This window comes from Monosiga brevicollis, genomic scaffold (genome assembly GCF_000002865.3).
Source record: "Monosiga brevicollis MX1 MONBRscaffold_30 genomic scaffold, whole genome shotgun sequence".
NCBI lineage: Eukaryota > Choanoflagellata > Craspedida > Salpingoecidae > Monosiga > Monosiga brevicollis.
Genome location: NW_001865067.1, coordinates 41,743 through 111,304, shown reverse-complemented (window position 1 = coordinate 111,304; position 69,562 = coordinate 41,743). Strand labels below are relative to the sequence as shown.

At 55.4% G+C, this 69,562-nt stretch overlaps 7 protein-coding genes across 7 annotated transcripts in view; 3 read left to right on the top strand and 4 right to left on the bottom strand.

The window, feature by feature from the left end:
- Positions 1-10,862: 10,862 nt before the first annotated feature.
- On the top strand, positions 10,863-20,648 carry MONBRDRAFT_28930 (uncharacterized protein; the record flags this gene model as incomplete). The annotated part of the gene is made up of 1 exon (XM_001749406.1): positions 10,863-20,648. The coding sequence occupies one exon, from the start codon at positions 10,863-10,865 to the stop codon at positions 20,646-20,648; it is 9,786 nt and encodes a 3,261-aa protein (XP_001749458.1).
- An 822-nt stretch (positions 20,649-21,470) lies between these two features.
- On the bottom strand, positions 21,471-24,310 carry MONBRDRAFT_11552 (uncharacterized protein; the record flags this gene model as incomplete). The annotated part of the gene is made up of 9 exons (XM_001749352.1): positions 21,471-21,778; positions 21,904-22,108; positions 22,220-22,482; positions 22,596-22,702; positions 23,095-23,213; positions 23,322-23,443; positions 23,578-23,679; positions 23,751-23,877; positions 24,224-24,310. The coding sequence occupies 9 exons, from the start codon at positions 24,308-24,310 to the stop codon at positions 21,471-21,473; spliced, it is 1,440 nt and encodes a 479-aa protein (XP_001749404.1).
- Positions 24,311-25,583: 1,273 nt separating this feature from the next.
- MONBRDRAFT_11551 (uncharacterized protein) lies at positions 25,584-27,526 on the bottom strand (the record flags this gene model as incomplete). The annotated part of the gene is made up of 3 exons (XM_001749351.1): positions 25,584-26,191; positions 26,363-26,750; positions 26,819-27,526. The coding sequence occupies 3 exons, from the start codon at positions 27,524-27,526 to the stop codon at positions 25,584-25,586; spliced, it is 1,704 nt and encodes a 567-aa protein (XP_001749403.1).
- A 737-nt stretch (positions 27,527-28,263) lies between these two features.
- Positions 28,264-31,493, top strand: MONBRDRAFT_38695 (uncharacterized protein). The gene is made up of 12 exons (XM_001749405.1): positions 28,264-28,429; positions 28,595-28,651; positions 28,769-28,857; positions 28,951-29,031; positions 29,124-29,181; positions 29,346-29,472; positions 29,658-30,253; positions 30,377-30,513; positions 30,649-30,760; positions 30,850-30,911; positions 31,015-31,080; positions 31,208-31,493. Exons 3-12 carry the CDS (start codon positions 28,784-28,786, stop codon positions 31,215-31,217), a joined length of 1,323 nt encoding a protein of 440 aa, XP_001749457.1. The 5' UTR covers positions 28,264-28,429; positions 28,595-28,651; positions 28,769-28,783; the 3' UTR covers positions 31,218-31,493.
- A 471-nt stretch (positions 31,494-31,964) lies between these two features.
- MONBRDRAFT_11549 (uncharacterized protein) lies at positions 31,965-32,428 on the bottom strand (the record flags this gene model as incomplete). The annotated part of the gene is made up of 2 exons (XM_001749350.1): positions 31,965-32,136; positions 32,256-32,428. Coding segments are annotated over 2 exons (345 nt in total), but the record flags the coding sequence as incomplete, so codon positions are not given.
- An 845-nt stretch (positions 32,429-33,273) lies between these two features.
- On the top strand, positions 33,274-38,910 carry MONBRDRAFT_28926 (uncharacterized protein; the record flags this gene model as incomplete). Its single annotated transcript, XM_001749404.1, has 14 exons — positions 33,274-33,975; positions 34,203-34,265; positions 34,359-34,838; positions 34,955-35,178; positions 35,266-35,356; positions 35,438-35,542; positions 35,675-35,829; positions 35,916-36,057; positions 36,162-36,323; positions 36,475-36,597; positions 36,857-37,487; positions 37,640-37,767; positions 37,851-38,034; positions 38,120-38,910. The coding sequence occupies 14 exons, from the start codon at positions 33,274-33,276 to the stop codon at positions 38,908-38,910; spliced, it is 3,981 nt and encodes a 1,326-aa protein (XP_001749456.1).
- Positions 38,911-65,776: 26,866 nt separating this feature from the next.
- MONBRDRAFT_28923 (uncharacterized protein) overlaps positions 65,777-69,562 on the bottom strand; it is a gene marked incomplete at both ends in the record, with an annotated part of 3,900 nt that continues 114 nt past the window's right edge. The window contains one exon of the mRNA XM_001749349.1: positions 65,777-69,562. This exon is cut by the window's right edge and continues 114 nt beyond it. Within this exon, the coding sequence (XP_001749401.1) occupies positions 65,777-69,562 (3,786 nt within the window).

Below are 69,562 nucleotides of genomic sequence, written 5' to 3'. Positions count from 1 at the left end.
GGTGCAACTCTCAAGAGCGCATTGGTAGCCTGTATTTGTTCGTGCAGCTTGTCGAGTTCATCATGTGCCGCTGTGACCTCGTCGGCGTGGCCCTGGGCCAGCTCATCAGCCAACTTCATGCACGAGGTCAACACCGAAAGCGTCGTGGCCTGCCAGTCGATCATGTCTTGCAGCTGCTGCACCAGGGCTTGTGCCTCTTGGTGAACAAACGTCAGATACCAGGCTTGATGCTCGTAGTCGGGAGGTGCTTGCCACAGAGCTACCTGTTTCAGGCCGTTGAGCGTGGACAAGCTGAGCTCGTTGTGTGCTTGAGCAAGCTGATCCCAGGCCTCGGGCAAGGCCGCGACCGGTGGTGCTGCGTCAACCTCCTGGCACTGCGCACACTGTCGCAACGTGGCCACGCGATGGATGGTGTCGGTGGTTCCCACTCTTGCCACCACGTCTAGAGCATCGATAAATGCCAGAATCCGGCCTTTGAGCTTGGTGTTGGAACTGGTGAGCAGTTCTTGCAGCTCGGGACCCACGCTGTTCAGGGCGTTGACCTTGTCCAAAGCCGCTGCCAGATCCGTGGGCAGTGTATCCGGTGAGGATGCTGGTGCCGTAGGCGGCACGGGGCATGCCGCCAGCGCACTCTGTAGCTCTTGAAGCACCGGCTGCAGCTCAAACTGAGTTGTGAGCGCATGCAGCTCTTGAAGCACCGATTCTAGATTGTCAGAGTTGGGATTCAGCTGGCCCAGGCAACTGTTCAGCGCTTTGGGCGCCTGCACTGCTTGATCAAGCGCATCGAGCGCCTGGGTGGTGGTCGTCTTGAAGGTCGCCCAGTCCACTGAAGAAAAACACAACGGCGCCCCATCAATCGTCTGCTTCATGCTGGCAAGTGCGTCACGCTTGGGAAAGTGCGAGATGGCCCCCGTGATAAAGGCATCAAGATGGGGGAGAAGATGGGTGGTGGTGCGCTCGGGTAGTAGCGGCTTGAGCCAAGTGTCCACTGCCACCACAACAGAGGCTGTGGTCTAATGGGGGTTGGCGGGAAATGAGCAAATCGTGGTCAAGTCGGATGAGCGATGAGGCTTCGAGTGAAAAACGCGTTTGAGGAAGAGGGAGGAGAGGGACGCACCTCGAGGGTAGGTGCGGGACTGGGCAGGGGCGGCAGCCAGGCGGAAGGTGCGAGGCGAGCCTCGTGGGCAGCAAACACGGGCTCCAGCTTGTCGCCATGTCCTTTTCGACATCCAGCTTCAAAGGCCGTTTCGTTTTTCTGAAAATACGACCGTATCCGGGAGATCGGAGCATGTGAGGTGAGCAACCAAATCCGTTTGTTTTTTCAAGCACAGACGAGGTTGTGTGCAGGAGCCGCTCGAAGGAAGAGCAGTTGACAGGTGAAGCAAGCAGGTGGCAGGATGTCTAATCAGAAAAGGAGACGTTTGAGCGCGCGAGAGACAGGGTGGTGGAGTCCCGGATTCAAGCAGCGATACCATGACGGATGAGGGAGAAAATGACAAGTGAGGCGGGTGGGCGTAATGTGCAGGAAACATGGACCGGGACAAGGCGAGCGGCAGGGCAAAACAAAAATAATAGCGTAGAACGAAACAAGAAACAGGAGCGAGAGGTGGGGCGGGCGCGCAGGGTGGGCTGCTGTGTAGAACGGCCCAAAAGACGAGCAGCAGGAACAGGGCGAGGAAGGGGAAGATATGAACCTTGTTCCTGGCTTGAGCATCAACACCGTGCTTCAACAGCATCTCCACCACCTCCACATGGCCCTCAAGGCAGGCATCGTGCAGTGGTGTACTGCCCCACTATTGTTTGTTGCACCACCATAAAGTATATATCGTATGCAGATGCAGCAGCATCATCATGTGTTAGCTCTCCAAAAATGGGAATAACGTTAGTTGGTGTATCACGAGGGGTGGATGGTGGATAAGGGGGAGATACATGACTGTACTGACCTTGTCTTTTGCTTCAGCATTGACTTCCCTCTTCAATAGCATCGCCGCCATCTCCGCATGGCCGTAACCGCACGCAATGTTCAGTGGTGTATCGTCATTCTGTGGGATGATGCATCAGCATGACGTACAAGGACATCATCATTATCACAATCATCATGTGGTACAGGTGCACCATCATAGGGGGGCAAAGGGGGGACAAAGAGGGAGGTACTGTACTGACGTTGGACTTGGCTTCAGCATCAGCACCGTGCTTCAACAGCATCTCCACCATCTTGACATCACCGTATTTGCAGGCCCTGTGCAGTGGTGTCAAGTCATACTGTGGAAAGATGCATCAGCATAACGCACAGGTACAGCATCATCAGCATCATCATCATCATCATGTGGTACAAATACATCATAATGGGGGGTAAAGGGGGGAAGAGGGAGGTACTGGACTAACGTTGGTCTTGGCTTTAGCATCAGCACCGTGCTTCAACAGCATCTCCACCGCCTTGTCATCACCGAAACGGCAGGCATTGTGCAGTGGTGTATCGCCATCCTGTGGGACGATGCATCATCATAACGTACAGCATCATCGTCATGTGTCACAGGTGCACCAGAATGGGAGCATCAGAGGGTGGGTGCAAGGGGAGATCAAGGCAAAAATCAAGAAACGGTCACTAAAGACTGCTTGGGGTGCGCAAGGGAGTCAGAGGCGCGATGGCAAGGGGTGGGGTGTGGGGTGGCGCCCGGATTGGAGTCACGACATCAACGGAGAACAAGGCAAGTCGCAGGTAGCACCGACACAAAGCGGACGCAAAACGGGGCAAGAAGAGGGAGAGCGGGAAAGAAAAAGGTGGGCAGGGTGCAGAGGAGCGAGGGACGGGGGCAAAGGCGACGAGCAGCGGGAGCGGGGGCAACAGGCAGAGAGGCGGTAAAGGGGGGGGAGAAGGAGGTACTGGACTAACGTTGGCCTTGGCTTTAGCATCAACACCGTGCTCCAACAGCATCTCCACCACCTTGACATGACCATTAGAGCAGGCATCGTGCAGTGGTGTACCGCCATCCTGTGGGACGATGCATCAGCATAACGTACAGCATCATCGTCATGTGTCACAGGTGCACCAGAATGGGAGCATCAGAGGGTGGGTGCAAGGGGAGATCAAGGCAAAAATCAAGAAACGGTCACTAAAGACTGCTTGGGGTGCGCAAGGGAGTCAGAGGCGCGATGGCAAGGGGTGGGGTGTGGGGTGGCGCCCGGATTGGAGTCACGACATCAACGGAGAACAAGGCAAGTCGCAGGTAGCACCGACACAAAGCGGACGCAAAACGGGGCAAGAAGAGGGAGAGCGGGAAAGAAAAAGGTGGGCAGGGTGCAGAGGAGCGAGGGACGGGGGCAAAGGCGACGAGCAGCGGGGAGCGGGAACAACAGCCAGAGGGGGGAGGGGGGTGTCGGGAGAGGGAGGTACTGTACTGACGTTGTCCTTGGCTTTAGCATCAGCACCGTGCTTCAACAGCATCTCCACCACCTTGTCATGACCGTTATAGCAGGCATTGTGCAGTGGTGTACCGCCATCCTGTGGGATGATGCATCAGCATGACGTATATGTACAGCATCATCATCATCATCATCATGTGGTGTAGGTGTACCATCATAGGGGGGGGAAGAGGGAGGTACTGCACTGACCTTGTCCTTGGCTTCAGTATCAGCACCGTGCTTCAACAGCATCTCCACCACCTTGTCATGACCGTTATAGCAGGCATTGTGCAGTGGTGTACCGCCCCACTGTGGTATGATGCATCAGCATGACATACAGGTACAGCATCATCATCGTCATCATCATCATCATCATCATGGGGTACAGGTGCACCATCATAGGGCAGTAAAGGGGCTAAGAGGGAGGTACTGTACTGACGTTGTCCTTGGCTTCAGTATCAGCACCGTGCTTCAACAGCATCTCCATCACCTTGACATGACCTTTAATGCAGGCCCTGTGCAGCGGTGTATTGCCAATCTGTGGGACGATGCAATGCAGTATATGTCCCATGTTATACCATCCAGTGACATATTCAAAGTGTAGCCAATATCCCGCAACGTCAGATCAAACAGCATACGTACCCAACCTTGGGCAGCATCTCGTATACGTTGTTGGTCCCAACTGGTCAACAGCTGCAGCGCCTCTTGTGGATCTGATGAATCACACGCATCGTATAGCTGCTTTCCATCATCATCATCACTCATGGTAACAGCTTCTTGCAATATCACACCACCAATATCATAAGCCCCCCTCTAATACAAATAAAATAATATCTGACAACTTGGAGGGATGTGAACTCGACTTTGATGCGCTGGCGGCAGAGCGGCAGCCGGGAGACACCCGCCCGCCCGGGTGTGTCCCACGGCGGGTGCCAAGCCTCTGTGAAGAACTGACCGTAGATTGCGATTGGTCTCAAAACCAAACTGCTCGTGACTCTAAACACGCCGTTAATGAGCCGTGCGGAAGGAAAAGTGAGATCCCACGTCGATGGCAGATGATGCCACTGCTGTGTGGCAGCGCCCCCTTGATCAAAATTGACAAAGTGGACGTTGAAGTAGCACACTTCAAGCGAAGCAGCACAGCTGTCGGTATTGACTGACAGGCAGATGGTGGCCACGCACAGCGGCACACACCTCACTTAACGGAGCAGAGGCAGGGTCGCCCGGAAAAAAAAAAAAAAAGCCAAATTTAAGAATAAGCTGTGCACGACATAAACCTCTAAAACTTATTCGACATCTATAACATGTAATGTTAATAAAACTACATTAATCTATTCCGTGGCGTATTTAACCAGAACCTCATGGTGCTACAGAAGAAGAAATTGAGATAAGAGGGGTACATTACATATTACAAGGCGTCTCATGAGCCCCCCATAGTGTGGAAGCGTCGTCTTGAACCGCTTGCCCATTTGAATTGACTCGCGGCAGTGAGGGCAAAAGGCCAAAGGGCAGCCAAATGACAAGGGGGCGGGGGAAGAACCAGAAGAGAAATGGCCAGAATCGCGTCAAGTCATTGAGAGCATGGGCGAGCAAAGCTCGAACATAATTCCACGTGGACAGCGATTGAATAGAGGCATGACCCAGCAGTGCTCGCGTGATAATGAACATGCGTTCGCCGTTGGGTTTGGGCTGAGCTATAGGATCTGGTCTGTCTGTAATCAATTCACAAAAGCAAACAGAGGAAATTGAAACGCGAGCGAGCTTCCAGACTCAAATGCCACTTTCAGCCGACAGACCGTACTTATATCTTGCTTGCAGGAACAATCACAAAGAGCGCCGTCAAGGATCATCAAACATCATTCTGCTTTTGTTGAGCACAATTGCCAGGACTAATAGCTTCCAGTGTGATTCATTAGCTTCTAGACATCCGTCTATGCTCGTAGTCCAAAGCGTGATCAAGTCAAATGAGCGACGGGCTATGGGAAGGAAGCGCTTTTGGAGAAAACTAGCTGGGAGAGAGGGCGCACCTCGTGGGTTGGCACAGGGCTGAGCTGGGGCAGCAGCCGGGCGAAAGGTGCTGGGCAAGCCTCGTGGGCAGGAATGACGGGCTTCAAACTGCTGTCATCTGTGTTTTGCCATTCAACCTCAAGGGGCGTTTTGCTTCCCTGAGAACACACCCACAATTTAGCGACCGGAACATGTGAGGTGGGCAGAAATGCGAGGTCGAAGGTTGGGGATATTCGCTTGCTTTCTAAAAAAACACAGGCGAGGTTGTGTGTAGGAGCTGCTTGACGAAGAGCGATGTACAGGCGAAGCAAGCAGGTAGCAGAATGCTTAAATCGGAAAGTGTTTGGAAATATGGAGTCTCAAGGCACAAAGCAGGAACAAATAACATCTGAAAGCCGCTTGAGCGCTCGAGAGATGGGTGGAGCCCGGATTCAAGCAATGAAAAAGAACGAGTGAGGTGGGTAGGCAGAATATACAAGAAGCATGGACCACGCACAAGACGCGCAGTATGCAGAAACGAAAAAGGGCAGAGGAAAACGCGTAGCACGAAAGAAAGAAAGGAGCAGGAGGTGGGACGGGCGAGCAGGGTGGGCCGTAGTGTGGAGCAACGCCCAAGGGTCGAGAAGAAGAAATAGGATGAGGAGTGGGAGAGGAAGAGATTGACCTTGTTCTTGGCTTGAGCATCAACGTCGTGCTTCAACAGCATCTCCTGCACCTTGACAAAGCCACCTCTACAGGCGCAACGCAGTGGCGTCTCGCCACCCTTTTCGATGATGCATCAGGCATCACGCAAATGCAGCAGCATCATCATAAAGTACAGGTGCACCATCATAGGGGCCCGAGCGGGGGCAAAAAGAGAGGGAGGTACTGCACTGACCTTGTCCTTGGCGTTAGCATCAACGTCGTGCTTCAACAACATCTCCACCATCTCCACATTGCCATAACTGCAGGCACAATGCAGTGGCGTCTCGCCATCCTATCGGACGATGCATCGGGCATCATGCAAAAATAGCAGCATCATCATCATGTGGTACAGGTGCACCATCATAAGGGGCTAAAAGCGGGCGCAGAGAGAGTTGGAGGTAGTGTACTGACGTTGTCCTTGGCGTTGGCATCAACGCCATGCTTCAAAAGCATCTCCACCATCTCCACATGGCGCGCACTACGGGAAAAATACCGTATCGTTTTGCAGGCACAATGCAGTGGCGTCTTGCCACCCTATGGGATGATCACGCAAACGATGCAGTTTCATCAACATATGATACAGGTGTACTACTGTAATGGGCTTCGAGCGGGCATAGGGAGGTGGGGGTAGTATACTGACGTTGTCCTTGGCTTTAGCATCAACGCCGTGCTTCAACAATATCTCCACCACCTCCACATAGCCATGACTACAGGCGCAATGCAGTGGCGTCTCGTCATCCTATGGGATGATGCATCAGGCATCACGCAAACCATGCAGCATCATCATCATCGTGTGGTACAGGTGCATCATCATAGGGGGCCGAGCGGGGGCAGAAGGAGGTACTGTATTGACCTTGTCCGTGGCGTTAACATAAACGCCGTGCTGCAACAGCATCTCCACCGCCTTGGCATGACCGTTTCGGCAGGCATAGTGTAGTGGTTCAATGCCATACTGCGGGTTATGCATCAGCATCACGTACAAATCCAGTACCAACATGAAGGGGCAAGGGAGAGAGTGGAAAGTACTGACCTTGTCCTTGGCTTCAGCATCAACACCGTGCTTCAACAGTATCTCCACCACCTTGACATGACCACCTCTACAGGCACAATGCAGTGGCGTCTCGTCTTTCTAGGGGATGATGCATCAGGCATCACGCAAACGATGCAGTTTCATCATCATCGTGTGGTACAGGTGCACCATCATAGGGGGCTGAGCGGGGACATAGGGAGAGGGAGGTACTGCACTGACCTTGCTCTTAGCGTTAGCATCAACGTCGTGCTTCAACAGCATCTTCACCATCTCCACATAGCCATAACTACAGGCGCAATGCAGTGGCGTCTCGCCACCCTGTCGATGCAACGACATCACGCAAACGATGCATTTTCATCATCATATGGTACAGGTGTACCATCGTAAGGAGCTTCGAGCGGGGACATAGGGAGAGGGAGGTACTGTACTGACGTTGTCCTTGGCGTTAGCATCAACGTCGTGGTTCAACAACATCTCCACCATCTCCACATAGCCACGACTGCAGGCGTTATGCAGTGGCGTGTCGCCACGCTGTCAGATGATACATCAGACATCACGCAAACGATGCATCTCATCATCATCATATGGTACAGATGCGCCATCATAGGGGGCTGAGCGGGGGCATAGGGAGAGAGAGGTACTGTACTGACGTTGTCCTGGCGTTCGGCATAAACGTCGTGCTTCAACAGCATCTCCACCATCTTGACATGACGATTTGCGCAGGCGCAATGCAGTGGCGTCTCGCCACCCTGTCAGATGATGCATCAGACATCACGCAAACGATGCATTTTCATCATCATATGGTACAGGTGCACCATCATAGGGGCCCGAGCGGGGCATAGGGAGAGGGAGGTACTGCACTGACGTTGTTCTTGGCGTTAGCATTAACGTCGTGGTTCAACAGCATCTCCACCATCTCCACATAGCCACCTCTGCAGGCGTAATGCACTGGCGTCTCGTCATCCTAGGGGATGATGCATCAGGCATCACGCAAACCATGCAGTTTCATTATCATGTGATGTAGTTGCGCACCATCATATGGGGGTTGAGTGGGGGTAGAGGGAGGTAATGTACTGACGTTGTCCGTGGCGTTAACATAAACGCCGTGCTTCAACAGCATCTCCACCACCTTGGCATGACCGTTTCGGCAGGCGCAATGCAGTGGCGTCTTGCCACCCTGTCAGATGATGCATCAGATATCACGCAAACGATTCAGTTTCATCATCATATGGTACAGTTGCACGCTCATGGGGGGCTGAGCAGGGGCATAGGGAGAGGGAGGTACTGTACTGACGTCGTTCCTGTCTCGGGTATAAACGCCGTGCTTCAACAGCATCTCCACCACCTTGGCATGACCGTTTCGGCAGGCATAGTGTAGTGGTGCAATGCCATACTGTGGGTTATGCATCAGCATCACGTACAAATCCAGTACCAACATGAAGGGGCAAGGGAGAGAGTGGAAAGTACTGACCTTGTCCTTGGCTTCAGCATCAACACCGTGCTTCAACAGTATCTCCACCACCTTGGCATGACCGTTGCGGTAGGCCCAGTGCACTGGTGTATCGCCATACTGTTGGAAAATGCATAATATCATTAGCTTTGTTTTATTCAAAGAACTTTATCAAATATCTCGTTCGCCCAAACAGCAGACATACCCCATCTTTAGCAGCAGCAGCATCTCGAATACGTTGTGGGTCCCAACTGTTCAACAGCTGCAGCGCCTCTTGTGGATCGTAAGACCAACACGCCTCATACAGGTCCCTTCCATCGTCGCGCATGGTAGCGGTGCCTTCTGCCGATATCACCGCCAAATGTAAAATACCATGTCTGAATGGTTGCACTCAAGCGACCTGACACTTTTCGATCCGAAAGGGCAGCCTAGGCGACAGCAGGGCGGGCGGGCGCTGGTGGGTGCTGCCCACTGTCTCTCTGTGAATGACTGACCGTGGGCTGCGATTGCTCTGGAGAACCAAATTGCTCCGAGGCTCCAAACGCGTTCTTGATGAGCCGTGCAGAAGGCAAGAGGGATTTCACGTTGATGGCAAATGGTGCCACTGTTGTGTGCAGTACCCCCTTGATCGATGCGACGTCGTGGCAACACAATTCAAACCAAGTAGAACAGCTGTCGGTCTTTACCGACAGACAAGCGATGGCCGAGAAAAAAAATGGCACACACCTCACCAAACGGAGCAGCCACCCCACACGCAAGCAGTCCGACGAGATGAAAAAGTACGAGCGGACTCTAAGCAAACGCCACGAGGCGTCCGGCACAAACCTGAATATCTCATTCAACAACTTCAACGACTTGTATTACTGATAATACATAAACCTCTTCGGCATCATCTTCAACCCTCATCAAATGCTTTTAATCACCAGAAAACACAGATCATACAAGCATAGATATAGCAAGCACAGACACAAAGGCACACAGACATACAAGCAGACAGACGCAGACGGACACAGACACAGTGGCACGGGCACGGGCACCGGCACCGGCACACGTGCACAGACAGAGAGACAGAGACAGAGAGACAGACAGAGAGACAGACAGAGAGGCAGACAGACAGACAGACAGAGAGGCAGACAGACAGACAGACACATAGATACAGACACAGACACATACACAGACACACACACAGACACACACACACAGACACACACACAGACACAGACACAGACAGACAGACAGACACAGACAGACAGACACAGACAGACAGACACAGACACACACACAGACACAGACACACACACACGCGCACACACAGACACACAGACACAGACACAGACACAGACACACATACACACACAGAGTTTAGATTTCATTCTTTTGTTCGCCCAAAACTGAAAAATTCTGTCCTAAAGATTGTTTCGACAAAAAAACTGTATCAAAGACTGTCATGGCTACAGACATTTTGACGTCATGGAACTCGAGTTTGAGCAGAGCCCGTGATGTACGGGGAACGGGCTCAAACCTCAAACCTGCACAATAGATAGAGGGCAGACCGTGGCTGGGAGGGGCAGGGGCAGTTACATTGATGATCGGTTGCCGTCAACATGGCGCAAAGGGACAAGGAATCACGGTGCGGGGACCTTCCAGCCTTTGGTGTGAGAGGCACGGAAAACAACCGGAAGCAATGGCATGTTCGACACCCCGGCTCTCCACACATCTTCAGACTGTTGTGGCGTGAATTGCGGCACGGGATCGGAGCGAGCAAAGGTGAACAAAAGAAGAAGCCTTCAACTCTGCTACTGGCTGATCCCCCATCACGTGCCCTTTCTTGTCGGTTCGCTCAACTCGCTAGCTGGCCAGTTCGGCGGGCATTTTCCTTCCTCGCAGCTCATCTGCATCAGCTGCATCCGGCCAACCCAGATCATGGCGTGGGCCGCGCTGCTTCAGCACCATGCTCCTCCCTGGCTTCCAGCCCGGGCTAGTCCAGCCCTAACAACGGCGCCTGATAACCGTGTTCTTTTACCCGCAAACGCCTCATTCTCAGACCTCTCCCAAGCCCTTCAGCTCGCGGCTTTCACCTCGGCTCAACCAGGTACGCACACATCGCTGCTTTAGTCTTTGCGTCCCGTGTCTGTTCCAACTAATCATCGTCTCTGTCACCCTTGTGCACACACGCTAGGCTCGTCCCAAGTCGTCATCGCGACCGTGGCCGAGACCGAGCCTGAAGCTCAGCATGTCGTGACTGCTCCACAGGTCCATGCAGCCTGCCTTCTATTACAGCAGGAAGGCATGGGTCACCTCGTGCATGGCATACTTCAAGCCACCAGTGAGCCTCTCCCGCTGGGGCTTCGCCTCGCTGCCACGCTACTTGGTGCTCAGCCAAACCTGGCCGAGAACCTGATCCCATGCAGCTGCGACGCCCTCTGGACTCTTTTAGCTCCGGCCCTGGCCACTCAGGTGACGGGCCGACAGTTTGAGCTCGTATACGCGTCATCGACTGCAGCTGCCGACTCAAAGCCACTTGTTCTCGGGCTAGAAGAAGATGCCAGTTTTGACCCAAAGTCAATGCGCGACCAGGCAGGCCAGGTGGCAGCTGGTCTTGCCGCGATTTTACAGTGCCCATGGCCCGTAGCTCTGGTCCCCAGCCTGGCCTGGTCGCGCGTGCAGGCACAGCCACAAGCTTTTCCCGACCCTCTCCAAGCTCTTCGCTTTATGCTTGTGCGAGCAGAGCGCCACCCTCAGGCGTTGGAGCCACAGACGGACGAGTTTTTGGAGCCCGTCACCGGCTTGGCAGCTTGGACGGCTCGCCGCGTGGCCCAAGCTGCCTGGCAGAGCCGCCACATACGCGGGCCAGTCACTGCTGCGGGCTGGCCTTTAGCGACCGTCTCGAACCCTGACTCTCCGCTGCTTTCAGATCTGCTGGCCGAGCTGATGCGCTTTACACATGGGGCACGTCTGAATCCCGATACCCCTCTTGCAGAGCTTGGCCTCTCGAGTCGGGAGGCTGTCGAACTGCATGCCCGTCTGCAGACACGCTTTGCTGTAACGCTCCCCATCTCCGTGGCCTACGACCATCCCACGGCTCAAAGTCTAGCCTTGGCCATCAACCGTCGGCTCTCTTCCCAGCCCACCACGATGCCCACTAATCCAGGCCCTTCCGTGCCCAGACAGCCGCAGTGTGAGGCTCTCGTCATCTCGGGCATGGCGTGTCACTTCCCAGCCGGTTGCGATAACCTTGTCGCTTTCTGGGAGCACCTGGCCCGTGGACAGGATGGCGTTACACCCATTCCAGAGGAGCGCTTTGCGGCCCAGGAGCTGCGTCAACTTCCAGCCCACGATCCCCGGCACATGCCCGTGCAAGCCGCAGGATTGCTTGAAGGCGCTAATCTCTTTGATGCGGCTTTTTTCAACGTGTCCCCGCGCGAGGCAGAGGATATGGACCCTCAGCAGCGCTTATTGCTACACCAGTGCTACTCGGCCCTCGTTGATGCCGGGTACGACCGCACCCAGCTCGCTGGGCGCCGAGTGGGTGTGTACGTGGGGGTTACCCACAGCGATTGGACCGCACAGCCCTCTGACGGTCAGACTTCGGCATTTCGCGCCACAGGGGCGGGCCGTGCCATTCATGCCAATCGCCTCTCCTTCTGGCTGGGTCTCAGTGGTCCGAGCCTGAGCGTGGATACGGCTTGCTCGAGCTCGCTGGTGGCCTTGCATTTGGCCCGCCGCGCCTTGGATTGCCATGAGATTGACCTGGCCATTGTGGCTGCTAGCAACCTCTTGCTGGGCCCCGACTTTTTTATTGCCGCCTGCCGTGCTGGCATGCTGGCGACTGACGGGCGGTGCAAGACCTTTGCCGCGACAGCTGATGGCTATGGTCGAGGCGAGGGCGTGGCAGCATTGATTTTGGAGCCCGCTGACCGTGCCAGCTCTGATGCGGTCTACGCTCAACTTGATGCCACGGCTATCAACCAGGATGGTCGCACGCAATCGCTGACTGCTCCCAGTGGGGCCGCTCAAGAAGCCCTCATCACCGAGGCCATGGCAACCGCGGCCCTGCGCCCTGAGGAGCTGAATTATATCGAAGCCCATGGTACTGGCACTGCTCTTGGTGATCCCGTCGAGGTGCAGGCCATTCAGAGAGCACTTTGCTTGAGTGAACCGAGCAACAACGCCGCTGACGCAGCTACAGGGCCTCGTCACCTCGTGCTGGGCGCCGTCAAGTCGAACATTGGGCATCTGGAGGGAGCTGCCGGCCTGGCGGGTGTCATCAAGGCCGTGCTCAGCCTCAATCATGGCCGCGTGCCTGGCAACCTGCACATGGACCCTAGCCATGCCACGAGCTTGAACCCCCACCTTGGTCTGGCCTCAGCCATCACTCTCTCAGGCCCCGGCGTGTTTGCACCGCTGCCCAGCAAGCCCGTTCGCTGGCACGCCGGAATTAGTTCCTTTGGCTTTGGTGGAACCAATGCCCATGCTATTGTAAGCACGCCCTCCCACGGACCCCACCGAACACAGCATCGGGCGCAGACGTACCACCCAGTACCGGTGCGCACCTTTGAAGGATCTGGACTGCTCACAACCAACCAGGCCTTGCGGACGCAGGCCTCGACGTGGTCGGTTCGCGTGGTGTGGAACAGATCTGAGTGTCAATTTCTTGCCTCGCATGTCCTCGGGTCTCAACTGGCTTGCGTACCAGCCACTGCCATGGCTGGTCTAGTCGATCACCTGGTGCGCGAAGCCTGGCACTGCCCCACCGTCGAGCTCACGGAGGCCCAGCTTCTCAACGTGATGCTCGTGCCTTCGGGCCCAGCAGCCCGGCTGTGGCTGCAACTAACCGTGCACGACAACACGCGCGCAACCCTTGATGCAGTGGACGCTAACGGCGCCGTCTTGGCGCATCACTTTGCGTGCCGTCTGACCAAGCCATCCCGTGATGCATCGACTACCGTACACGAAGGTCCGCGCGTCCTGACCTCCGCGCAGTCTTTCGATGCGTGGGCTGCAATGCACACCGTAGGGCATGGAATACGCTTCAAAGGGCCCGAGCTTTATACAACGCTGGGCAACGCATACAAGGGCGCCTTTGTCGCGGTGCACGCCGGTGTCATGATGATGAGCCGTGCGGAGTCTGACAGCGTGCTTACGCATATTCAACCTTCCTCCGCGGTCGGGGAGCAGCACGCCATCGTCGCTACTCTGGACGCCCTGCTACATGGCCCCCTTCACATGCTTGCCAAAAGCAAAGCCGGTGTTCGTGCAGCGCCACGCTACGTGCAAGGCTGGCAAAGCCTCCAGTTGCACAGCTGGGCAAGCCTTCGACACGGCGTTTTCTGCCGGGCTGTGCGTGCCAGCTCCAGTCAGCCGGTGTTTGATATTACCGCTTGGAACGTGTATGGTGATCTCCTGGTCAGCTGGCGCGGTGTGAAGCTACCGGCTGGTAGTGCTCAGACGGCATCTTTGGCCCACCCTGTCCTTGACGGTTTGTTGACTCAAACCCAGCTCAAGCCTTGGACAATGTCCACCAGCTCTTCTGCAGCCAACCTCGCTTGCGTGTGTCAAGGCACGATCCTGATGCCGGAGCGAATTGCGACGGATCACGCCGCCTCTGTGCATGCAACAAGCAAGGATGATGTAGCCAGTTGGTGTGGCGCTGTATGTCAGGCAGCCACCGGTTCAGGGCGCGGTCGTCAACTGCATGTGTTTGCGTCGAGGGCCGGGAATCAGGCAGCTGTGGCGCAATTTGTGGAGCGCTTGCAAGGTCTTCAGCGCCGTGGTGATCAAGCGCGCGTTCTCTGGCTCACAGTGTCTGAGTCAAACAACACCACAGCGATCCCTGCATGGTCTGATGGCCACGCAGAAGCGGCCTTGGTGCAAACCCTTGCTCTCGAGACGTCAACACTGGCTCCAGTAATCCACGTGCATATTGCTGATGCTGAAAGTGGCAGCGACCGTGCCGCTGCGTGTCGATCTATCCTCCAACTTGCGCTGAGTCAGCCAGGCACGAATTCCTGTGTCCTCAGCAACGGAAGTTTCTGGCGTCGGATGCAGCAGCGCATCTCGCCATCAACTCAGCGACTCTGGGCCATCATGCCCGTGAGCGATACCCCCGCCGTGACTCGGACCGCCTTTGTTGTGACGGGCGGATTGGGTGGTCTTGGCCTGCGCGCAGTGCTGCAGCTGCTGACCACGCAAGACCCTGCGCTTATTGTCCTTGTGGGGCGTCAGGCACGGATACGGCAGGCTGATGCCGCCACGTGGACCGCCATCCAGCGCCACGCAGGCCAGCGGACCCGCTTGCGCATTGCTTGCGCAGATGTGAGCAATGCTGCTCACGTGTTGGCTTTGGGCCGCGTCGTTCGTGCCGAGCTTCAAACTCTGCCCCACAGCCGTCTGACAGCCATCCTCCACACTGCTGGGGTCCTGCAAGATGGAACCTTCATGTCTTTGCAACCACGCGACTGGCGAGCCACAGCTGCGCCCAAGCAGCAGGGTCTGGCCCATCTTCATGGCTTGGCGCTGTACTTGGGAGTTCGAGTACCTATCGTGGCGTATTCGTCAGTCACGGCTTGCTTTGGCGCGGCTGGCCAAGCCAACTATGCCTACGCCAACGCCTACATGGACGAGATGATGGAAGCGCGCTGCAACGTGGGCCTGTTTGGCCTTGCGCTGCAGTGGGGTCCCTGGGCTGAGGGCGGTATGGCCTCGCGCGAGGCGCGTGCACTCGCCCGCTTTGCACAGCAAGGCATTGGTGCTGTATCCGATGAACAGGGGCAAGCTGCTCTAGCCCTAGCGCTACATCTCATGGCGCGCGCGTGTCAGGCAGAGACGGCGAATCGACCTGCCATTCCTAGCACGCTCTGCATCTCGCTTCTAGCATCACAAACTAGCCCCTCAACGACTGAGAGTGTAGGGACGAGTCCATTAGAGTCGGCACCCCAAGCCCAGGCTCGCGCTTGGAGTGAAGAGGATGTGAGCTCGCAGGTGGTGCAGGTGGTCTCCAACGTCGCTGCCCTCGACTTGGCCTTGGACGATCCTTTTATGGAAAGCGGCTTGGATAGCTTGGTATTGATCGAAGTACGCCAGGCACTCAACCAAACTTTGGGCCTCTCCTTGGCCAGCCACGTTCTGTTTGATTATCCGTCACCTCGCGCTCTGGCTCAGCACATCGTGGCTTGCCATAGCTTGACGTCCGAGGGCGCCGAAGTGTCGAGTCTGACCACCCCTCGGCCCATACAGCCGTCGGCCGGTCTAAGCGTGTCTTTTCATCGACCAGGGCGCGACTACGCCATTGCAATCACCGGTCTTGGATGCCGTTTCCCTGGCGGAGCCACGGGCTTGGACCGGTTTTGGAAGGTGCTGGAGTCTGGTCGCGATTGCATTAGTCCTATTCCCTTGGAGCGGTTTGACGTGGAGGGCAAGTTCAACCCAAACCCAGAAGTTCCCAATAGTGTGTACGTCAAGTCGGCTTCCGTGTTGGAGAACATTGACACCTTTGATGCACGAGCCTTTGGCCTGTCCAATGCCGAGGCCGCCGTCATGGACCCCCAGCAGCGTTTACTGCTCGAGGTGTGCAATGATGCTCTGATTGATGCTGGCTACACGCGTGAGCAGCTTCGCGGACGGCGAGTGGGCGTCTATGTTGGTTGCATGACACTCGACTACGTCTGGGCGTTGAAGCGAGTCGCCAGCGCCCTGCTGGCCACGGGAGGCTCGCGCGCCATCCTGTCCAATCGTCTTTCCTACGTCTTTGATTTTCGGGGTCCGAGCATGACTATCGATACAGCCTGCTCGAGCGCGCTGGTTGGCCTGCACGGGGCCGCACAGTGCTTGCAAGACTGTGACGTGGCCGTCGTGGCTGGTATTAACATGTTTCTTTCCTCGACCATGTTTGAGCTCACGTGCAAGGCACGCATGCTTTCTCCCGATGCGCGCTGTCGATCCTTTGATGCCAGCGCCAACGGCTACGTGCGGGGTGAGGGCGTTGGGGCCCTGGTGCTGGAGCGCATGGCCCCTGCACTGCTCTCTCAGGATGACCGCGTCTACGCCGAGTTGGCCAGCACGGCGCTTAACCAGGATGGGCGAAGTGCGGGCCTGACCGCACCGCGAGGACCAGCACAGCAGGAAGTGATCCGAGATGCTCTCGAAAAAGCTGGTTTGGAGCCCACTGACGTGGCCTATGTCGAGACGCACGGCACAGGTACGGCGTTGGGAGATCCCATCGAGACAGGGGCTCTGCGTGCTGTCTTTGGTGATGACGCAGATCGCACCCAGCCTCTTGTGCTGGGCGCGCTAAAGAGCAACATGGGCCATACCGAAGGAGCTGCGGGCATCGCTGGTTTGATCAAGGCCGTGCTCTGCCTCAATCAAGGGCGCGTGCCAGGCAATCTGCACCTCCAGCAGCTCAACCCGTCCATTGCCATGGACAATTTTGATGTTGCTTTTCCCGGCCCCGGAGTTGGCCTTGCTCTCCCCGACGCCAGCAAGGACGGTCAAGTTTACGCCTGTGTAAACTCGTTTGGGTTTGGTGGTGCCAACGCGCACTGCATCGTGGGTCGAGGAGCAGACTGGGTGCCGCGGCGACCCAGTGCTGCAGCCGTGTACAAGCGCCGATGGTTCCCCACTTTCTACGAGCATTACGAGTTTGCTGGAGACCGCTCCATGGACGGCCCGACTCGTGCCAAGAACGTTTCATCCAGTCCGGTGGTCTATGAAGGGCGTTGGGGCCCGCGCCTGCTGCACTTCTTCGCGCAGCATGTGGTGGGCCATACCACAGTGTGCGTGCCTGGGACGGCTTTGCTCCTCTTTGCTCAGCGATGTGCAGTGCGTGAGCTAGGCGAGGCCAGCTTCAGCTTTGACGACGTCCAGCTTGAACATATGATTCGTTTTGACGCGCAGACGTCGGCCATCTTCGTGCGCTGCGAGCTCAACTTGTCCACGGGGGCTGTCCTCGTGGCAACTCGCATGGACGAGCATGCAACTTGGACCTCAAACCTGCAAGGCCGTGTTGTCAGCTCACCGCAGCCTAAACTCCAGCCGCACGCTGCAGCATTTGATTGGGAAGCCTGCACAAGCGCATCGGTTGTTGTGGACCCCCACCTGGTGCTTCCTACTCCCGAAGCCGTGTACGCTTACATGGACAATCGCTATCAGGGCGCCTTCAAAGGCATTTTGAGGGCCGTCGTTTGCGGAGAACGGCTCCTTGCAGTTGTTCGAGGTGGTTGTGGGGATGCGCACGGTGATGCGCACGCCGTGGCCTGGCTTGATGCAACCGTTCATGCCATTGCTATTCTCGACGCTCAAGTATTGGGCCTGGACATGACCAACCGCGCCCATTATGTGCAAGGGTGGGAGCAATGGTGGCTGGCTCCCGTTGTTCGTGGTGCAGAGCTGGACCTGAATGTATCGATTCAGTATCGACAGGACGGAAAATACGACGTGGACGTGCACGACTGCGAGCAGCAAAGGCTGTGCAGTCTACGCGGCGTCCTGGTTGGAAGCTACGATGTCACCAACAGCAAGCGGGTCGCCCTAGCACCCGTGACTTTGCAACAAGTGTGGCAGCCACTGCATCTCACCGACAGCCCCAGCATTGCAGGCATGGCACCACCACAAGACGCCCTGCTTTTGGTGGAACCCGAGTTAGCGGCGTCTGTACCGGTGGCTTGGCACGGCAACATGCAGCTGCTCGAGTCGCTCATCGCCCATGATTTACAACCCAAGTCGGTAAAGCAAATAGTACTTCTGACATGGGGGCGACATGGTACCTCGCTGCATCGCGTGTTGGCTGCGATCACCGCGTACTGCCACGTGGGAGGTGTTTCACAACTGCTGTGGGTAACTGTCGGACCTGCACAAGCCCAGTGGGCTGCCGCTGGTTTACGCAGTGCAGCCATTCACGAGCCGCAGCTTGAGTGGCAGCACGTCCACATTGTGGCCAAATCTCCTGAGGAAAGCTGTTTATCGGCGGTGAGCTTTGCTCTCGCTTTGGGACCCCATGCACTCTCTGAGCGCAGCGTATCGCTCACAGTGCTGGACGATGGAAAGGTCCGGGCAGATGCGCTGCGCTTGGACCACTGTCCTGGCACGCTCAACATCTGCGTCGCGCGTCGCGTGCACAATGCTGTGAGTGGCCGAGTTTTTGTGATTACGGGTGGACTCGGTGCGCTGGGTCTGTTGACAGCTGAATGGTTACTGGAGTACGGTGCCGCACATGTGTGCTTGCTGACAAGATCAGGATCTGTAGAAAAGCGCAGTGCGGCGCGCTGGACAGAGCTGAGGAAAGCATATACTGACAGTAAGCGCTTGACAGTGGCTCGTTGTGACACGTCCAGTTTGCCGCAAGTACTGGCGCTAGTGCGTGCCCTGGAACACACGATTGGGCCTGTACAGGGCCTGATTCATAGCGCTGGCGTACTGGCTGATGCGTTACTACCAGACCTTACCATGGACCATATCGAGCGTGTGATGCGCCCCAAGGTCTGTGGTCTGTGGCATTGGCATTGGACCCTTCTCGCCGCTCGACGCTCAACTCTCGCAGTCAAGAGCGCACAACCCACCATCATGACCTACTCGTCTTTAGCAGCCATCGTGGCGTCACCAGGGCAAATCAACTACAGTCTGGCCAATGCACTGCTGGACAACCTAGTTCAGGAGCGGGCTAGTGTGGGACTAGTGGGCGCGAGCGTGCAGTGGGGTGCGTGGGCTGAGGTTGGGATGGCCGCACGCAAAAACAGCGCGGTGCACTTGAAAAGATTGGGCTTGGGCGAAGTGACATCTACCATCGGTCGCGCTGGCTTTGACGCCGCCATGACGGCAAGGCCAGGCACGACCATAGCGGTTTCTCCGCTTGACTGGAACGTCGTGAGTGGACGGGTGCGAGCCACAGCCGACAAACAGTACTTGGAGCGCCTATTGCGCAGCACGCCAGCGCCGCAGCGCCCACCTCAGGCAGCATCGCCCTCAGCAACCGCTCCACAACAGGTGGTACCGACACAACACTCAAAAGCAGAGAAAAAGCCTAGCATCGTATGGGACAAGCGTGAGCTTGAGGGTGTGGTGTTTGATGCTCTGCAAGACGTGGCAGGGGAGCTTCCCGCGCTGGATGATACCCTCGAAAGTGTCGGGCTGGACAGCTTGGCTCTTATGGAGCTGCGCCAAACCTTGACGGAAGCGCTTGGCTTCACCTTGTCAGCAGCTGTCATCACGGGAGGCATCACCCCACGTTTGCTGCTGGCCACCGCAGAAAAGCTGCTGAATGAGCAGCCCGGCTCGAATGACCGCAGTCCATCCGCAATTTCGCAGTCTTTGTCTGTTTCATCAGGCTCGGACAGCCTTCAGAGTGCCAGCGAGGCCGCGAGCAGTGCGAGCAGCTTGATTGGCGAGGCTCAAAACCAGATCCATCAGCTCTCGCACGCAGATGTTTGCATGCAAGTCGTGGCGTTGGTGGCCGACCTCGTTGGAGATGATATTGAGTCAGACATGTCCTTTGCCGAAGCTGGAATGGACTCTTTGACCTTGTTGGAACTACGCCAGGCTGTGCGGGAAACGTTTGACCTTTCCCTGGCTGCTACGGACTTGAATGAAACTTCAACGACCAACACCCTAGTTGAGCATATCTGGGCTGCGCAGCCCGCGCTGCACCCTTCTGAACCAAAAGAGCCATCTCCTGAGCCAATCTTCCTCGCATCCAGGCGGGCCTCTCTGACAGGTGAGGAAATGGAGTCAACTACGTCACAGTCGCACTTCTGCTCAGCACCAAAGGTGACAGAGTCGGCTGTCGGGTTTGTGCGTTCGGAGTTTGGCAGCGTGCAATTTCTGGGCCCCGTTCCTGCCAACATCAGCCTTCGGACAGCAGTGCATTTTGGCCCCGGCCAGATCGAGCTGGACTCAATACTGGAGGACTTGCCAGCCATTGTACAGCTTCTAAATATTGCCCAGCCGCCCACCTTGAGCAGCAAGGAGTTTCAGCAGGCGTTGCTGGCTAGCCCTGGCTTGACATCGTTGGCATACGAGCCCACTGCACAGACGTGGACGTTTGCGATTAACACGCTGGAACATGGAGCTGTTCAAGCATGACGGCACTGGAGTGACCCTTTGAAAAGAGTTGGTGATCCATCTGTTGTTCAGTTGCTTGCGTCAATTGATGGGGCGTCCTGCCCGTGTGAGAGCCAAACAAATGCCAACGTCGGGGATCAGGAAGCATGACAAGCAACGCACTCTTAGGCACAAGGGTAAATGAAGACATTGACTAGACAAAAAGCAAAAAGTCAAGCGCGCACGAGGAGAAGGTCAAGAAATTGAAGAGAGAGGAAGTAGAGGGAAAGGGGAAGAAGACAGTCAAGTAACCTCAAGGTGTCGGCCACACAAGACAAGCCGACTTGACAGCACAGGAATGAAAGCTTGAGCTGGCTGAGTTGATCAAGCAGGGCGGCCATCTAGGTTGGAAACGTAAACCCCTAGTCCAACTTGACGTTCTGATAAATGTACTTGACAAAATGAAGAGTCGTCTTGAAGCCGACAGCAGCCAGCATCAAGAAGAAGGCGTAGCAGGCCAGCGCCGTGTAACCAAAGAACTGGACCGTCTAGAGAGTAGTATCAAAACAAGCAGAGTGAGTCGAAAGCTGGGGTGTGACATGTTTTACACAAGCAGAAGGAAACTCTTGGATAAAGAAAAATGAAATCGAGGTAAATACCTGCAGAGTACCAGACATGTTTGAGCGTATATAATAGTAGTACATGGAGTAAAGCAGCACGAAAAAAGCTGGTGCCCTGTGGACGAAGTAGGTCGAAAAAGAAAAAAATGTTCATGAGCACGCACCAAGTACCGCTGCCAGGCACCGCTTGGTAGCAGAGAAGAGAGCGACTGGAAGAGCAACAGCCTCGCAACAATGAACCGACTTACCCCGAGGCAAACACGGATCGCCACCACCAGCGATAATCCTCGCCGCTGAGTTGGAAGTAAGTCAGCGCCACAGTGATACAGGCCGTGACGGTGAGCAGAATGGTGAAGATGAGAAACAGCACACCGTACAGGGTGTAGTGTTCACGACCCCAAACGGTGGCGTAAATGTAATAGAGCTCAAGCGAAATGGCGCTAAATGGCAAGAAGCCACCAATGAGCATTTGCGCGCCCAATGAACGATATACGGGAGCTGGTGGGATCTCGCGAGGAATGTTCTTGGTGCGGCAGGGGCTGTCAAATGATCCTGCATATACGAGTTTGGAAAAACAAAAACACAAATTTAAAAAAAAGAAAAAAAAAAGCGACAAGCGCAGTGAGGGGGAAGGAACTGAAAGAAAAAGGCATGAAACGTTGGAGGTGATGGCGTACCGGGGAAATTCTTGCCCAAAATGCCTCCAACGACGGTGAGCGGGAAGCCAATGAGAAGCCAGATTAGCAGGAGTAGGATGATAGTGGTCGCCGGAAGGGCCTGTGTTGAGCCAAGGGCCCAAGCCACCGAGTTGATGAGGCTCCAGCCCACAAAGAAGGGGGCCACAAACAGAGTCGCCGTGAGAACAATGTTCCAGGCCCAGGCCTGCGCAAGGAATTTCGAGGTGAGTCAAGCTCAGACTTCACAGGCCCACGGTGGCCAGAAAAAAATTGGCGGGCGGGCAGGCGACGGAAGGAGCGATGATGGCAAACAAACCTCGCCGCCCATTTGGGTGTAGAGACGGTTGGCACTGTATCCAGCGACGGCAGCAGCAAGAATATAGAGGACGATGACGGCTGTGGTCATGCTGTGATGACGATGGCGGTTAAACCAGTTCATCAAAGAAAGCAGAATGACGGCAAACGCCACGGTCAAAAACTGCATGCCGTTGCCAACAACGGCGCAGAGAAGGCTCTTGTAGGCCGGGAAGCGGAAAACATCGGCATGAATCATCTTCCAGCCCTGATCGTCGTTCACGTCTACAAACATGGGAGTGAGCGACGTGAGAAGAAAGTGCTTGCACTCGAGTTTCATCCATCACCCGGGGTACCCAAGGCGTGGAGATGAATGACTCTGCCCAAGGCGGGCTGACCTTCGTTCAAGTCGACGTCAATGTTGTTCTTCGAGTAACGGGCAAAATCCTGATTGAGGGCACGCGCCTGCATGGGACATGATAGTGAGAGCGTGCAGGATCGAAACCTGCAAGCAGGAGCGAGCGTGGGCGGCTTTGTCCAAGAGTGCATACCACGATAATGCCCACAAACGCCAGGAGGAGAACCACAAGAACGGCCGAGTTGATCACCGAGAGCCAATGAATCTAGTTCAAGTCCCAACGGGAGAAGAAGCACGATTGCATTCAGCCAATGACTTTGGAGGGGCGTCTGCACTGGCGAGCGTAAGAGCCAAGAAGCACCTCAAGAGTGGTTGGGAAGAATTGCTTGCTGGCAAAACCACGCAGCTTAAAGGGAATTCTGTGAAAAAGAAACGGGAAAAAAAAATTGAGGCAGCGTGCCCGATGTGAGTTTGTGCAGTGTGATACAGGAAGGCAAGGGATCAGATGACGCCGACGAGAGAAGGGGGGATCAACTGACTGCTTATTTTCAGACCAGGTGACACTGTAGGTGTAGGTCACCTCAAAGGTATCACCATCTTCGGTGAGATAGGGCAGTTCCACCTCCTCGAGCTTCTCTGTCACATTAACATTGACGACCTGGTCGAGCAAAACAGACGGGAACGGGGAGATAAGCGAGGGACTGAGCATGGTAATACCCTCAAGTTGAACGGCCACACATAAAGCTGACGAGGGGGCTTGACTCACGCGGTCGCCGTTGTATTCGAGATGAAAGTGCATGTGGGGCCAGAGAAAGACGCGGTGGGTCGTGGGCAGGTCCAGCAAGTGCTCTTCAAGTTGGCCCAAAAACCCACGGACAGGCAAGTCATCTGTGACAGTGAGGAGGGTCCAGGTGCAGGGCATTGCTGATGAGCACGGGTGCAATCTTTTTGGAATGTAGGAGCTAGGTGGGAGCTGGGTGGACTGATGCGAGCTAATGGGGAGCAAGAGAGAGACCACGAACCAACAACAAACTCGAAATAGAACAAATCTTCAATGGCTTCGGTCAGCTGCTGGATCTCCTTGCGCGAGAGCTGAACTTTGCACAAGATGGCACGCTTGTTTTCTGCGGACATAGGTGGATGAGAGCTGGTGCACTTGAGCGGGTGCTTTGCCAGCTTGGGGGTAGAGGCGGACCTTTGAAGCGGATATCGTGCAGAGCTTCGGCCATGCGATCACCGTCCAGGACTTCGCCTAGAGTCAAGCCGCGTGACTTGATCTGACAAACACGGCATTGATTGAGCGGGAAGGCATCGACTCGGAACTGTTTGAAGGCCGAGCAAAGCAGTGAGGGTTTGGCTTGAGCCTTTACCTTGTCCGGGCGGCACACGGGGAGGGAGTAGTAATGATAGGTTTCCTGCTTGTTGAAGTAAGGGCCGATCTTGTTGACATACACGGGAAGCTATGCCACATCGGTAGGAAAAGAGGAGAAGGGGGAGGTGGGGGGTTTTGGATGTGATGGATTGAGATGTGATGACGGTCCGTGGGCGTTGAGCTGGAAAGTCAGCTTGAGCGTCCGAGGCTGACGAAAAGCAGACGACAGGGACACGAGACAACGAGGGCAGCAGAGAGAAGCGGGGGCACGAGTCACCTCAGGAGGCACGGCTCACCTTATCGCCATCTTTGTAGCTGTGCGAGTCGCTGGCGGCCAGGCCAGCAAGCAAAGCCAGCGCGGCACAAGCCAGGAGCCACTTCATGGTGGCACGACGCAACGTGGACAGATCAAGCTCGGAATGTGGTACAAGATCAACCTAAATGCGGCCATACATTCACCAGCCACCAACCAGAGAAGTTGAGCACACGCTGCATTTGAAGTTGCCCAGTGAAAAGCGCAAACCCGAGCCCGAGAGAGGCGCAGCACAAGGTGGCGCACCCGACGTCGAGCGGGGCGCGCGACCAGACCTTGATCCGAGAGAGAGAGAGGGGGGCGCAGAGAGCGATGAGATGAAGGATGAAAATCCAGAGAGCAGTATCCAGTCACAAAATATTTCAGAGATGGCCTCTGGAGGCTTGGTGAGTTTTCTTTACAAACACAAGGAAATACAGAGATACAACTTGAAACAATGACAAGACCCAGAGGTAACGTCAGCCAGGTCGTCTAACCGAGAGAGCAAGAGCCAAACCAAATTGGCTTGTGAATGTGCTGAGAGAGAATTTTGGCTTGAAAACAGAATGCTCACAGGCAGTTTTTTTTTCCTTCTGTTTTGTGTGATAAAAATTTTTTTTTGATGTGCTCTGCTCTCTCTACTCTGCTCTCTCTACTCGGCTTCTCTACTCTGCTCTCTATTCTGCCCTGCTCTCTACTGTGCTCTCTACTGTGCTCTTTCGACTCGGCTCTCTGTTCTGCTCTCTCTACTGTGCTCTCTCTACTCTGCTTTCTCTACTATGCTCTCTCAACTCGGCTCTTTCTGCTTGGCTCTCTCTACTCTGCTCGCTCTACTCTACTCTCTCTACTCTACTCTCTCTATTCTGTTCTCTACTCGGCTTTCTCTACCCTGCTCTACTCTACTCTCTCCCTCCCTCTGTCCCTCTGTCCTTTCCCTCCCTGGCTTTCTCTGTTGTAATATCACGTTTGTATTCTCGGATTTGGATGTCTATTTGGGAAAAGAACGAGGCGAGCAGCTGTGCCAGAATAGGCATGGAACACTCAAGCACACGGGGAAACAGAGGGGCTCGTCGCGCGAACCCCCGCTGACACACACACACACACACACACACACACACACACACACACACACACACACACACACACACACACACAAGAAGAAACACGACTAACAAAAACAACAACAACAAAAAACAGGACCACTTGAGGCAAGGCCTCGCTCTGGAGGCGCCACGACGATCGGGCTCGGCCCATGTCGTGCCTCACGTCGTTAAGACGCAGCAGGAAAGTGGGAGTGCGATATCAAGAAAAAGAGGAGATGCGCTACACTCAAGCAGAAAATAGCCTTTAGCTCCCGCCCACGCTCAGGCATTGCTGGTATCAAGGACCGAGGTCTCGCCGTCGGCGGGCTCCAAGGATTGCATGGTGGTATCGAGTGCTGGGCTCTCGGCCGAATCGCTGTCGGCGGAACCTTCGTCGGCATCTGCTGCGGGCTCGAGCTGTTCTGCGGCCTCGGTCTCGGCCTCTTCCTCGGCGTCCTTCGTATCGGTATCAGCCTCAGATGGACCTTGGCCCTCGGCGTCCTTCGTATCGGTATCAGCCTCAGATGGACCTTGGCCCTCCTCGTCGTCGTCGACCGAGACTTCCTCCTCCACTTCTTCGGCTGCCTCCGACTCGACCACCTCTTCGGGAATTTCAGTTGCCGTGTCGGGGTCTGCATCCGCCGGGGGCTTGTCCGACACCGACTCCTCTTCAACAGGCTCCTCCTCTTCCACCACAACCAGGTTGGGTGCATCTGCTACCTCATCCTGAGTCGAGTCGGAATCAGCGGTTCCAGAGCTGGCGCGCGAGGGGCTCTTGGCGCCGGTCGTTGGCGGCGAGCGTTGGGCGCTCACAGCCATGGCGCGAGCCTGGGCGTGCTTCCGAGTCGGGGGCTTACGCCCCACCGAACCCAGCCGAGCACGAAACCGCCCTGCCAGATGAGTAACAAAGGGATCGAATGGTTCATGAAAAAATCAATATGGGCAGCAGCCGTAAGGTCAAGCTAGTTCACACCAACTCAACAAGGAGCCGCTGGCGTACAACGCAACCTGATGCGAGAATCGCTCGCGAGCAGGGCAAAAGGGAGACGAGGCTAGCGTACCGATGCTGGTGCCCAAAAGCTCGTGGGAGGGCAGTTGATTAAAGTCTGCGTCAGCGTTGGCAATTTCCACCCGCTGCACCAACAATTTGGTATCCGAGGTACTTCGGCGAGGTGCCATAAACTTGGCATCACTCACAGCCAGGGTGGCACTGCGCGCATGCGGCCGGCTTGCGGCGGTGTTGGCAGATGACGGTGCTGGAGCGTTGGCATTGGCCGTGGCAACTTCCAGTGAAGTATTTGAGGCGCTTCGGGCCGGTGGTGGCCGCCCAAGCCCAGGTAGCAGCACCGGTCCTTGCGCCTGTGCGTGCGTCATGAGCCAATGAAGGAGGGAAAAACGCCCAGTGCACCAAAACAAGAAAATGAGGTGCAGAAGGTCGATTCTGGACGGCTAGGGAGGAACAAAAGCAGAATAGGCAAGGATTTAAAAGAAGCAAAAAATGGCGGCAGGAAGCTTACCCGAAGCGCCGCGAGGCGGGCCGCAATCGAGCCACCCGAGCTGTTGCTGCTGGTCGAGGCCTTGCGAGGCACATCCGAGTTGGCCAGTGTTGTGGCGCGCGGGCGCACGGCAGGCGTCGGCTTGGTACCCTCAACGCGGGGGCGGGGCGTAGGGCTGGGTGACTCAGTTGTAGTTGATGAGGCTGTAGCAGCCGGTGGTCGAGGGGTGACCTGGGGCAGTTTACGAGCCGGCTTGGCCATGGGCTTGGGCTTGAGCGCTGGCGCGCCCCCGACGTTGTGGTTGGCGTTTTGAAAGGCCGCAGCCCGCTGGGCCAAGCTAGAGCTTGGCGGCTTGGGTCGCGGCTTGGGCGCTTTTGTAGTGGGACCTTCAGATGCGGTCCCATCGTCGGTGGCGGCAGGCGAGGCCTTGGTGACCTCTTCGGCTTCCCGCTTGGTCGCACTCTTGGCCTCTGCCTGAGCTTCAACCAAAGGTGAGCTCTGTGATGCGGCGGGAGCAGGGGCGGGCTTTGCTGCCGGGATGGTCTTGGGTTGAGGGGTGGGTTTGACGTCATCTGCTGCTTTTAATGCTGCGTCCTCAGCAGGCGCGGGTTCGGGTCGCCGGCGTTCACGGGCTGCTCGCGATGCAGCCCGCAAGGCCGCGGTATCAGCCGGTGAAGACACGGTCATGCTGCGCCCTTCAAACATGGCGCGCAGGTTGCTAACGGCCATGGCGGACGGTGCCGGTGAACCTGGCCCTGCCGCACAACGCGCTGCGATTGCCAGCCCGAGCTAAATGATCAATCAAAGCAAAAGGTAAGTGCTTGCGTGCGATGATGGACATGAATTGATCGGGATTAGGACCATGAATTTCAAACCTCGCACTCCCCCCTGCTTATGCATCACCCCCACGCACCTTGTCACCGGGCTTGACTCCACCGTCTAAAACGCGCGCAGTTCCAACGTGCCGTCCCCGGCCAGCAAGCACTGCCACGATTGTGAATTTGCCCCGAAAAAAAAATTTTACTTGTTGTCGGCGGCGACAACGACTGACTGGCGCGCTCGCTCTTGCTTCTGCTTGCGACACAAATGAAAGCAGAGAGAGAGCGAGAGAGAGAGAGCGAGTTGGGGGGGAGAGAGAGGGCGCGAGCGGATTATACAGCAAGAGATGATGAGGGGAATTGCAAATGTTTGAGGGCAAATTATATGGTATAACCAGAGAATGTTGAGTGGGTAAAGAAGTGCTCAGAGATGACGCTGCAAGTGGGAAAACAGCCAGAGAGCACGAGCGAGTGAGCCAAAACCAAAAACTGAGGAGAGCAACAGTGTTTTGCAACATCAACAACAGCCAACCACAACAAGCAGTGAATTCCCATCCCGCTTAAAGTTGTCGACCAGAAGAACTGGGGTCAAAACCACCGGATACTACACAACCTGACCCCCACTTTGGCTCTTCTTTTTTTTTTGTGTTTTTTTTCTGTTGTGTGTGTGTGTTCTCAACACTGCGCGCGCCTCCAGGAAAACGGCAGCGCGCCCCCGTTCCCTCCCTGTGTGCCAGTGGAACACAGCGCTTGGGCAAGACGTCCCTGTTACGAACACGTTGACGTGTTGGATAGGTCTAATACGGTGACCGCTGTGAGTTGATCTCGTGCTCTCTTTGTCGTCTTGTCAGTGCGAACGCGTCCCCTGGACGCTTTTCCTTGCCTCGACAGGCGCATCCGCATCGCCTTGGCGCACCGGCGCTCTGAACCTGGACATCGCTGTTGTTCTCATTCTTCTGGCGCGTGCCTTCTTATGCAGCAGCACACATTTGTCTGCAAGTGCCACGAGTTGCCCCAAGCGACCCCTTGCACCAATGTGAGTCGCCCACTGTAGCAGCTTTTTTTTTTCCCCCTTCGCGGTCCCGCGGCGGAGCCATGTTGCCATACCAGTTGACCTTTCTTTGTGCTCATCTGGCATATGCTTTCGTCTCAGACCGGCACCGCCAGCATGATCAGCGGTGTGTTTCTGTACAATCACAAAGGCGATTGCCTGATCTCACGCACCTACCGCGATGACATTACGTACGCCTGGCCCCCGCCTCCTGCGTCCACTTGCTGAGCAACGAGATGCCCAAGGATCAAATGACCTCATTGCCTGTTACATCTGTGCTGCAGTCGCTCGGTCGTGGATGCTTTTCGTGCCAACGTCATTCATGCGCGCCACAGCGTCCGCTCTCCCGTCATTAACATTGGCCGGCAAGTTCGCGCCGCCCACGATCAACGCGCACTCTTCTCCTGAGCATCTTGCCCAGCCGTGCTGACCTTTGTGCCTCGCCACCATCCTGCAGTGCATCTTACTTTCATTTGAAGCGTGGCAACATGTGGCTTGTAGCCGTAACACGCCTCGTAAGTGGACACACCCTTGTCGCTCTTTGTCCCTTTTGCAAAGGTTTATTGCTCTTGCTCTTGCTCTTGCTCTTGCTCTTGCTCTTGCTCTTGCTCTTGCTCTTGCTCTTGCTCTTGCTCTTGCCAAACCTCATCTTACACGTCTTACTTGACTGGCTGGCCAGAATGCCAACGCAGCCCTTGTCTTTGAGTTTTTGAACAAGGTGGTCCAGTTGATGGAGGCCTACTTTGCCCAGTTCTCTGATGTCAACGTTCGCAACAACTTCTCCCTTATTTACGAACTTTTGGACGGTCCGTGCTTCCTCAGCCATGTTTTTGAGCGAAACGGGGTTGCTTTGGCTTCTCTTCTTATCTGCCCACACACCTCCCTTGACTTCCCTCGACTTCCCTCGACCATTGCCGGTCATTGTATTGGTGCCTCCCTCATTCTATTCCTCCTTCCCCCTGGTCCCTCTTGCTCGCTGGCGTGTTGATAGAAATTCTCGACTATGGCTACCCCCAGAGCACGGATCCCGACTCGCTGAAACTTTTCATCACACAGCAGGGCCTCAATGCCAACGCTTCACGGGAAGAGCAAACAAAAATCACCAGCCAAGTGACGGGCCAGATTGGTTGGCGCCGTGATGGCATCAAGTACAGACGGCACGAGCTCTACCTCGACGTGCTCGAGTCTGTCTCCCTGCTCATGAGCCCCCAGGGTCAGCCCTTGAGTGCACACGTGGCCGGCTCAATTCGCATGAAGTGCTACCTCTCCGGCATGCCCGAATGCAAGCTGGGCATCAATGACAAAATCGTCAACAAGGACGGCGCTCAGCGTGCCGCTGCAGGAGCCGGGGCAGCGCAGAAGAAGAAGCGCAACCGCAAGGCCCCCATCGCCATTGATGACTTGACCTTCCACCAGTGCGTGCGTCTGGGCAAGTTTGACATGGACCGCAGCATCTCCTTCATTCCTCCGGATGGCGAGTTTGAGCTCATGAAGTACCGTACCACGCAAGACATCAAGTTGCCCTTCCGTGTGACCCCGCTGGTCCAGGAACAAGGAAACCGCATTGACATTACCGTCAACATCAAGGTCTGTCGCTGCCCAGAACGAAGCTGACTCGTGTCCCAATCCAATCCCCCCCCCCTCCCTCCACACTTATCCTCTTGAAATCTCATGCGTATGACTTTTGCCCCCTGGTTCGTGCACGTACAGGCCGACTTTGACCCCAGCTTGTTCGGACAAAAGGTCGAGGTTCGCATCCCCGTGCCGACTACCACCTCCAAGGTCAACGTGCATGCTGACCGTGGCAAAGCAAAGTACAAGCCCGGCGAGAACGCCGTTGTCTGGAAGTACGTCATCAACCTGTCCGGCTTTACTTGTGCGCTTGCCAAAACGGGAGCACATGCGCTGGGCCACGAGACCTTTGCCTCACGCATGTGTGCATGGTCGTGGTGGGATGATAAACTTGCTTGACGTGGCTTTAGAATGAAGCGCTTTGCAGGTGGGCGCACGGCTCAGTTCACCGCAGAACTTGAACTGCTCAACGTCTCGGATAAGAAGAAATGGACCAAGAGTCCCGTCTCTGTCAAGTTTGAGGTGTGTCACTCCCCCTCGCGCACTTGTGCTAAGACAAAGGTTGAATGACCCACGTTAACGGTCTCGTCTTGGCTGTCTTGACCACTCAGGTGCCTTTCTCTGCCTCTGGCTTGGAGGTCAAGTATCTGAAGATCATGGAGCGCAAGCTCGGGTTCGTCTTCCGCCCCGCCATCGTCAATCCGGCTTTGCATCATGTCATGCTCGTGCGGCCCTCATGTCAATGCACGCTTGCGCTCTGGGGTTTTGGCTTGCAGCTATGAAGATACAGAAGTGACCAAGTGGGTGCGCTACATCAGTAGCAGCGGGTCATATGAAGTTCGGTCAGTTGCTTGTGCTTTGTGAACCAGAAGGCGGCTCGGGATTGTGCGCACCATTTTCCTCGGGTTGGGAGTGCTGCACCGCTGTCATGCGCTTTAAACACTGACATCAAACCCGATTTTGCCGCAGCTACGCCTAAATTCTGGTTCTTTGGCAAGCCGACCCGATCAACTAGACTCATGCGGGACTGTGAGCTGGACTGAAATTGTTACCTTCTTTTTTGACGTATTACCCGTGACCTGTGTTGTGCGTTGTGCTTGTTTCCATTTTGCGTGCGCTTTTCTCCCTGCCCGGTGTCGCTCCCTTGCCTGCATGTGCGTGTTTGTTTATCTTGGTGCTGGCAAAGTGGAGCGTGTCCAATAAGTCTGTGGTCCGTTAATGCTGAGTCTATCTCCCTGAAATTAATGGAGAGGCGAATTTTTTTTTTTTTTTCTGCTTGATTGAAGCTCGGCTTCCGGGGAACGTAAATGATCGAGAGACACGCTTGGTCGAGCGGGACTCGAGATTTCTCTTCATGTACAGACCTTTGCAGGGCTGTTAAGTGGCTGTGATGTGGTGGAGCGTGGGTTGTGCAAGCTGCAAGCAACAGTGCCACAAACAGGCCGTGTTGACAAGACAAACTAATGGACGGGAACAAGTGGGCAGCGTATTGAGCCAGGCAAGAGCCGAAAGAATGTTGGGCCCGCAAGTTGGCAGACACGCTCCACGTACTGCCTTGATGGACGGTGAAGGCAATATCCATGTTCCCTTGAAAGTAGCCAGTCAGCTACATCACCAGCCAACATCATCCCACCGAGACCTTGGTGAGAAAGAGCCAACTGAAAAGGATGACTGCGCGCCACGCCGGCCAAGCAAGAATGACACAAGATCCTGTTGACCACTTTACCTGGCCCATGATCAAGACGCTGGTGGCCGAGGCCGCTTGTGCGAGACTGGAAGAGAGCCCGGGCAAGACAAGGCGAATGGCTTGCCATTGCCGACCCGAACGCCAGGGCACCGTGTCGATGACCAAGATGATGATTATGCTGAGCGAAATCAGCCCAGCGGCAATATGGACGCTAGCAGAAGATGCATCGCAACGACGACGGAAGAAACGCAAGAAAAGACCACGCGTGCGTCAGGGGGGAGGGGGCGTATGCTGAAGGAGCGATTTGGCAAGTGGGGATTGAAAACGTACCCGGCAATGGCGCTGATGGCGATATCATCCTCGATCAAGAGAAGACGTAGGACGTTCAAGAGCAAGTCGGTTGCCATGATGCCGATCAACATTTGCAGGCCACGTTTCACGTAGTCCGGGACCTCCTGTCGTTGCGCCAGCTTTGACCGCTTGCTCCTTTGATCCTGCTCCATGCCTGTGTTCATAATGTCAACGCAAAACGCCTGCCTCTCACCCCCACACGCACACGCACAACTGCACGTCTGCGTTCACGTCCACGTCTATGAACACGTCTATGAACACGTCCACGGACACGTCCACACGGTCTTCTCTTCTGGTCCCGTCGCGCAATGAGAGAGATCCGCGCGAAAAAAGAGTTTCGAGCGCAAACGCCGAAAAATTTGAGCACAGCGTACTAAGTAAAATACTTTTAAAACCAAGGGTGTTTGGCGGCTTTGTGTTTGAAAACGACGCGAAAATACTTGAAGGGACTATTCCAAAATTATATAAAATACTAAATATATTCATGCTGTGAATCAAATAGACGTTACAAATGTAGTGTGAAATACTTTTCGATCATCCACTGCGTGTGTTGCTTCACACGCGGTCGCGCTCATTTCTCTCTCTCTCTCTCTCTCTCTCTCTCTCTCTCTCTCTCTCTCTCTCGCGCGCGCGCGTACGGTTGCGAGTTTTGGACCGAGAGTTTGGCAGCGGCAGTCGTGATAGCAGTGGCAGCGGCGGTAGCATTAGAGCGGGGTTGTGTCGATTGAATCCGCTTGGTGATACTCGTGTTTGAAGCAGAACGCGTGCGAATGCATTCGCCTCGGCTAGTTTGTGGGTGTTTCGTTGCGGACTGCGGCCGTGTTGGCGCGACGCGAGCCCGTTGAGTGGGTGCGCGGAACTGCCAGCGGGTCGCCGCAGGTGATGGTCATCGAGGCAGGAGGACGACGATTGCTGGAGCTACTTCAGGTTTTCTGATTGGTTGATAAGAGCAACCGGCCAGTTTGCGTGCCAACAGGCGCGCTCTCATTTGCTCGCCATGGCCTCGGCCACACCCACCCTCAAGCTCAAGCTCTCCATGCCCAAGCGACCGGCCTCTAGCCCTCCCTCGCAGGCCAAAAAGGCCAAGAAACAAGCTCAGCGCGATTCTGCCCACACCACCAAAAGTCATCAGTACCGTGAAAAGGGTAGCGAAGAGGAACTAGCTGAAGATGAGCTCCTTGTGCGTTTGGACGAAGACAACGAACAAGTTGCACTCGCTCGCTCACGTAAGAAACACAGTCATGGGCCTGACAACGACGAGGACTATTCTGAAGTTGACGACGACGATGACGAGGACGTTGACGAGAATGACGATGAGGACGACGACGACGACGACGACGACGACGACGACGACGACGATGATGATGATGATGACGATGCCGATGAAGACGACGACGAGGTCGAAGAAGAGTTTGCCAGACAACGCAATAAAAGCAAACAAAAGGGTCGTGCCAAGAAAACACGAGCAGCCCCTGTCAAGCAGGAAGAGCTGCCTGCCAGCAGCCTCGAAGACTTGTTGGGAGATAACATGGACCAGGCGCTGGCCCAGCTCGAAGCGAACAACGAGCGCTCGCGTCAACACCGTAACCCTCTGGCCAGCAAACAAAGACGCCGCAAGTCCATCAAGGCTATCAAAGGGTTTTCTTCAGAAATGAAGGCTGCTCAACGGCGGGAGCGCCGTCGACAAGTTGACCTTGGGGTATGTGCTTGCATCTCTCGCGTGCGCTTTTTTTTTTTTTTTTTTTTTTTTTTTTTTTTTTTTTCCCCTTCAGACGAATTGGCCGGGGGGTTTTTTTTTCTTGCGTGTTGCCTGCAGCCAAATGGTGTTCCTCGATTGCTCCATGGAGCCTAGTTTGCACTGATTGATGTGGTAAATTCGCATTTGCACTGATCAACCATTGCACCTGTATTTTGTGCTTGCTCCAGGATATTGATAACCAACCAAGCAGTGAGTCAAACTCGAGTGAGGATGAAGATTCGACGGAACCCGTGAGTATTGAGCTCTTCGCAGCTCTGCCCTGCCCTGCCGTTTCAGCCCTCCTGCTGCTCTCATCCCTTCGCCGGTGTCTTGCACTACACTAGAACGCAGACAAACGCATCAGTGTCAAGCTCAAAACCAAGACAGAACCGAGTGACGTGGATCCCGGTGCTACTCCCAAGGCGCCGACCCTTAAAATTCGCATGGGCGATGCCAAAGGTGCCAATAATAGTGCCGACCATCTCTTGGATGAGCTCTTCAAGGATCTTGATTCAGATCTTGGGGTGGAGGACGGCGCCGCGTCCTTGCTGGAAGATGCCTACACCCTTCCCGAGGTTGTTGAGGACGACGAGGACGAGGATGTGATCATCACCAAAGAGCCAGCTATCCTTATCGAATCAGATGAGGACGAGGACGTGAACACCACCTATCGCCAGCTTCGCGTCAACAAGAAACGATTGCATCTTGATGACCGCTATAATCGAGGTGATTTGCAGGGTGTCCAGGTTAACATCAACAAGCCTGAGCACGAGGAAGTCGTGCGCCTAGCCCCAGAAATTGCAGCCTTGCTCAAGCCCCACCAGGTCTCGAGTGCTTTGCACGCGTCTTTAGTTTCCCTTTCATTGCCAACTTTTCTTGCAGCGCTGGTCTTTGCCGCCGCGGTTCCTCAGCGCTCACCTCACAACACTTGCTTCTGTAGATTGGCGGTGTGCGGTTCATGTGGGAAAACATTGTGGGGCGCCTTGAATATCAAGGCGACGACAAAGCCTTTGGATGCATCCTGGCCCATGCCATGGGTTTGGGAAAGACACTTCAGGTCGTGACGTTTACCGAAGTATTCCTGCGAGCTACGCCGGGCAAGTACGCCATTATCATCACACCTGTCAACACGCTTGGCAATTGGGAAAACGAATTTCACAAATGGTACGTGCATCGAGGCATCGTGCATTGAACATGTTTTCTGCTATCCATCAGCCTTCTACCGCCCGCTAACCTGTCCTTGATGTGCAGGTTAACGCGAAGCTCCATGCCTAATATCTTTCCCGTCAATGCGCGCAAGATGGCTGAGCGTCGCAAAATTGTCATGGATTGGCGCAAAGCCGTACGTGATTGAACTGGGCGTTTGACAGTGTTCTGCTTGCATTGTTTGCTCTGCTTATGTAATCGGCTACCCAAATATCAGGGCGGCGTTCTGCTCGTGGGCTACGAGATGATGCGCAAGTTTTTTGTTGGCGACGAGTTCAAGGTCAAAAAGCGACGCAGCGACTTTCGCGCGCCTGCCGCCCCCGTGAGTCGACGATGACCGCTACCTGCGTTCTGTACCCGACCACTCTTGAAGCACCAAGCTTTATATGCCTGTCTTCGTGTTTGCCTCATCCTCATCCTCATCCTCATCCTTTGTTGTGAATGAACCGATCAGACTGTGGACGAGGACAAAGAAATGATTCATGCTTTGCTCGACCCGGGGCCCGATTTGGTCATTTGTGATGAAGGCCATCGCATCAAGAATGATAAGACGGCCATCAATCAACTGCTCAAGCGTTTCAAGACCCCACGCCGCGTTGTTCTCACCGGGTCAGATACAACCTGATGGCATCTTGTGGTTGACGAGCAACAAAGCCGGTGCCAGCTCATGATGATGTCAATGTTGCCGTTTGCAGTTCGCCGCTGCAGAACAATCTTGAAGAGTATTGGTGCATGGTCGATTTTGTTCGCCCCGATCACCTTGGCTCGATAGATGACTTTCGCAACATGTTTGTCAACCCCATCAACAACGGTCAATGTATCGATAGTACAGACAAAGTGCGGTCTTGGTCTGCGCGATTACGCAGAGGGGATTCAGTCAAGCTTTGGCTATTTGGTTGACTGCTGCTCACCAGGTGACTGTGCCTTGTTGAATTTTTCAGGATATCAAGCTCATGAAATACCGCAGTTATGTTCTACAGCAACTGCTAGCACCCTTTGTACAGCGTCGCGATGACGCCGTTTTGCGCGCAAGCCTGCCACAGAAGAACGAGTACACCATCAGCGTGCGATTGAGCAAGTGGCAGGCCTTTTTGTACTTTACGGTGAGAGCTGGCACCACTCTCTGCTGGCACTTCTCACTTTTTTTTTTTTTTCTGCTGCTCTCTCTCTCTCTCACACACCCTCCCTCTCCCTCCCCCGCCCCCCGGCTTTGTTTCTTCTCCTCGCTTGCCTCACCGAATGTCAAATGTCTAGTTGATGCAATACGTCCGGCAAGCGCAGTCCTTGCGACTCTTTCACATGTACACCACGGCTGCGCTCATCTGGAACAACCCAGATGCCCTTTTCTTGACCATGCTCAAAGCACGCGAGTCTGCGGTACGTGGGTGGATGATTGAGGCCCAAACCTCTGTTTTATTGCCTCTTGTGATCTAGCGACCACTGCTCACACCTTCATGGATTATGTGCGACCATGCCATGTTGGCAATATTTCCTTTCTTCATTTTTATTATGCACCCAATCACAGTCGGTATGTCTTCTCGCTTCCGATTGCGGCCAGCCATGGGTTTGCTCCTCTCAAATGCTGTACCCTGTGTCGTTCTTGCTTCTCATCGGTAATGATTGGCATTGGGCGCAGCACATGAAGAGATCTGACGACATGCAGCGCCAGCGCGAGCAGAACGAGGAGCATCTGATGAAGAGCTTGACACCCGAGGATCGTAACCTTCTCGAGGCCCTGCTTCAGGCCTGGCCGATCAAAAGCCGCGACTTGGAGGAAATGGGCTGGGCTGAACGACTGTTTATGCAATACAAGTATTTACCCTTTATCACGGAGAACGCATTCAAGTTCAAACTCTTGATGGAGTGCATTGTTCCCAAGGCTGTGGAATTACAGGAGAAGGTGCTTATTTTCTCGCAGTCCATCCCAGCACTGGACCTTCTAGAGCAGTATCTGGCCCGCGTGAACGTGCCCAACAGTAACGAGAGGTGGGAAAAGGACAAGCATTATTTTCGCCTCGATGGCAGCACGCACGCCACCAGTCGAACCAAGCTCATCGAGGACTTTAACGACACGGACGTCAACGACAACTGTCACCTCTTCCTGTTGTCTACCCGGGCCGGTTCGCTGGGCATCAACCTGACAGCCGCCAACCGCGTTGTCATCCTGGATGCAAGCTGGAATCCCACGCATGACTCGCAAGCTGTTTGTCGAGTTTATCGCTATGGGCAAAGCCGCAACTGCCATATCTATCGTCTCATTGCCTCGGGTACGCAACCGCTGCTTCTTGAATGCCATGTGAAAACGGCCCGTTGTTGTTCTTCTTTGTCTTCGTGTTATTTTCTTGATGTGTCGTCTCGCTTTTGATTCCGTTACTGTTTTGCTTGTCTGATTCCAACTTGTTCTATTTTTGCTTCGCAGGCACCATGGAAGAGACCATTTACAATCGCCAAATTCACAAGCTCGGGCTGTCACAGCGAGTCGTTGATACTGAGAATCCGGAACGACTGTTTACCACAGAGCAGCTGGATGAATTTTACACCTATCGCGTAAGAGGCAGTGAGCGGACGACGAGAAGAGAGGTTGTTTGGTCATGTGACACCATTTCTCACCAGAGCCCATCTGTACATAGGCTCCCCCGGCAGTGGAGGAGATCGATGCCACAGACCCTACCGGTGGTGCAGACCCCATTATGGCTGCCATTTGCAGCAATTTCAAGGAATGTCTGGCCAAAGCTCCTTTTTCGCACCAGGATCTGCTCAAGGATCAAAACGACGAGCAACTTACGCGCGAACAAATGGAAGACGCCAAGAAAAGTACGTCTGCGGTCGTTGACATCCTGTACCAAGCAGCCACGGTTTCGCACGAGACTGATGCCGATTGCACCTTGCCGGCGTTTAGGCTTTTCTCGAGAGCGCGCAACTCAAAAGCAACAGGCCCGTCAGCAGGCAGAAGCTAAGCGCATCGTTGCACAAGGAGGTGCTGCACCTCAGCTCGGTCGTGATGCCGGGACATATGCGTATGGCGTGACCGGTGGCTACATGATGGGATCCAATTTTGTACCACGGCAACCTGGGCATCCTTATCAAGCCCCAGTCGGTGGGCTAGTGCCTCAAGCGCATACATCACCTGCATACCATGGTAGCGCACACGCCATGCATGCCCGCTACCCCTTTGTTTCCCAGTATCAACAGCCACAAGCCTACCGCACGCCTAATGGCCAGCTGGTTTATGCCCGCCCCGCTCAAATGGCACGACAACCCATGAGCGCACCGCATACGCACCCATCCTTCCGAGGTGCTACGCCGAGCATGAGTCGTGCCAGCGGCGCACCTCCTATGCCCACCCCCTTGACGGGCGTGCCCACTTCCACCACTGGCACCCATGGCGTGCCACCAACTGCCACCACCCACCCAACGTCGACGTCCATATCTGCACCACCTGCGGCTGCACCCGGCACCTCACTACCACAAACTGTGTCGTCTTCCATCAACGATAACACGGCTTCTGAATCGGCGTTGCAACAGCCCGCCTCTGACAGTACTCCGGCCGAGCCGGAACATGACTTTGATCGATTGATGCAAATGGAGCTGAACGATGATGATGATGAAGAAGATGCTTCCGACACCGCATTTCCCTCTCTCGCAACCGCCGACTTTGACGATGATGAGGACCTAGCACTAGACTTTTAACAAATAATTAGCCTCGTACCCTCTTCCCCCGATGCTCATTTATAATTGACTCTGATTTCCACGAATAATCAAAAGTTTTGTTTTATTTGTTTTGTTTTCGCCCTTTTTTTTGTGGTGGCGGAACAAGTTTTGTTCTGGGAACATTTCAAGACGAGACCGCTGCTGAGCTAAGTGGTGAGCTGCAACAGTTCCTCTCTTCAATAATGAGCCCTCAATGATCTTCGACAAGATGACCAAGCAGACAGATTTGGTGTGTTTTGAAATAACAAACACAGCGTAAAAAAATTAAACAACCAAGCAAGAGTTATTCCACAGCAAGCTGGACGTATATGGACCGAGACGTTACTTTGGGGCCTTCCCTGTGATACCTGATTTGGAGTGTGGTCGTGAAATGCAAGGCGAACACCCCGAACGAGCTTTTGCAAAGTTGAATGGATTCTCAATTCAATTCAAATAAGGACAAGAGTTGCGATTTGAACAAAAGTCAAAAAAAAAAGTAGTCTACACTTCAAACGCAAACCCTGTCTTCTGTAAACTACAACCCAACCGTGGTCTGGGCGAGAGTATCGGGAAATGTTTTCCCACTACTGTCGATCGACAAATGCACCGGATAATCTCTACAAATCCGATTATGTACAATGTATTTGCCGCATGCTTTGCCCTCAAGAAGGGAAAAACCAAACGGGGCAGTGCTTGGTCGTGGCGGCTCAAACTAGCTCTGCGCGCAGAATTTGCTCACGAGCCGACACGTCTTTGGCTTCGCTGAGTTGGGCCTGAAGCCGCGACAACTTGTCTGGCGACATGCTGTTGCGTAGCAAGACTTGGAGGCACGCGTTGACGGCACGGGCGTGGGCTTCATGATACTCAAGGGTATCGTCGGCAGCTCGGCAGAGGCAGTGGGCCACCATGTGAAGCAGGGCCGGCAAGCAGGTGCTATATTCTGCCATCCATTCACGGCGGACAAGTAGACGTGTTGCCTCCACACGGAACGAGCGGGTATACAAGTGGCTATGACAAGTTGCCACCATCTCCTCCGTCATGCCCTGTGTGATGATCAAGTCGAAATCTCCTTCTTTGACCAGGCCCAAAACCAGCATGGTCAAACGCCAGCACACAAGCTCAGCAGCTGAAAGCGTGCCTTGAGGCACGACAGGCGCTGCCTTGGTGAAAGGCAGGTCGGCATCTGCCGAAGTCACAGAGCGGCGTTCCATGTGCGACAAAGTGGCAGACACTTTCTGCAAACGGGTCAAGAGAGTTGACTGTTGCACGTGCAAGCGAAGAGTGGCGCCGGTGATGGCATTGTCGTCTTCGGTTGTCACCACCGGAGCGCCACCTGTGGAGGGCACCTGCAACAAGCCACCGGTATTAGAATGCATACTCGAGGCTTGCCCGCTAGCTGCGGCACCCGAGGCGACCGGGCTTTTCTCAGCACCATCAACCGTGATAAGAGCACTAGAGCGTGACCGTTGAAGTGCCGATTGCACTGCTGACGGTTTTTCTGCGGTGCTATCCTTGGAGGCTTGAGCCTGTCGCTTGCGTTGAAGGTTGCGCTTGCGCTGATTGTACTTTTCGCGAAAGTCCTTGTCTTGGCGATTCTTCTCTGCATTCCACATGCGGTGCAGTTGCTCTTGCTGCTTCTCCAAACGGTTGAGGGCATCTTCGGGTCGTCCCACACGCTCTTGTGTGTGCTTCTCGAACAGGGCTCGACGCTGGCGGCGGTGAGCCTCGGCATCCTCTTGCTGTCGCTTGCGCCGTTCTTCCTGTTCCTCACGACGCTTGCGCTCAAACTCCTCCTGTTCAGTTTGCCACTCGGCCTCGAGATCTGCAAGGGCTACCTTGAGCAGCTGCTCTTGCTCCTCCTGGAAAGCAGCTTGCTCCCGCGCCAAGCGCTCCTGCTCTTCGTGCTGCTCCTTCTCGAGCATCTCGCGGTACTCATCCAACTCAGCAGCCTTCTCCGCCGCTCGTGTCGAAGTTTGAGCCACTTCTGGGGCCAAGTCTCGAAGCGCATTGATGTACTCGCGGTACTGTCGCTCTTTGAGGCGAATGCGCGCGTCATTCTCCTTGATGGTCATGGCCGCTCGCACCTGTCCGGGCAACTGGGATAGGCGCAACTCGAGTTCGTTTTGCAATTCATGTACCTGAGCCTCTTGAAAGGCCCGCAACTGAGAACGCAGGGTTTGCATTTCTGCTGGTGAAGCGTTGGCAGCATCGCGTTCAAGTGCAAGGACCTCTTGCTCGTGAAGACCTTGTAGCTGCTCCATGCGATCGTCAAAATCTTGCTGCAATTCCATTTGCTCTTGCTCGACTGCAATGCCGGTTTCAATAGCAATTTGTTCACGAAGATCGCGCAGCTCTTGAGCATGGCGCCGGTGCAAAATCTCACTCACGATGGCCTCGACTGCATCGGCATCTGCCGAGTTCTGCACGGCCTTGGCCAGGGCTTCTGCCTCTGAATCCCGAAGCAGCTCGTGTTTGAGGGCAGCGGCTTCTCGCTGTTGTTCGACCTTTTCCTTCTCCAGCTCCAAAGCCTGTTTCTTGCGCACGCCTTGACGCTTGCGACTCAAGCGCTCTTGCAATCGTCGTTTCAAGTCGTCCTGCTGGCTCGTCTTGTTTTGCTCCCAACGTTGCTGCACCTGTTGCACGTCCCGTTGGTGCTCGTCCATAAGCTTGGCCATCTGTTCTGGGCTGAGATCGGGCCGTGAGGCCAGCTCAGCATCGTGTTGAGCTTGCAGCTCGCGCAGACGCTGAATCAATGACAGTCGCCAGCAGTCGAGGCAGCCGAACCATGAGTGCTCTGAACCTGCGACTCAGCAAGATTAAATTTGATTTAGCAACCGACCATTTGCACGTACCAGAGCGTGAGCTTCCTCTGCCGCCGTCATGGTGTCATTGAGATGCTTGTCAGTTTCCTGTTGCAAGCTCAGTTCCAGCGCCGCAAGCTCCTCGGCGTGACGCTTTCTGATGTCTTCCTCCATTTGCTGCTGGGAAGTTTCGAGAGCCTGCAGCTGTGCCGAATCCTCCTGTGCAGAATGCAGCATCTACCACAACCACCACAATGACGAGAATAACAACAAAAGCATCAATAACAAACAACGGCCGGGATGAGCACGATGGAAAAGGAAGAAGAAGAAGAAGAAAACAAAAAAAAACAAAAAAAACAAAAAAAACAAAAAAAAAAAAAAAAAACAAAAAAAAAAAAAAAAAAAGCACAACCAATAGAGTGTTGACGACCCAAAAGTCAAAGCACACATGGTGGGTGGGCTGGAACAACAATACCTCTGCATCCATGTCCTCCTGCGCAGCATCGGCCACGTTTTTCTTGCGGCGCTGCTTGCGCTCTTGCAAGCGAGCCTTGATGTCGGCTTGAGCTGTGGCGTGACGTTGCTTCACACGCTCCTGCGCCAACTTTTGCTTTTGCTTAAATTCATCCATGATCTGCTGTGCATCACCAACGTTGGCAGTGGCTGCCATGGTGCTCACGTACTCTTGTGTCTTTGCTTCAAGCTCACGGGCTTCGAGCTCGCTCAAGTGCTTGTGTGCAACTTGTAGCATCATCTTCTCCTCGGCAGCCAGTTCAGTTTCAAGAGCTGCACGTTTGCGCTGCTTTCGTTGTTGCGCTCGCGCTTTAAGCTTGGCACGGGCTGAATCTCGCTGATGCTGACTTCCAAGCTGGCCGAGGTTGGCCTGCTCAATCATGTCCTCCTCAATCAACGTTTCCTTTGCCATAAACTCGGACAGCTTTTCCTCCTTGCGGCGGCGGCAGGCTTCTTGCAGCCGAGCCCGCACTTGCTGCCGCAAATCTTGATATTTGCTCACAACCGACTTCACGCTGGCAATACGCTGAAGCGCCTGACCATCATCGCCGTCGGCCAGCTCCTTCACTTGGCCCTCAAAAGTCTCCAACAAAGCCTGTTTGCGTTGAATACCACACGCCATACCATGAGAGTCAGTTAGCCAACGAAAAGCAACCGCAAGAAAGGGGGTCTGTCACCGACAAAGGCACACAACCACGACCACCAACACACGGGAAATGTACAAGCATAGACGTGAAAACCAAGCGGCCACAGATGCAAGGGCTTGAAAAACCCAAGGCTCGGCTGATCGATAGGACAAGGCACACACCCGACCAAAGAAGTTTGACACATCAACAAGACAGGGGCTTACCCGCTTCTCCAAATCATGGCTTCGTGCATCTGCCACGCCTTGATCTTCCAAAAATTCAACTTGATGAGCCGAAGCTTCCGCTCGCATGTTGTACACGATGCTTTCAGCTGCTGCCAGCGCCTCCAAATAGACGGGGTCGTCTTCACCAAGAGCATGGTTCATGCCCAGTTGCTCCTCAACCAGGCGTGAAACCATGGCTTGCTCAGCATCATTCAACGGGGTGTCTGCGACTGACGCAGCCGACACGCGGGCAAACAGAGCTTCTAGAACGGCCATGGGGTCATCGCGCAACTGTGCCGTCTCCTCCTTGGAAAGCTCGTCCGTTGTCGCATGGTTCTGAAGAAGAACCGCCTCCGCAGCCTCACGTTGGAGAGCCAGCACGTTTTGCGAGCGCGCCAGAGCCGCATCAGTACCGGCCTGCAAAGGCTCTTCCGTGAGCTGCGGGCCGTTACCTGGACCCGCTCCCGATCCAGCACCAGCTTTGCGGGAGGAGGCGTCACCAGCCTGCTTGCCCGTTCGTCCGGCTCCACGGCTCTTGCCCGTTTGCAGCATCAGCAGGGCTCGAACCTCCTCAATCAGGTCGCGTTCTGCCTTGATCTGCTTTCGGCGCTCCTCAGCCAACGCATCGCTTGCCGCATCACCTGAGCCGGGCTTGGCTGAGGCAGACGGTGCCAGTTGGGTCAAGTCAATTGTGTTCACCATCTCTTGTAGTAGCTCGAGTCTTTTGTCGACACTTTGAACTCGACTTGACACTTCATCCTCGTGCTTGTCAATGGCGTCGCGCACCGTGTTGTGGTGTGAGTCAAGCTGATCATAGACCTGACGAACGTTCACGTTTTCCAACACGTTTTGATCTTGACTCCAAAGGGCCCCAATGTGCCGACTCACGTTGGGAGGTCCAGTCGCGGCCTCGCTCTCACGCTCAGGCTTGTATGTGGCATCCTTTTGGGCCTGCTCACGTCGCGGGGAATAGATGGCCACAAAGAGGACGAGGAAGCCAACCAAAGCACCACACGTGATGAGCACAGCGGAGATGGCCGCCCAGTCCGGCTCCTGCGTGGTGCTTGTTGGCACGGCCCCAAAGGCGGTCAAGCTTGCTTCGCTCAAGTACCGCACTGAGGGCTCTGGGCACGTGGACCCCATGGGGACGACGCGGATGACCAAAATTTCCTGGTCATCAGCGTTGTTGGCGAACACATAAGTGCCCGACTCATCAAATTCCTGCGAAAAGCCAGCCAAGACGGTGTTGGTGGTTGTCAACAGAGTTCTCAGTTCTCGAAAAGCGCCATAGTCAAATTCGGCGTTTGTGTTGAGAACGTGTTCCTTAAAGTAGCGAGGGAAAACACTGCGATCGGATTCATCGAGTCGGAAGGCAACTGTAGCCCCTTCTTCAATGCAGATAATGGAATTGGGAATGTTGACGGCTGTGCTAATTTCGCGCCGGCGACGATCGGGGTTCGAGATGCCGCACAAGGCCTCCCAGTATGCAACTGAGGCAAAAACGGCGGAAAGGCCACCGGCCCCAAATTCAACAGCGCTGACGGGGCTAGCAACAGAGTCACAGCTCAGGGCAGGACAAGATGACAAGGTCATCAAGACTGTTCCATCCCCGGTTTCCAGGCTCACATTGCCACCGTCCAAGCAGCGGCCAGTAACCGCGTTGTAACGACACGTCTCATCGCAAAGATCATCGAGAGCCGTCATATTCGTGCACTCACAAATGCCAAAGGCACTATTGATGGTCGGGTCACTGTCGGGTCCGCACTGGGGCAAGCAAAACGCATCGACGGCGGCCTGATCGCTGGTATCAATGCAGTCTTGATTGCCAACGCGCACTTGGCCTGAGCTACAGGCTGGCACCACTTGTGGCTGGCAAGAAATGCGCGAGTCACCCTCGGCACGCTCCACGCCTTGATCATCAAAGTATACAAAGCCCGCAATGCAGGTGCAGGCGCCATCATGGCCCGAATATACCCGATTCTCGCCCACGCAGACACAGCCCGACTGCTCCAGGTTTGTCTCAGCCGAGGCACCGCAAGGGGAACAGGAGGGAGCTGCATCACTGCTGTAAGCGCCAGCCGGACAAGCCGTGCAGTTGACTTGCTTGGTCGCTCCGCTGTACGAGCCTGCCTCGCAGGCAGTGGGCGTCTCCGACCCTGACACCCGAGAATGGGCATACCCAAATCGTGAGTGATGAGCAAGACCCGGAGCGAGTGACACAACGCAAAGGCTTGACCAGTGTCATCGGCATACCTTCGGGGCAGATATAACCAGCAGGGCAGGGGCAGAAAAAGGCTGACAAAACGCCTTCTTCAACCGTTTCGATCAAGTTGCCTCCCGTTACACTGCACGTGTAGCCGGCCGTTTCTGCATTTAGACCAGCAGCAATAGAGCAAAAGTACCCGGCTGGGCACGGCGCACAAGTGGGCTCATCCTCTTCATCAACGGTAGCATATGTGCCGGCCTCGCACGCCTGGCACGCCGTGGCCAAGGTTGTTAGCGAGCCGTCGTCCACGTTGGCATTGCTTCGTCCGATGTACCCTGTACAGAATCAAGGCAGGTGCATGAGTCATGCCCCAAGCAGCTGTGACACAAGAACACATGGGTATCGCACAACAAGCCAGCGGCAACAAGGGGGGTGCACGCACCAATGGGACAAGAGCGAGCAGCAGAGCTACCCGCAGGGCAATACGTCCCCGAGGCACATGGGAGCGGGCTTGAAGTGCCTGCTGGACAGTAGTATGAGCCTGGGCAGCTTAAAGGCGTCTCTGTACTGCCCACGCAATAGTATCCCGCCGGACACGTCTACATTGAGAACAGAGGGTAGCAGAAATTGAACAGGCGAGAAACCGAAAAAAAAAAAAAAAAAAAAAAAAAAACGCAACGGGGTACAAAGATATGGTGAGTCGCAAGCGAGATCCCCCTTTTTTTTGACATGAACTAGCGCTTCAAGACGCCATCGTGGCCACGACAAAGCGCAGCAGTAGAGGCACGCACCACAGGCAGCGCTGAACCAGCTTCACAATAAAATCCGGCCGGGCAGGCCGTGACGATGAGCAGGCCCGCAGCAGAAATATTGCAATAAACACCAGCTTCGCAGGGTAGGCAGGCATCGCCGACGGTCAGACCCGTGCCGGGATAATAGCTTCCAGGGTCACAGGGTTGTGCCTCCAAAGTGCCTGCGGGGCAGTAATGGTGGCTGGGACAGGGGAAGGCGGAGGCATTGACAATGCCCGTCGAGTCGCAGAGTGTACCGGCGGGACAAACGGCACAATCGCCGAGGTGAGTTCCTCCGCTCAAGGCCCGATATGTGCCAACAGGGCAAGGTTCGGGATCCTCATCCGCGAGGCAATAAAAGCCAGGAGAACAAGGGGAAGGGTCGGCTGTGGCGGACGTCAAACATTGATAACCGGCAGGACATGCCAGGCAGTCGCTCAGAGATTCGCCACCCGTGACATTGTTATACGTGCCTACTGGGCAGGCCACCTGGACCTTGGTGCCGGATGGGCAATAATATCCCGCATCACAGAAGCGAGCGCTGCCCTCAGTGAAAGCCGGTGTGGCCGAGGGGCTTCCACTAAGACAGATATAGCCAGCCGTACAGGGGCCAGCAGAAATGCCGTTCTGGCAGTAGTATCCAGCAGGACACGTATCACACGCGATGGCACCCGTCGAGGCAGATACGCCGCCATTGGCACAGACGACGGGGTAGGATGTGTTATCAGGGCAGTAGTGTCGCGCGGTGCAGGTCAATGGCGATGTGGCTCCCTCAGGACAATACGAGCCCGCCGGGCAGGCCTCGCAGGCAGCCATGCCGCGTGCAGGCTGATAGGTGCCATCATGACATGCAACGGGTTGCGTGGATCCCTCGGGGCAATATGACCCGGCCGGGCACTCAAAGCCCAGCGGAGCAGGGCTTGTACTTGCCAGATCACTTGGGCAGTAGTAGCCGGCCTGACACAGACCCGAGGGAACTGCCACTCCGCTGGCACTGCAGTAATGACCCGCAGTGCAAGGGGAGCAGTCGGCTTCAAAGGCTGCCGTGGTTACGAGACCAAGGTAGCCTTGAGGACAAGGCTCTCGGACGGTGGTACCTGCCTCGCAGTAGTAGCCGAGCCCACACTCGTTGTTGCCACCCGTTGCGTCCGAGGCGTTGTAGTCGCAAAAGTAGCCGCCGAGGCACTCGGCTGTTGGTGAATCTTCCCCATTGCCTTCGCAATATGACCCCGGTGGGCAACTGGTACACTCGGCCTGTCGTGCGAGATTGGACCGACCACCATACGTGCCTGCCGCACACGCTGCAGGCGCGGCCCCTTCCGCACAGAAAAAGCCCTATGTTGACATTACATTTCATTCATTATATTCCAAAACATAACGCAAAAAAAAAAAAAACACGGAGAATGTGAGAAGGAGCGGTCCAAGAGAAGACGGCAGGATCCAAACGGGTCTCGAGTTTCCATCTAAAGCGATGCAAACGGTGCTTCGGGCTGATGGATACAAAGCGAAGCAATTTCACTCGACGTACCTGTGGGCAGGTTGATGGGGTATGGGTTCCGTTTGTGGCGCAGGTCCGACCGGCTGTGCAAGGCAGGCAGCTCGATGCACCCAAGGAGGGGTTGTACATGTTGACCGGACAGGGTGTGGGGGCTGAGGAGGCGCTGGGGCAGTAGTAGCCAACACTGCAAATTTCGCCACCCACTTCCGCTGCCACATGCGCACTCGCTTCAATCGCAAGTGGCCGGGCGGAGGAAGCACCACCAATACAGTAATAGCCTTCATCGCAAGGCTTAAACGAGCGGTCGCTGTCAATGTAGTAGCCCGACGGCGACAAATCACAATCCGAAAGCTGGGTTTGTCCGTCCAGCACAGTGTACATGCCTTCGGGGCAAGGGGTGGGCGTGGTGGCTCCTTCACCACAATACGAGTGTTGAGGGCAGATGCCACGAACCCCCTCTACGGCAGCAGGCGTGCTGGAGGTTGCACCACCGGCAGAAAAGTACCCGGCAACGATAAGACCGCTGGGCCACGAGAGACCAGCACCTTGACAATAATAACCTGCAACACAGGATTCGCAAGCAGTCTCGTTGGTGGCGCCGGTGACATTATTGAACGTGCCTGCCGGGCACGGAAACTCGGTAGGTAGGCGGGTGCCGGCCGGGCAGTAGTGACCCGTTGGGCACAGCTCGGGCGTGGCGTTGGTGAGCGGCTGGCTCACCACCTGATACACGTAACCGGCCAAGCCCATCTTGCAGGTGCTCTGTCCTGTCTCGTCCTGATAGGTGCCGCTGGGACAAGGTGCCGGGCCGGTGGTACCTGCCACGCACGCATAGCCTAGGGGACAGATCAGCGCCGGCGGCTCGGTGGACGTTTGATTGGGTTCGGAACAGTGGTAGCCGGCGCTGCAGGGAACGGGCTCCGTGGTGCCACTGGCTGGGCAGGCATGGCCCAGTGGACACGCACTGCACGTGGACAGCGCAACCTGTGCCGTGCCGTTGGAGTGCGTTCCCATGGGGCATAGCGTTGGCGAGCTGCTGCCCGCGGGACAGTACGAGCCAGCGGGGCACGGTTCGCCCGTGGTGCCGTCTGTGGGCGTGGCCGTAGCCGCCCCGGCGTAGCAGAGGTAGCCGGCTGCGCAAACTGCGTCGGGCTTGTCCAATCCTGGAGCGGTGCACGCCCATCCAGCATCGCACGGCTGTGGCGAAGCACTTCCGATTGGACAGTAGGTGCCTGCGGGGCAGCGTCCACCTTCACCCACATTACAGGTTGATTCGTTGCCAACGGCAATGGGTTGTGACGTTGAAGCACCCAGAGTGCAGTACCAGCCAGCACTGCAATTGCCAAATGGGGCGCTGAGCCCATAACCGGGACAGTACAGTCCCGCGTCGCAGGGTTGACAATCACTAGCAGCACCGGCCTGCCTGTCGCCGTTATACGTGCCAGGGGGACAGGCAAATTGAGTGGAGCTGGCAGTTCCCTCGGGACAGTAGTGGCCGACGGGGCAGCGCTCGGTGGCCGAGAGGACCCCAGTTCCCTCCAAGCAAAAGTAGCCTTCAGGGCAAATGCTGCAATTTGTCATGGCCGTGGTCGGAGCATAGCTGCCAGCTGCGCAGGAGAGGGGTACCGACGAGCCAGTGGGGCAGTAATGGCCCAAGGGGCAAACGTTACCCGTACCTCCGTCAGTAGGGCGCGCCGTTTCAGCAGCTGCAGTGCAGTAAAAGCTGGCGGCGCAGTCACCAGCCGGGGCGATAGCTCCTGTGGTCGGGCAATACGTGCCAGGGTCGCAAGCAACGCAATCGTCAACGCTGCTAGCGCCCGAGGTGTTGAGATAGGTTCCAACAGGACACGGGACAGGATAGGTTGTGGCGGCTGGGCAGTAATGGCCTGCCGGACACAAGCCGCCTTGGCTAGCGTTGTGCACAAAAGGAGTGGGTGTGTCAACGCCCTCAAGGCAGTAGAAGCCCGCCGCACAGGAGCCAGTGACGGCAGCTGCCTGGCTAGCGGCACCCACCGCAGTGCAATAGGAGCCGCCGGGGCAGGGTGTGCATTCTAGAATCACCATGGATTGAAGCAATGGGTGAGAAAGAGCCGCACTGAATGGAGATGCGCATAATACCGGGCGAACCGGCGAAAGAGCAATGCAGACGCAGCCATTGAAGTCTGGCACGCACCTTCGGTACTTGACAGGCCGGTAGAGCTTGAATAGGTACCAGCGGGACAAGGTACGGCACTGAGCCCCGTACCGGCCGGACAGGCATAGCCGGCCGGGCAGGCTCGGGGCGTTGAAACGCCACCGCTCACCAATGAGGCAAAGCTGATCTGGGTGTCACACATCTGGCTTGCCGGGCAAAGAGCACACGCAGTTGCGCCGGTCGCAGAAGCATAATAGCCATCTGCGCAAGGCAAGGGTACGCCGGTACCGTTGGGGCAATAAAATCCGGCAGGGCACACCCCTCCATCTCCAAGGAAGGCAGCCTCGCTGCTGGGCGTGGGTGTGTCCACACCGGACAGGCACCAGTGACCACCGTGACACGTGTTGTCAGGCGCCGCCAGTCCAGTCGTGGCGCACGCGTGACCGGGCGTGCACTGCTGGCAGTCAGAGGTGTTGAGAGCTCCAGTGGTGGCCCGGAAGGTGCCACGAGGACACGGGTGTTCTGTGGAAATACCTGTCCCTTCAGGGCAATAATGGCCCGCCTCGCAAAGGCCTCCGGTCACATCATCCGTTGGATCAGCCCGCGAGGCACCTCCGCGACAGTAATGGCCGGCAGCACACACATCGGTGGGTGCTTCCAAGCCGGCCGATGCACAATAGCTTCCCGCAGGGCAGGCCAAGCACTCCTCAACGGCAATAGCCTCCACAGCCGTGCTGTAGGTACCCACGGGGCACAGCGAGAAGTTGGCGCTTTGAATCGGGCAAAACGCACCCGTAGGACATGAGGTAGGCGTTTGCATGCCTGAGTAACAAGGATACAACGAATGGTGCTTGTCAGATGAGATGAAGGCCAGTTCACTGGAGCACAATCAGAACGACACCGTCTTCAAACAATGATCGCAATCCCGCGCAACACCCCCCCCCCCCCATTGACCGGCAGATGCCAGGCAGCTGAGAAATGGGTTGTGTGAAGGCACATACCAGTGTCAGAACAGTAGAAGCCAGCCGGACAATCCACACAGCTGCTGGAAGAGGCCTCGGGCTGGTACGTGCCAGGTTGACATGCCAGCTCAACGTAGCTACCCATCGGAGTGTAATGACCGGGGCTGGTTGCATATTGCGTTGGGGTGGAAGAACCACTTTCGCAGTAAAAGCCAGCAAAGCACTCGCCCGTGGGAAAGGGACTGTTGCTTCCTTCACAATAGTAACCGGGGGTGCAGGCTGTGGAGGCATGTTTGCAAAAGGATGAATATGCAAATGGGTTTCAACTTCTCGAGTTGTGGAAACATGGGATGACAACGCAACCTACGAGAGCAAGCATCGGCTGACTGGGCACCAGTGGCGTTGCTGTATTTGCCGGAGGGGCAAGCCTCAGGAGTGGTGCTCCCCACGACACAATAACCGCCAGCGGGACATAAGGCACCAGTGGTACCATCGCTGGGAGCCTGTGGACCAAAGCATACATCTGTTGTGTTAACGAAACGAACAAACAAAACCAATCGGTGCAAGGGAAAAACCAAGAACAACAACAACACCAGTAGAAACAAGAAAGCGGCGCTTCAGTTGACAAACCTTTGTGGTGGCGCCCAGGATGCAATAAAAGCCGGCATCGCACGGCCCGCTGGGCTCGGTGAGCCCCTGCTCACCACAGTAACTGCCTGGAGGACACAGAACACAGTCCGCGCTCTTGGTGTTGCCTGTCGCTGGGCTGTAGGAGCCCACGGGACACGGTGTGGGGGTTGTGGCCCCTGGTAAACAAGCCAGAAGAGGCCATGAGTTGGGGGTGAGCAAGTTGCTTGCCCAGCCATTTGTGAACCCAGACATACCCGTTGGACAGTAGTGACCGGCCGTGCACTCGGTGGGATCCGTGGTAGCTCGTGCTTCACAGTAAAATCCAGAGGGGCATGCTGCGCATGCAGTCGAGCTTTGACGACCGGTCTGGGGGTTGTAGAAACCCTCGGGACACGATGATGAGTTGGCAGCACCTGTTCCCGCCTCACAAAAATAGCCCGCTGGACATAGAGCGACTGGACTAGTCAGTGCCTCGCCATTGCAGTAGTAACCTATGCGTTCGGTTAAGAGAAATAAGATACAAAAAAGTTGAGCATAAAATAGCCCAATGCAAATGTGTAATGAGAGACGAGGGCACAAACCGGGAGGACACTCAATGCACTCGTTTTCTTGCTTGAGGCCAACTGCCGGTGAATAGTAGCCGGACGGACAAGCCTGGGGCTCGGCTTCCAAGTTTCCAGCGGGGCAAAAGTAGCTAATGGGTGCATGTTATAGTCTTTCATTATTAAAAAAAACAAAAAAAAAAAACAAAAAAAAAAAAAAAACCTAACAACCATCTAAGCAAAGTCAACAGCGGCTTGGTGGCGAGGTACGTACCCGGCCGGGCACTTGTTTGTAACAAGGTCTGGTTCGGCACTTGACCCCTCAGGGCAGTGGAGACCTGAGCACACCAGACGACACTACAGTGAATCTTCGCAGCAGGGAAGCACAGTGCATTGCAGAAAGCGCTAGCAGCTTTGTGCAGAAACAGGTGCGTCTTCATACCCGCCGGGCAGATGTACTGTGCCTCCATAACCGTCAGCGAGAGCCCAGTGGTAGGACAATAATAGCCTGCTGCACACACCTACTCAACAGCGGGTCAGAAGGCATCAGAAAGTGAGCTGGTATGAACTGGGAGGCATGTTTGCAGCCCAACACGCCGAGCTCGCTGGAAATTGTACCGAGCATAGAGCGGCTTGGGCAGCTGAGTAGTTGCCCATGGCGCAAGCGATGGTTTCGACGGTGGTCGTATATGGACAATATGAGCCCGCAGGACAAGCAAGACAACTGGTTGAATCGGCAGCTCCCGCATTGGGATTGTAGCGGCCCGTGCCACATGGCGTTGGTTCGGTTGATGCTTCTGGACAGTAGTTGCCAGCCACGCAAGTTTGACATTCTGAAAGAACACAACATTATAAGCTCATCCACAGACGGGGACACTTTGAGAAGTAATGAGATAAGCAAGACTGGCCATGCTGTTTACGGACCTTCACTTGCTGTGAGGCCAGAAGCGTTCGAGTAGGTTCCTGCTGGGCAGGGGTAGGCGGTCGGGGAGCTTGAAGAAGCTGGGCAATAATACCCGCGGCTGCAAAGACCGCTTGCGGCAGTTGCGCCCTCCAAGCAATAGGATCCCGCTGACAGGTCACAGCGCGGCAGGAGCACGGGGGTCAGAGCACGAGACGAGGGCCGAGAAAGAAGAAAGGGTTGCGTGAGGAACAAAAACACGCAAAGCCAGGTCTTCAAGCTTCACCTGGGCAAGCAGTGCATTCCGCTTGCGACACGAGGTTGGTGAGGTTGCTGTACGAGCCTGTTGAGGAGAGGGTGCGTGTGTCATGTGAGCAATTCAAACCGGTGCAGCAGTCTGGCAGCAGGGGACTCGAATGTCTTTACCAGCCACGCATGGATAACTCGTGCGAGTCGGAGTGCCCTGCGGACAATAGTGGCCTATCCGGTCGGTCGAGGATGCGTTATGAGGTGTGATGACCAAATGGTCATTGTGCTCGAGTCATGCTAATGTCAGCATTGAGTTTGCGTTTCTGAAACAAACCTGGCGCACAAGGGAGTGGCGTTGTGATTGAGCCGCCAGTTCCGGTCAGGCAAGCTTTGCGCTCGGGGCACGCGTAGCAATCCGTTTCCGTTGTTGCTGCAGAAACAGAACAGATTGAGTGAGGTTGCGCTGATACTTCAAAGACAGTGACAGCAGCAACAGGGCACACAGGTCAAACAGCCGAGCTGCACACACACCGTTGTGGTAGTTATTCATGGTGCCAGCCGGGCACGGCACTTGCTGCGCGCTCGTGCTACCACTTGGGCAATAGTAACCAGGCTCACAGCGAACCGTGGGCGTGATTGTTCCTGAATTGTGTTTTAAAAGAGAAAAAGATTAAAAATTTGACTGTCAGCAATGACATTGTAGCTCAGCGAGCCAAGGCTCAATAAACGCACCTTGACTGGGACAAGCAAAACCTGGCGTGCAAGTAGTGCAATCGTTTTCGGATGCGCCATCGGTTGCCAAGCGATAAGATCCTGTTTCCGGTGCGCGGCGAGAACACGATAGTTTAGAAACAGGCAAATATGCGGAAGAGCGAAAGAAGTATGCGAAAAGCACACCTGCAGGGCACGGCGTGGGTACAGCAGTGCCTGATTCGCAGTAATGGCCCTCTGGACAGCTTTCACAATGCGAGATCGTTGTGGCGCCTGTAACATTGGCAAAGGTGCCGGCTGGGCAGTCGGTAGGTGACCTGGGCCAACCATGAAAAGTCACGTTAGAATGAAAAAAACGGAACGCATGGGCTGTTGAATCGAAGGATCAAAGTGCAGAGTAAGACCAACCCGGAAGATACGGGACAGTAGTGGCCTGCTAAGCACAAGGCTGGTTCTTCCGAGCCAGCTATCGGGTGCACATAGCCCAGTGAGCAAAGAAGAGTGCCTAAACCAATCATTTCTGGTCCTTCATGTACCTGGACAATAAAATCCAACAGGACAAGCCAGGCACGCCGACGGTTCACTTGCACCGAGCTGCAAAGGCATGACGTCAGGTGAGAATTCCGCAAAGGCAAACATGGCAAGAATCTAAACTTCATGTGCCATGCCTAACCTCTGGGTTGTAGCTTCCAGCGGAGCAAGCCACCACGGATGCAGAGCTGGTCTACAATGCAGGCAGTGAATAGCGTGAGTTGATAAAGCTGGCATATTGAGTTCATCGACAACTTGGGGCGACTCACTGAAGGCGAGCCACGGCAATAATGACCGCGGGGGCAGAGGTGCCGAGGGCCTACAACGCCCGTGCCTGCCGGACAGCTGTATCCCTGCGGGCACACCAAACAGTCGGTGGCTGCTGTTGCGCCTGTGATAAGGCAGGATGTCATTCAAAACATGGTGAGGCAACCACCAAGCCGCACAATCCGCTCAAGTGCTACTGGTGACGCAAGCCTGTCCATCTCACCGCTTGCAGGGTAGTATGTTCCAATCGGGCAACCGTATTCTAAGGCAGACGCCACATGGGCTATGCAGTGAAAAGGAAGCGACATTTGCATTTCAGATGCCCGATGCGCAACTCACCAACAGCGCCAGTGCAGTAGAAGCCGGGGTCACACCGCTCCGAGGCGGTGCCATTGACAACACTGCCCTCCGAACAAACGTATCCTGGAATTACGGCCAGTGAGCAGTGGGCTTATTTTACGATCCAGTCGCTTTGAAAGAATGAAGAGGATGGTCTTTCCGGCAATGATACAGAAAACACTGCACGCCCGACACTTACCAGCTGGGCATGCTGTGCAACTGGTGGCGCCGCCGGAGCTGAAGCTACCGACGGCACACATGACGGGGTCGATTGAGGCATCACTGCACTCGTATCCGGCAGGGCAGGGCTATACGCAAGTCAACACGTCAAAGTGAACAGAAGGATAATCAATCACATGTCGACAATGTTATCACTCTGATTCGGAGACGAGGGGTCAAGAGGCACAGTAGCAATTGGCCCTACCTGGCATACGACGCTGCCTGAGGAGCTATATGTGCCCGCTGGACAATCCACTGGGGTGCTGCTGGTATTTGCGCAAAATGAGCCGGCAGGGCAAACCTAAGTGGGGGGAGGGGCACGCAGTACAATTGGTCAGAGCCTATCATCATGGCGGCAAGACAACTATCAGGCCAGACGAGAAGATGGCGCGCACCGTGCACAAAGTCTGGCTTCCTTCACTATAGGTGCCAGCCTCGCAGTTGAGGACCAGCGCTGCATACGGGGAAGGACATGCATGTCCGGCTGGGCAGGCCTTGCAGGCAGTCGCGGGGCCGGTCCAGTAGGTACCATCCCCACACTCGACCATAGTGGCCGCCGAGGTCGAGGGACAGGCAAAGCCAGGCAGACAGGCCTATGCAAGCGTCGTCAATAACAATGATGAGTGTGTCGATCGAGCTGCAAAAGCAGTCGGGTCCAATTATCAACAAGGGCTGAGCATGTGAGCCAAGGAACACACCAGACACTCGGCTTGGCCGGCCAGCGAGTACCAGCCCGGGTCGCACGCCTCAGTGGCATTTTGATCTTGATAGGGGCAGGCGAATCCGGCAGGACATGGCGAGCAGGCCGTGGCAGATCCTTCGGAGAAATATCCGATGGCACACCGAGCGTTGCCGCTTCCATCAGTGTTGGGACACTGCCAGCCTGCTGGACAGGCCTATGGGCCAGTAGCACACGTGTCAAAGAGACAGAAATGTTAGAGACGAAAATCAAAAAAAAGGAGGCGGGGGTCTAATAGACACGCTTTTCAGTCCATACCGTGCAGGTTGTTGCAGCACCGAGTGCAAACTCGCCAGCCGAGCAGGCCACGAAGGCACCTCCGTCAACAGTGGCATCTGGGCAGGCACCGCCTGCTGGGCATGCGGTGCAAGTAGCATTTCCACTTCCCGAGTAGTAGCCAGCGGAGCACGCCTGCAGTCGTGTGCAAAAAAAAATGCCAAGATGAATAGAAATATCGATGAAATAAAATCAGCGTGGTGAGATTACCAAATCTCTGTTAAGCAAGTGCATGCTCAAGTGTTGTTACCATGTTCATTGCAGCATCTGCAGTTGAAGGACAAGCCACACCACCGGGACACGCCGTGCAGTTACTTTGTGCAACCGAAGCCTGGGTGCCAGCGGCACAGACCTGGGTTGGAGAGTCATGAAAAGAGCTGATGAGGTCCGAATGAAGCATGGATATACATGTGGTCATTTTTCATTGTGACCGCTACGAGAGTTGTCGTTGTCAAGTGGTGCACTCACTTGAGGTCCTTCTGTTGGATCCAAGCAGGCGTGACCAGCCGGACAACTAAGGCCAAGCGGGATTGGAGTGAGATGGGAGCTTGAAAGAATCATAAAAACCGATACCGGGGAAAAAACAAATAATAATAATAAGAACAAGCCTGTTGGGTGCGCAAACCTGAGGCAAGACGTTGAACCAGCCGGGCTGTACTGGCCAGCAGCACAGGCCACAGGTGCCAAGCTTGGTGCCGGGCATTCATGGCCAGCTGGGCAGGGGGTGCACGTGGTGGAGCCCGTCTCTGCATACGTGCCATCTGCGTAGGGCATGGTAGGCCAGCCAGCAGTGTCAGCACAGACAACAAAATATACCCACAATACGATCGAAAGAAAAAAAAAAAGTACCTGGGCACGGTACAGGCGTAACCATGGGATCGTAGCAAGCAGAGCCCGCCGTGCAATTTTGACAGCTGAAATTTTCAAACGGTCGGCGCAAAAGATGAGAGCAGAGTCGCAAGAAACCAACGGCGGTGGGTGCCGCGAATAGAGGCGTGCACCTACGTGAGATCGCCAACCCCCGAAAAAGTGCCCAAGTTGCACAATGTGACCACACCACTCTGGCATGCGTAGCCAGCTGGACATAACATGCAATCACTGCGACCCGCAGGCGAATAGTATCCAGACGCGCAGGCCACGGGTGCTGAGGAAACGGACACGCAAGCATGGTCCACTGGGCAGGCAGTGCACTCGTGTGCCCCCCCAAGCGCATAGGTGCCGGCAGAGCAAGGTGAAGGCAGGGTGCTATTGATACAGGCAAAACCAGCAGGACAGCTAGAGCACGCCAACACGGTACCACCTGCCGATGCACACAATATATGGGATGCATTGAGCAAAGGACACAAGGTTTGGCGGCAGCGAGCCAACGAGCGACATGCGAGAGCATACGACGGCCATACCCGTGGAATAGAAGCCATCGGCACATGCCACTGGGCCCGTACCAGGCACAGCGCAGTGATGGTGAGCAGGGCAGGGGAGGCAAAGAGATGCACCAACGAGGCTGTAGGTGCCCGCAGCGCATGCAGCGCAAGTTGCTTGGCCATCGTGTGAAAAAGTGCCAGCGGCACACTGGGTGGGAGCCGCGGGTGCGCTGCAGCTGTAGCCCGCGGGGCATGGTCGACAATACGAGGCACCTGTCGTTGCAAAAAGTATCAGTGACAAACATTTTTGACTTTGGGAGAGGCGATGTAGAGATGCAACACGGCGCAAACTCACCGCTAGCACTGTAGCTATCCGCATCACACGTGGTGCAGCTGGCCTGTCCGGCCAAGCTAAAGGTGTAGGCAGCACACGCCTCTGGTGCAGCACTCGTGTTCAAACAGGAGTGTCCTGCCGGGCAGCTGTGGCAAGAGTAGCTCCCCTACAAGATGGCGGCAGAAAACGATCCAGATGCAGTGAGATGGAACCGGCTAGCCCAATTCAACCAAAGAAGCGGAGCCGGTAAGCTCACCTCCTCGTTGGCATAAAAGCCAGATGGGCAAGGGATCTAAAATGACATGCATAAAGTCAATATCCAGGAGTTGACGCGTGTTTTGGAGGTCTGAGACCCATGGTACAGCAAACGAGGCTCGTAAAATGCATTTGAGACAAGACAGGTACACTCACCGGGTCAACGACGGGAGACGGGCAGTAATTGCCAGTAGGACAGGGGTAACATGTGCCATCAACTGCATAGTCACCCAGATCGCAGAACGAAGGTGTTTGACCCTCAAGGCATTGCATTCCCGCAGGGCAGGACGTGCAAGAGGCACTGCCACCGTCTGACGTGGTACCGGCTGGGCATGCCTCGGGATCTCCGTCTGCAGTCGGGCAGTAATAGTCAGCAGGACAAGCTGAACAAGCTGACGATCCTTGAGCTGTGGCAATGTAGCCGCTTGCGCACATGGTGCAATTGGTGGCACCACCTCGCGAAAAGGTCCCGGCTACGGCGGGGAAGGTGCTGTGAGGCCGCGACGACTGCAAAGCCGTGGGCCGCGACATTGACCACGGGAACGGGCGGGTGCGACAGGGGGCGTACTTGGACAAGCGGTGCATTCGTGTGCACCAGATGTGGAATAATAGCCAGCCTCGCAGGCCAAACAGGAGGACAGGCCAGTTTCGTTGGCAAAAAATCCGGCTGCACACGCCTGACAGGCAGACTCAAAAGCAGGGCTGTAGTATCCAATCGCACAGGGCTGCACGGTGGTCGCCGTGGGGCATTCGTGTCCCTCGGGACAGGCCTGTGAGTCAGCAATGCATCAGGGTATGGTGTCAGCATTGAGTTGTTATGACTGGCAGTGGTGCAGATGACGGCGCACAGTGTAACAGACCTTGCACGTGGTTTGACCACTTTCATTTTGGTAATAGCCATCTGGACAACCAACAGGGACGGCATCTGCCTGAACACAAGTGTAGCCGGCCGGGCAGGCCGCACACTCTGACGCACCCAGTGCAGCGTAGGTGCCATTTGCACAGGCCACGGGGCTTGTCGTGGCCGAGGAAGGACAGGCAAAACCGGCCGGGCATGATTGACATGTGACTTGTCCAGCGACGCTATACTGACCAGCGCTACACGCCACGGGCTCTACAGTTGCGTCTGCACAAGCGTGCCCAGCCGGACACTCGATACAGCTTTGGGAGCCGATGGTTGCGCTGTAATACCCCGCGGCACAACTTGTACAGCCTGCTTGGCCAGCCACGCTGGCTGTACCCGTGGGGCAAGGGGTAGACGCGTTGCGATTCAAGCACTCGTATCCCGATGGGCAGATCTGAATTGATATTCAAGTGCACAGTTGTGAGGGCAGCGAACGGCGGCAAAGCGCTTGAAAAACAAAAACTCAAGGCAGGAAGAAGACGGCTGACCTGACACAACGTTTGGCCAGTTTGGTTCTGAAAGTATCCCTCATCACATGAGATGGGGAGGCTGTCGGTGAGAGGGCATCGAAAGCCAACTGGGCAAGCAGCGCACGTCGAAGCACCACCAGTGGTATAGGTTCCGCTGGTGCATGGAGTGGGTGTAGCTACGTTGCCGGTCGGGCAGGCAGAGCCCACCGGGCACGGCAGGCAGGACGTGAGACCTGCTGTGCTGTACTCGCCCGCGGCACAGGACACGGGTGACGTGCTGGCGTCCACACAAAAAGCCCCTGCTGGACAAATCAAGCACTCGGAAGCGCCTGGCGAGTCGGCGTAAAAGCCCGAGGAACAACTGGTGCAGCCCGCCTGGCCAGCGACACTGGCCGTTCCTGCAGGGCACTGTGTCGACGCATTCCGATTGAGGCACTTGTATCCGGCCGGGCAGACCTGAGCACAGGATGGTCAATCATCGAAAAAAGCAACAACAGATGAGAGTCTAAAGATTGCGAAGAATGCTCACGCCCTGCGCCACGCCCCATGTCCACAACCGGAGCATGAACTCACCTCACACGTTGTTTGACCCGTTTGATTTTGAAAATACCCAACGTCACATGACACTGGACTCGTTGTGGTCACGGCACATCGGTAGCCCACCGGACAGTCGTCGCAGGAGGAACCACCACCCAAAGAATATGTTCCACTGGAACAGGGGATGGGGGCCGAGACATTGCCTATCGGGCATGCGTGGCCACTTGGACAAGGACTGCACACAGTAGAACCATCAAGGCTATATTCCCCAGCTGCACAGAGCGAGGGCGAAGAAGCCGGGTTCGAGCAACTGGAACCGGCCGGGCAGACGGTGCATTCTGAAGCGCCCGCCGTGTCGGCGTAGTACCCAGCTGCACAGCTCGTGCACCCCGCCTGGCCAGCCGCACTGGCCGTGCCGGCAGGGCACAGCGAGGTTGCATTCTTGTTGGTACACTCGTTGCCAGCTGGGCAGATCTTGCATGATGTCTGTCCCGTTTGATCTTGATAGTAGCCGCTCTCACACGCCGTCGGGACCGTGTTGGTGGCCGTACACATGTATCCCACAGGGCAGCTACTGCATGTGCTCGAGCCGCTCAAGGCATAGGTGCCCGACGAGCACGCAAGAGGCTCTGATGTCTCTGCCTCAGAGCAGCGAAAGCCCGCAGGACAGGCCAGGCAGGTGACCAAGCCCTCTGTACTATATTCGCCCAAAGCACACTCGACGGGCAGCACCGAGGGGTCAGCACAGCTGGAACCAGCCGGGCAGACGGTACATTCTGAAGCGCCCGCCGTGTCGGCGTAGTACCCAGCTGCACAGCTCGTGCACCCCGCCTGGCCAGCCGCACTGGCCGTGCCGGCAGGGCACAGCGAGGTTGCATTCTTGTTGGTACACTCGTTGCCAGCTGGGCAGATCTTGCATGATGTCTGTCCCGTTTGATCTTGATAGTAGCCGCTCTCACACGCCGTCGGGACCGTGTTGGTGGCCGTACACATGTATCCCACAGGGCAGCTACTGCATGTGCTCGAGCCGCTCAAGGCATAGGTGCCCGACGAGCACGCAAGAGGCTCTGATGTCTCTGCCTCAGAGCAGCGAAAGCCCGCAGGACAGGCCAGGCAGGTGACCAAGCCCTCTGTACTATATTCGCCCAAAGCACACTCGACGGGCAGCACCGAGGGGTCAGCACAGCTGGAACCAGCCGGGCAGACGGTACATTCTGAAGCGCCCGCCGTGTCGGCGTAGTACCCAGCTGCACAGCTCGTGCACCCCGCCTGGCCAGCCGCACTGGCCGTGCCGGCAGGGCAAGGCTCGACAAGGCTGGGGTCCAAGCATGACGATCCAGCCGGGCAAGTCTATGGGAAACATGATTGAGATGAGGCTTTGTCAATGTTTGCCTTCTAGCTGGCTGGTGCGGTTGGAACTGGGGGGGTGCAAGGGGGGTTGCGTACAAGACAGCTGCTCATCCCGGTCTCGTTTTGATATGAACCGGCGGTGCATGAGGTACAAGCGGCAGCGGCACCAAGACTTGTACTGCCAGCAGGGCAAGGCTGGATCGAGCGAAAACCGGTCAAGGCTGTGAGGCACAAGAAAAAAAAATCGCGCAAAGGAGAGGCGCGAGTCAGGGTGAGCGAGCCGACTTGGATCACGAACCAGACAATCCTCAATGTTGGTAGAGCTGGTGAGCAGGTTGTAAGTGCCCTCTGGGCATGGCGTAAGAGCAAAGGTGTCATCGGGACAACTGTGGGAGGAGGATGCGGGAGAGGGGCAGGTCAAGCGGGTGAGACCAGAAGAAAGAACAGTCGCTAGCTGGGGGGCGGCGTCTGAGTCGGAGTCGGATGCAGCATGAAGGCAGGCGAAACGCACTAGTAGCCAGAGGGACAAGGTGCACAAAGTTCAGTGTCGATGGCAAAATACTGGCCAGAGGTGCAGTTTGAGACGGTACAGCCGGTGTTGGCATTGACCGTCTGGGTCAGAAGATGAAGCACAAGGACCAAGGCCAGCAGGGGCCACGAGGCAGCTGGCGTCAGATGGCGCCATCGCCGGCGGCCCATGGCCGGCGCCGGCATTGGAATTGGTGGTGATGTCTGATCGATTCCGCGTCAGAATCTGGTTCTTGCTCCTGGGGGGGCCTGCGAAAGGGAAGGCGTGCGCGCACTTGCAGGCGCTCTGAGGGAAGCAACCAAGGCCCTCCCCAGCCCAGTCCTTTGGGAGAGTGCGGCGTCGAAAAATTGTGAGCGTCAGCGACAAAACCCACGAGTGTGTGTGTCCGTCTGTGTCTGTGTCTGTGTGTGCTGGTGTGTGTTGATGAGCGGGAGGGGAGTACCAGGGAGCGTCAAACAGCCAAAGGCGAGCACGGTCGCCGACCGAATGAAACCGAGAAACGAACGCGATATGACGGCCGAAAGGACTCGGAAAGCCCAAGGGAGAGAGAGAGAAAGAGAGAGAGGAAGAGCCAAAAGCAGCGGGGGGTTGCAACAGAGCAAGACGAGGAAGAAGCCTCGAGCTAGGGAGGCAAATACAGCACACAACACACGGCACACAGCACACGGCACACGGCACACACGGCACACACGGCACACACGGCACACACACGGCACACACGGCACACACACGGCACAGCTCAGAGCGCCGGCGTCGTCGTCGGTCGAGAGTACCTCGAGGTCGTTGAAGAGAGAGAGAGAGAGAGAGGATTGAAATGGGGGGAGAGGGGGAGAGAGGGAGGCGTGATGGGATGGAGGGTGTAGAGAGAGGGGATGAAGGGGGCTGGTGATTGAGAGGTGTGATTGGACTTGCGATGGGTTTAGCTTGGGATAAGAAGCGGAAATAGAGAGAGGAAGAGGATGTTGTTTGATGAGTAGAGACATTGGCGTGGATGCTATGACCTGCTAGAGAATCATCAAGTTTGAGCATGTATAGCAGAGGCAGAGAAGTTGAAGCGTGAAGCGTTCAACCGTCACACACACAAAAGCGTTGTCAACGGGAGATGGAGGTCCTTCACTGAAAAGAGATGAGCCGGTTGGGTGGTGATACACCCAGAGAGTTTATTAGATTGAGAATTGTTGATCAAGTAAATCAAAGCTAAATTCAGAGATCCAGGCAAACGATGATCAACATTTAGAGATGAATGTAGGGGTGTGTTTGAGCTGACAACCTACCAAATTCAGAATCGAGTCGGTACACTGTCCCGACACAGGACATAACAGTTCCCCCCAAACCTCCGCACAGATGACTGAGCGCCTCCCAAGATCTTACCACACATCTTCCACAACCAATCGAGGAGCTCCCAATCGAGCCATGCCAACCACAACAGCTGTTGTGCATGTGCCTCTTTCGTCTGACATTACCTCTCTCTCTCTTTTTCTTTACCATCCTCGAAAATTAATTTTCCCCTCTCCGATTCAGCATTTGCACTTGTCGTTACGATCAAAGGCTCTTCGTTAACGGCAGCTTAAAGGGCAGGAGGCGAGACGGCTGATGGTGGTGCAACGCACAGTTGCACCAGTCCAACTTGTTGGCTTTGGAGGGGTCTCATGAGATTATTGGTGACAGGTTTTGAACCCGTCATGATGAGTTCGGCTGATGGTGTGCAGCTGTATCATGCGTGTGGTGCATCCGATCTCCAAGAGGCGTTGCAGCTGTTGGACAGTTGGGACCCACAACGCATTCGATCCGCTACCATTTACAAAAGCGATGTTCGTATGCTATGAAGTGCCTCTTGATCCGTTATGATGGTGTTATGACATGGACCACACATGATGCCGCTGCTGCTCCGGTGATGATGGTGCAGGATGGCGCTACACCACTGCACTTTGCCTGCAGTAACGGTCATGTGGAGTTGGCGGAAATGCTGTTGCAGCACGGCGCTGATGCCGAAGCCAAGAACGACGTCAGTATTTGCTCTTGGCTGTTGATACGCCTTGCCCTCGCTCTCCCTCTTCTGAGACACCAAGTGTAATACTTCGAGCTAACACAGGATGATGCTCAAGCTATACCTGTATGTGATGATGATGGTGGTGGTGGTGTCTCAACCCACAGACTGGTTTCGCACCACTGCACTGGGCCTGCAGTAGCGGTCATGTGGAGGTGGTGGAGACGCTGTTGAAGCACAATGCCGATGCTGAAGTCAAGAACGACGTCAGTACCGCCCTCCGTCTGGCTCGGCTGGGCTGTTGATTCGCCTTACCCTCGCTCTTCCTCTTCTGATACGCCAACTGTAATACTTTGAGCTAACACAGGATGATGCCGAATCTGTACATGATGCGGGTGCATCAACCCACAGATTGGCTGGACCCCACTGCACTGGGCCTGCATCAACGGTCATATGAAGGTTGCGGAGATGCTGTTAAAGCACGGCGTTGATGCCAAAGCCAAAGACAACGTCGGTGTCTCCCTCTTCCTCCGACACTTTGATGTTTGATCATCTTGCCTGCGTGGCACACCGATTTTAGCTAACACATGGTGATGTTGTACCTGTACGTCATTTTGATGCATCAACCCACAGGACGGCGATACACCCCTGCACGGTGCCTGCAATAGGGGTCTTGTGAAAGTGGTGGAGATGCTGTTGAAGCACGGCGCTGATGCTGAAGCCAAGGCCAACGTCAGTACTTCCCTCTTCTTCCCTTGTGGCCACGCTTTGCTGTCGATTCGCTATGCCCTTTCTTCCTCTCTTTTTCAGCTGTAATGCTTTGTTGAGCTAACACGTGAAGGTCATGTACCTGTACGTGATGCGGATGCATTTACCTACAGGATGGCTATACGCCACTGCACTATGCTTGCAGTAGTGGTCATGTGGAGGTTGTGGAGATGCTATTGAACCACGGCGCCGATGCTGAAGCGAAGAACGACGTCAGTACCTCCCGCTTCGGTCCCTTACTGGCTGCTACTGCTTGTTCCCCTCTGCCCATCTCTTCCCTGCACCTTGCCTCTCGTGCGTGCGTTTCAAGCACACGCTCACATATTTCAATCGTTTTGGACTGTCGTCGCGTTTCCAGAATGGCAACACGGCTCTTGATTTGGCACGTCGATACGGACATGGTGACGCATTGACGCCTGTTTTTGCCGCCCCCCAGGCACGCCTTGCACAATCATCTGAACCTCTCGCACCGCCTACACGTGTACTTCCTTCCGCCTGATTGCCGTTCCTACCCAGCCCTACTCCCACCTTCGAGGTGAGTTCCCTCTCCTTCCTTGTGTTCGCAACGCGCTTTCCCACCCGAAACTCCTCTCCACATCCAATCCACTCACAACGAATAACATCACATACCCTCCATTAGATCACGGCCTCTGTTGTGGCGGTGGTGGACACTTGGTTCAAGCCGCTCCTGCTCAAGCAAACCACCACCTTTCCCTCCGCACCTCGACACCATTATCAACGGTGCCCTCAAACGTGGCCCCAACCTCGCAGTGGTCGTTGCCAACAGCCCGAAGACCGTCCATGAAGCCCCAGGCCTTTCTGCTTCGGGCTGGATTTTTCAATTACAAGTATCAACGCGGGTCTGGACCCTACTAGAAAACGCTGAAAGCTACCGTCCTGGTGATTGGGATCGATGATTACAGGATGATGTCTGATTGTTCACGTTTGGGCTTGTTAAGAAAGCCCGGTAAACATTGTGTGAGTGTTAACTTAGTGCGGCCCAGCCGACCGAAAGTAGCTTTTGTCTTTTGCCATCATCGCTTGATTTCTGTTTTGTTCTGCCTTTTTTTGACCAGGACGACAATAGTACGGCATAGCATAGCATATCACAGCACCGAGCACACAGCAAACAGCAAACAGCACACAGCACACAGAACGGCCTGCCTGATACAGGAAGAGTCGAAGAATATTTCAAAAGTGTCCAGGCAACACCTATGACGCTTGCTCCAGCTGCATCAGAACAAGCTTCAGCGTAGGGCGGGTCGTGGGGTCCAAGGTCCAACACGCGTGCATCAGTGTCACCACCGTCTTGGGGACGTCAGGACAGCGTGTGAGCACACTGTCAGTGTCCAGTCGCTTGCCAGCTTCCAGCAGCTGGGAGAGGACCGTCATCAAGGGCCCCCGCCGTTTGCCTTCTTGCAGACACAGGTCTGGTGCTTGTCCAGTCAGTGTCTCCCACATCACCACGCCAAAAGCAAACACGTCTGCCGGGTAGCCGCCGTTACGGCCCGTCGTCAGCACCTCTGGGGCCATGTACAGCGGCGTGCCAACAGCAAAGCTCTGCTCCCGCCTGTCTCCGATTTCAATCATCGCTGCCTCTCCGTCCAGCACGACAGGACCCCTCTGGAGTTGCGTGCGCGATAGCAACGCACGCTGACGCAGCTTGACCGATCCAAAATCTGTCACTTTGGCACGAAATTGTTTGGTTATCAACACATTGCCCGCCTTCACATCTCGGTGAGCGTGGCCAAGCTCGTGCAAGTAGGCCAACCCTGTCGCCACGTCACGCAGAATCAGCAATCGCTGCGACAGATTCAGATCACGTGGCTGACAGCCCCGCAAGACCGAACGAAGCGAGCCCAAGGACACAAGCTCCAGCACCAGAAAAGGGACGCCCGCCTGTCCATCAAAAGCGCCTTCACCAGCTCCAAAAAATCGCACTAGTTGCGGGTGCCGCGTTCTTTGCAAGAGCTCGAGCTCCTTCTGAAAATCTTCCACTGCTGCCGTGTCCAGGGTGGCCGATGCTTTAAGCACCTTGACGCACACGGAAAAGCCCTGCCATTGGGCCCGCCACACCTCGCCAAAGGCACCCGGCGAATCGCCGTCAATTCGCTCCTCCAATGCGATCTCAGACCGTAGGATGCGCCACGCTTCCTTCAGTTCGGCCACATCCTCAAGGTAAGCTTGTGACAACAGCTCGCGCTCATATTCGTGTGACTCTTTTGTAAGCCGCAATCGCCGCCGGTAGCGCTGTATGAACGCCACCACGCCGCCCAATAAGCCAAAGCCAAGCATCACCATGAGGGCGACGAACCACGGTCGCCGGTACACTGGGGGAGGCTTTGGCGTGCAACGGTGCGACGTAGGCTCGCCCGTCATTTCATAGCCCGGCGAACATTCGCACTGAAAGCTTTGCTCCCCAAACGTTTGCGCTTCTGTTCCGTCCCATTGAACCACAAGGTCCGTGGTGGGCTGCAGGCCGCACTGCAAGGGCACACCGCGCAATTGCAGAGTGGGGAGATCCTCGTAGCCGCATACCGGTGTTGAGCCGTCGGCCAAGAAATAGTAGATGCACCCCTTTGCGTCAGAATTGCCAATGAAAACTCGTGAGGCGAAGACGCCGGCAATGGCTTCAACGTCAAGAATATGGTTTTCCGAAAAGTCAATGATCTTGGTACCAACATTGAGGCAATGTTGAAGCGCCTGTGGCCAATCAAACGGCTGGACCATGGCCAAGGCCGCAAGATAGTGCGTCCCAGCCCGTTGGCATAGATGGGGCGACCACGAAACGTTGGTTTGAGAAACATCGAGTTGGTTCGCCTGAGGCCATGTCACCACCGACAGCTGCGGATTGGAGGACACGTTGAACAACCTCAAGGCAGGCAAACCCGCACCCAGGGAGATGGATCTGAGGTTAGGCATGCGATTGATCTGGAGCGTTGAGAGTTGTGACCCGGGTGGCAAGTCGAGCCGTAACGACGTTGTGCGCTTGAAGCACGAGATTGTCAGTCCAACTAGATCTGGGTAGGTGACTTCAAAAGCAAGCGTCGGGGTATCCAGGGACAAATCAAGTCCAAGTTCCGTCAGATGGTGCTGAGCCAAATTATCAAGGCCTGATACGGTGGCGCCCGTGAGATCGAGTTGTTGGAGCCGTGCAGCAGACGCAAAGTTCAGATGCACAGCGTAATTTGTTGGGCAATCATCGCGGCCAATGCGAAGACCTTTCAGGTCAGGCATATGCAAAAGATCAAGGTCCAGCTGGGTGAGCCGAGAGTTGGCAATGTCCAGGGATACGAGGTTGGTCAAGGCCGTAAGCCAGTCTTTTGGCAGCGTTCCAATGGGGTTGGCGGTCATCCTCAATTCTTGCAAGTTGGGCGTTCCAGCAAATACATGGCTGGGCAGGAGAGTGAGGCTATTTCCATTCAAGTTCAGCCGCTGCAGTTGGCGCATGTGGTCAAACATCCCAGGTGCGAGGCCCGCAAGCGCATTGTTGGCTAGCACGAGAGATTGCAATTGACTAAGCGAGTTGAAGATGCCCTTGGGAAGGGCCGAGAGGCAGTTTTCTGCCAAATCTAGTTGCTGCAGTTGGCTGAGGCTATCCCAGCCATTGGCCTCAATCCTAGTGAGGCGATTGTAAGTTAAAGAAAGCCGTTGCAGGAGATTCGACTTGCCAAAGGTCCGATCCGGAAGGACGGTCAGGCGATTGTTGTCTAGCTTGATGGATTGCAGCTCACCCGTGTTTGCAAATAGGCCAGCAGGAATTGATGTGAGGTGGTTGTTGTTCAACGTCACAGTCTGGAGATGCAACGTGGTGCTGAAAACGCCATCCGGGAGAGTGGTTAATACGTTCTCTTCCAAGTTCAGCTTCCGAAGTTGGGTCGCATCCTGAAAAACGCTGGTGGGGAGAGCTGCGAGGCCATTTTTGTTCAAATGAAGCGTCTGCAGCTGACTTGCGCGCTCAAAAATGCCAGCTGGAAGCGCCGTCAGCGCATTCTCAGCAAGCTCGACCACTTGTAGCTGGCTGGCAGCGGCGAAAAGCCCCGTCGGGAGCGAAGTGAGGCTGTTTTGGTTTAGCTTGATGCTTTGCAGTTGTCCTGTGCAGTCCAACAGGCCGACTGGGAGGCTCGTCAGCCTGTTCGCGTTAAAATTGAGTGTCCGTAACTGGCAGGCGTGGTCGAAGAAGCCCTCTGGGAGGGCCGCTAGGCTGTTCTCAGATAGGTCGAGGGTCTGCAGCTGGTAGACGTGGTCAAAGAGGCCACTCGGAAGAGAAGTCAGATCGTTGTTTTTCATGGCAAGACTTTGCAGCTGATGCAAATCATCAAAGGCGCCTGCAGCAAACGAGGAGGTGGTGGATTCCATGTTGAGTGTCTCAAGTCGGAATAAGCCACGAAAGCCTGCCGAGTCGAGCGAAACACGCAGGAAGCTGAGATCCAGGAATAGCAGCTCGGCCAGCCCATTCAAAGCCGTGCTGGATAGATTATTATCGCAAGCTGCGCTCAAGTCAAGGTGTCTCAGACTCTGCAGGCGCTCAAAAACACCGGGCGGCAATCCATTCAGGTTGTTTTGGCTTAGCTTCAGTTCTTGAAGTTGTTGCAGACTGTCAAACATCCCTGGCGGAAGCTGGGTCATCCAGTTGGATTGTAGATTAAGCACTTGAAGCTGGTGTAAGTTATTTAATGCGCCCTCCACGAGCGGGTAGGCGGTGGTTGGCTGAAAGGAATCAAGGTTTACATCTCCGTTGTTCTGAAGATCCAGGCAAAGCAAGCCTTGAGGAAGAGCATTGCCAATGTCGGGTGTAAAGCTGTTGTTGCCATGTTCGTATTGGTTTCGCAGGCCAAATGTCGTCAGATTCAACGGTTGAGCTAGCAGTAACGGCAAAGACTGCACGTCTGGCTGGGTGAGCCCAACGGAAATGTATAGAGTCTTGATGCGCTGCATTACAGCCTCGCAAGGCGTCGATGTGGAGCACGACGCAACGAAGGCGTGGATGCCCGTGCT

Bases quoted from the DNA above. Each gene is read 5' to 3' on its own strand.
- MONBRDRAFT_38695 (XM_001749405.1), top strand. From the start codon at position 28,784: ATGATCAGCGGTGTGTTTCTGTACAATCACAAAGGCGATTGCCTGATC. The intron at 29,182-29,345 runs GTAAGTGGACAC...CTGGCTGGCCAG, and splicing joins TTGTAGCCGTAACACGCCTC to AATGCCAACGCAGCCCTTGT. The intron at 30,761-30,849 runs GTGTGTCACTCC...TTGACCACTCAG, and splicing joins CCGTCTCTGTCAAGTTTGAG to GTGCCTTTCTCTGCCTCTGG.